We start from the raw sequence: 72089 nt of genomic DNA, 5'->3' as shown, positions 1-72089 counted from the left end.
TTTGTATACGTCAATGCATGTTTATTATGCTTTTCACTCTCCAACTTCAATCTGAGGGTATGGATTCAGAAATGAGAATGGTGCTGGCTCAATCTAAATTAAGTTTACTAACTGACTTGACTCTTCACATTAACAGTTATTTTGGTCAAGGTTAGTGTTAAGTCAGGCCCCAGGTCAGTCATACGGACAGTGAGAGGGCAAGAGAGGGGTCTATCAGTGTAGATCCTGAATCGATCCCGGTATGCGGTGATAATCTAGTGAGTGGCCCTCTGGCAGAAATACGTGACAGAAAGGTTGAGCTGGGCAGCAGACTAAAGAGCCATTATCAAATAGGACCAGCTCAGCATTTTTCTCCCAAATAAGCCACTTTCATGGAACGGTACAGCCGCGCTTCAGCAAACCTCGAGGTGACATTGGGCAGACCATTGTCAGGGAGTTTTCCGTTTATGCACCAGAGCATTTAAGAAGATTATATATATATACATTTTTCCTTTTAAAGTTAGGCTGAATTCAATGTGATACTTAAGTTCTACATTCAAACCTTTAATTCAAAAGGAAAATCAGTTTGACTTAAGATGAGCAATGCTGAGTGATACTGTAATCACACAAGTGCAGAGAAATTTGCTTTATTTTTAAGAAAGGAGCGGGTAATGTAAGATTTTTTTCTTCTTCCTGCTCCTTTTTGGTCATTAATGGTGTATAGGTTGGAGTACAGTGTTTTATCTGTTGTGTGGAATTGTTTTGGAATTATGCACAAAAATGTGTGAAATAAAAACAATGAATGAATGAATGGAACATGGCAATTTCTCCGCGTACAAAAGCATACAACTTTCACACAAATTTAGACTCGCTGTTCATCTCTGTACATACAGGATTGTACTTTATGCATGTTAAACAAGACTATCTTCAAATGATACAAATGAAATCTTTTATTAGCTGTACATGCATTGGCACAATGTCACATGTATTCCTCTTTGTCTCTCACACAATGTGGGAAAAGAACCATGATGCATAAAAATGTTTTTATGCGAGAAAAAAAAAAAAAAAAAAAGGTAAACAAAACAAAACTTGCAAGAAACTATTAAAAATTCTACTTTACAGTTGATATCAGTGCCGCATTAGTCTTCACAGATACTTGAATACCTTTGAAGTTCATGACATAATATCCCAAGCACCTGTAATTACAATACTGTTGGCAGGTAATACTTTGAAAAAAATATGCGCTGCTGAAATTTTAAGCACTGGAATCACAACATAAAAAAAACAAAAACAAAAACATCCATTTCATCAAACCAAGCATATTTACACATACAGACACTTCTCTCAACTTTCTTTATAAACAATAACATGATATGGTTCCAATGGACGGATTGTACAAAAGAGAAATACCCTCAACAGTTCCTTCTCAGTTTACTCTTACACGCCAGTGCTCAAGAAATTTTTAGAGACAGAAAAGAAGAAGACAAAGGGAAACATGCAGAAGCGGCTCTAACTGATCAGAGGCCCCGTGTACAAAAGTCTCAGGGAGCGCCACAGGGAGAGTCATCACAGGTGGGCGTGTTAAAGAAAATCAAGAAAACCTACTGACAGTAAATCAAGTAAAAAAAAAAAAAAAAAGTGAAATACAAAGTGCTGCAGTCATAAATAACAGCAGCACCAGTTCCTCCAGAACACACATCATGTGGCAGCTGCGGGATCCCTTCAGCCTGGTGATGATGTAAGACGGTAATGCTGCCATACTGCTGGCCTCCCAATCATAAGTTTTAAACTTAAGCCAGAACAACGCTTTGCCCTCACGACTGTCGAGTAACTGCAGCACAATTTCTGTTGTCGATACAACCAATCAGCTGTCCGTTGTGTCATTAAAACTGAGGTACTGATGAAGGTTTTTGTCTCTTCATAGTGGTGTCCATACTTTCCACACTTAAATGTCAACAGGCTATTGTCAGTCTAATAAACTTGAATATTTATGATATTTAAATTTATGATGAATTTGAGTTCATAATAACATAATTCTGTTTTCTACATCAGAAAGTAGGGCTGGGCAATACAGACAAAACTAAATATGACAATATCTTTGACTTTTGATAGTGTAGGAATGACTTTTGGTGCTTTGATAGGATATTTACACACAAGAACTGTGTGGCAGTTACTCGTAATGTGGATATTATGCTCAGACAACTGGAGGGCTCTAAGGTCATTATGATATCCACAATCCCAGAAGACACCTTGTCTCATACCACAATATCGGTATAACAGATATATATCGGCCAGCGCTATTGGAAAGCTAAAATTTCAGCATTTATGGCAGCTGAATGTTGCATGTCGGCCATCCATGGGCTAAGACACATGCTCCTAAAGCCTCGAGGAGCTGTAAGAGTGCAACAGAGCGCACGGGACAAGAACAGCAGAATCAGTATAATTATACATTTTCAAAATGTACCCGAAATGTATCGTAAAAGAAGCCTGGGGCAGTCTTAGAAAGCAGCAATGAAGACTGAGGCATGTTGGACTTACTAGGCTGTGATGACATGGGACACCCAGCACAAGGCGGACTTGTAAACAGTTCACTGAGCGCAAGGACCGTGACATTGTTTTAGAAAAACGGACGAGACATGATGTGTTCAACTTAACGTGTCCAGGGAAGTGCCGGAAAATATGCCAAGTGTGCTAGTCACAGCCACACTGTGAATGTCTTTCGGTTGTTAACTTCTACAAGTAGAGCCTGGGCTGCTGGGTTCAAACCATTTGGAAAAGGAAAGGCAGCAACAGGCATTTACAAAAATATGTAGCAGGTGATCCTATTGTTTCACTTTTCCTATTCAATGCACTGTAAACTGTATGTGTGTACATCATACAAAAGATGCTGACTGGCCTAAGGTGGCTTCCAATGATGCTTTGGTTGAAGCATGGCCAGATAGTTTTGTGAATCAAATTAATATGAAGATTTTTTTTCTCACGGATACCATCATGTACACAATAAAGTGATCAATAAACATGATTTAATGGTCATGAGATCAGCTGGCTGTGCGAGGTTACAAACAAAACCACGGAAGCCGAGTGAAGAAATGGTGCAGCCATGTTCAAGAGCACGTCCTATGTGATCACAGCCTTGCTCATCACCAGGCGGGAGGCGGCCCTACACATGCTGCCTGATGTGAGGAGTGGAAGAGCTGGCACCGGCAGTGGGGAAAGACAGAGTGGGTTATCAAGGTAAAGGAACAAAGACAAGGAAAGATGACAAGATAGAAGAGATACATTTGACTTTCCAGCATAGATATAAAGTTTCCACTGCAGGACTTGACAACCAATCTTTTCAGGTTATTGAATTATAGCAGGCATGGAAGGCAGGAAGATGATGACAAAAAGAGAAAAATGGCACTACGAGAGTTGGAAAGTTGAGCCTGGCTTCACTCGAATCCGCCCTTCATACCCTTCACACCAACAAAAGATTACCAACAAAACCTCTGGAATATGATTTTGTGAGCCTAAACCCAACTAAAGCCCGACACTGTAAATGATCCTCTTTTATACAACAAATATTACTATCAGATTAACTTTTTTTTTTTTTTTTTAGCATGAGCCCAACACAACTCAAGCAGTTAAATGAAAAAAAGTCAGCCTGACCTAAACCCATCAGGTCCTGCCATAAATGTCAGGTTGTAGGCACTATCAGACACATGGCAGCATGACAGGAGACAGAAGGAAGAGAGCTACAGGGCTGAGATCACAGTGACGTAAACACAAAACACATCATCATATTTATCAGCATTACTGTTTTCAGCTCAGCTCTGTTCCAAATAATGGACAACCTCTTTTATTATATGTTAATAATACAATAGGCTTCTTATTTTATCTTTCTTTTTTTTTTTGTTTTAAACATAGCACACTGGGCTGAACTGGGTTTGCACTTAAAATGCAGCTTTCAAAATTGCTCTCAAACATTACATCATTAGCCTAAATTTTTTTTTGTCCAGCAGCTTCCCAAGTGGGGCTCTTAAGGAATTATTATTTTTTTCCCCCCACAATAAATTAATTCACTCAACGATCAATGTTTTCATCCTCCATCTATGACATACACAGCCGTGCAATTCTGTACCAACTTATATCTAATATCTACGCAGACTGGGATCCCTGGGGATTTTTTACACAAACTTATTTGGGCATCTTGGAAGGTGGAACTCAAGTCTACCTGGTGCATCCGGAGACGCACATCAACACACTGCTGATGTCATCTTCACCTGGATCATACGTGCTTAAATTCAGAAGGTTTTCTCACTCACTCACTCACTGACCCGCTTTGACCTGCTTTCAATCCTCTTACTGCTATAAGCACAGTGCAGAGTAAGGCTTCACTGCATTGATAGTTCAGGACTTTTTCAGCCTAGGCATCGTCTTGTCTCAGAAAGGCACGCTACTCAGCTCGGCGGTTCACAGTTCACCACTGCTCCGTTATTTTCCCTCCTTTTTTTTTGTTTTTAGCAGCACTTTGCATTGATCTCCGTTGAAGAGAAAATGACACTTTGTGACCTCATCGAGAATATCAACATACATACATATTTACAGAGAAGATCGTCTCCTTAATCCATCAAGGGGTCAGTTGATATTTGTCAGCTGATAGATAGAAGTTCCTTTTCTGTTACTCATACGAAGAGGGGAGTGAGGTATATGTATGAGTGTGTTTACATGTTTGTCAATTTTATACTGAAAATCCTTTTGGGATGTGTGTGTGTGTGTGTGTGTTTGTATAAATGGTAAGCTTTTTGCAACCTTCCATGTGTGTGTGTGTGTGTGTGTGTGTGTGTGTGTGTGTGTGTGTGTATGTGTGTTTAAGAGTGCTTGATGGTGTATTTGCCTTTCTGCAGCTGGGAAATGTAGAGCTTCGACTTCGTGCCATCCAGTCGTTTGAACCACACCTCGTCATGGTTGATGGTGGTGATGATGGCACTGCAAGACAGACACACACACACACACACACACACACACACACACACACACACACACACAGGACAATGTTAACTCGGAACAACAATCATCACAAACAATATTCAATGTCCTTCCTCTCTTCACACACACAGAGTTAGTCACAGAAAGAGCAGAGGCTGGAATAACAAACATCAAAACTAACACTCATATCCTTTCATATCCTGTTTTAAATAAACACACACACACTCTTTTAGATACATCTATGACAAAGCCTTTCAGTTGCAAAAACACAAAACAAAACAAAACAAAACAAAAAATCAAATGCCCATTCACAGACTTGCATAATGAGTAATAAAACCAGTTCTTTAACACAACTTTGCAGACATAGATACATAAATCATTAAACATCAAAACTTGGCTGATGGCATGAACCTTTAGCTGAAATTCAAAAACATCGACCCCTCTCTCCCTCTCTCTCTCACAGACACACACACACACACACACCTAGTTGGGTACTCGTCCTTTCTGTTGATACAGATGGCCTGTCCTCTGCAGTACCACTGGTTGTCATAGAAGAGTCGGCCGTCCTCGGAGCGCGCCACATGGTGATGCCTGTCAGGCTTCACTGCAGGGACTGGAGGGAGCAAATAAAGGAGATAAATAAAAGGCAGTGCAGGAAAGTAAGGGAGATGGAGGAAGAGGCAAGAGTGAGACACAGCGGGGTAGAGTAAGAAAACAAGAAGTACAGAAAGACAAAGAAAAAATGAAGTAAGGAGGAAAAGAGAGACAAGTCAGATTAAGAGGCAACAGACAGGCAGAGAAAAACAAGCAAAGTAATCATGCATGCATGCAAAACCTAAACAGACTAATGTTGGGTGGGAAAAGGTTAAATTGCCAACATTAGCCTCTAAATAGCAGTATGCATCTGCCGATTAAACAGTTTTGTTCTTTTAGTTGTGTTAGTCTTTGATTCAACTATTCAAGGCTAACTGTGGGTCGATATCTGCTCTGAGCCAAATATTGACTGTAACAGAGGATGAGAAGAAACTCTTACCATCGACCTTCACCCTGTGTGGGCCTAGTGATGCCATTGCCTGTGGGGGGAGAGGGGACAGCCACAACTCAGAAAGGTCAAATCACAATTTTAAGACAAAATGATCAATACATACACAAACACCAATTCGCTAGTTTCTGTGTTTTCAGACAAATACCTTTCTTATTGCAGTCCAGTCTTCAAGAATATCCAGGTCTTGCAGCATGTAAACAATATAAGGCCGTGATAGAGAGGTTAAGGAAGATACACCCGGAGGTAAGAGAAAGTATCAGTGTAAAACAGTCCATCCTTGAACTGTTACACCACACGCGGTGGATATGACGGATGGGAGGAACACGACAAGGGCAGGAGGAAGGAAAGGATATCAGAGACAACAACAGGCTTCTTCTTCTTGACAGGGCAGAATGGATCTTTTTTCTTGTTTTTCCGTGAGTGCAATCCATCATTCCACAACTCTGTGAAGCAGAAAGAACAGGTTAGCGAGAGGAAAAACCTGTGCCTCCGTGTCACCTCCTTTTCTCACATATTTGGGGTTATACTTGTGCAAGGAGTTTTGCTATAAAGGGATCTTAGAGCAGCAATCTCCTGGTGTAAACACCAAATGAGACAAAACCAAAAAGATAAAGAGACCGCATTGGTACCGGAGGTGATGTCAATACTGTGTCGGTCTTCCTCCAGTCTTCTGATCTTCTCCTCCAGTTCACTCTGCACCGTGTCAAACAGCAGGAGCTTCTCACTCTGGGAGACAGAAAGAGATATCGGTCACCCAACAGACAGAGGAGTCGGGAATCTTCTCCAACAGTGAGGCTGGCCCTGAATTTGATCTACTGATATAGTGGACCCCAATCAGAATTTATTATAGTGGATTTTACTCTTGGTGAAGAGAAAGTAGCAAGCATATGAACAGGACAGTACAAAAGGTAGAAATAATACAGGGTGGGAAGAGGGGAGAATCTCCACATGCAATTAATGAGTTTCAAAACTACTAAAATCCTCAACATAGGAAAAGAAAAAATGTTTCCCTTAGATTATCCAAAATAATATCTGAGGGAAAAATGCATTGTTTTTGTCTAGCAAAACAACTTTTTCACTTAAACCCCATGTGACCCCTTTGTTGACCTCTCACCTCCCAGTGTTGGCAGGCGGCCTGGATCTCACACTCATACTTGTTCTTCACTGACTCCAAACACAGCTCCCTGTAGATCCCTGCAACAAACACATGGTAAAATCAATCCAACAGGAACCTGTTCGGGGCATGACACAGAAGAGGTGAGAACTTGTTTACTGAGCTACCGTAGCTTTCAAGCTGCAGAGAAGCACATTTCAATTGTTCTGTGTGTTTTCAAACACTGGGGTTTGTCACAATGCCAGATGCTGCTCCATCCTGCCTCTTCTTTATGTAAATGCAAACATGGAGAGTGAGGTAGGTGTTTAGACAAGGTGAATATCCATTTCTTTTCCTTTAGGAATGCAGAGAGAGAATGTAAGCCCCTAGAGGTATCGGTTTACATAAATTATCTGCATCCAAAAAAAAAAAAAAAAAAAAAAAAAAAAAAACATAGTCTTCAAAAATTCTGTTAAAGCAACTCTCATGAAGTTTATTTTCTAAAACAGTGGATCTTATAAAACCCTTTCCAGACCCACTGGATAAACTGAAATGCATGGTGGCAATCTGCAAATAAGGATGCTACTCTTTGATGAAAAGTGGCTATTTTTTGGAGAGGAGTGGTTTTATCTGAACAGTGGTGATATGTAGGTATGGCAGGGGAGACTGCAGGGCTACTTGGACCCACCTGCCACTTTGGTCCTGATTTGCATGTTCTCCTGCAGGTTGGCCAGAGGCTCCAGGTACTCTTGGGCACAGCCAGCCATGACCTCCTGCAGCTTGATGTCCACCTGGCTCAGTCGCTCCTTGTACAACCTGCACAGGAGGAAACAAGGACACAAAGCATGTCAGCAGGTCATGCCTCATGCCTGCTCTCTGGTAAACACACCGACTCAGACCAGAGGAGGAGTCTTACTGCTCTTTCAGGTCTGTAAACTGTTTTTCTAAGGTGGTCATCTCATCCAGGCACTCCATCCTCCTCCTCTCACAATCTTCATCGTCCATCTCTGTGTACAAGACATGAAAGATTTAGCATCACCTCTGTATCTAGTCTCCACACTCAGCTTCTGCAGTCAAACACCAACACCACCACCAGCACCATACCACCAACTCCCTGCTCAAAATGTCGGCTAATTTTCATAGCACTCTGTTGACCTAAAAAGCTACTAACAGCTTGTCATTTTGTTAAGGTTAATTTGGGGTATCTAAGGCCTGTACGGTTTCCTACCCGAGCTGTCTCCATCTTCAGACACGGACGAGCTAACGGTGTCCTCTTCGTCTGTGCTGCTGCCGTCTTGCTCGGGAAAATCCACCTCCATTTCTTCGTGGTTACTCTCTTTCTTCTCCCGGGAGTGAACCGGCATTTCGATGTACGTATAGCCCGGTGAAAACGGGGTGGTGGAGCGGTGTGTTAATTTCCCCCAAATAAAATAAAAAAGGCAAACAAATAACACCGACAGCTTGCCGGCTAGCTAGCGCCACATCTAGACAGCTGGAACTGCAAACATGGCCACCCTCGACCAATCACAAGAGGCTTTACTGTCTCTGACCAATCAGATGTCGGAGGTTCTGGCCAATCATTGGATGGAGCTTGTCGGGATTTGTAGTTCTTGTGGCTACTTTTGTGCATGTCATATCAGCTGCCCAGGCAGAGTAATGTGAGGTCGTTGCAGCAGGAAACGGAATGGGCTATAGCAGGGAAAACATGATATAAAAATGAAAGCATAATATAAACAACTTGAGCCACATAAACATACACAGCCATTAATTTCCACAGCTTGAGGAGACTGAATAGGCCTGGAAAAGCATAAGGATTACTGTCTGTTTTTAATTAGAGCTTGCTTCAATGTGGTCTATAAAAATATGTCACGTATGCATAAATATAAGCATGCCTTAACATAACATTGTGAATTTCTTTTTTTTTTTTCCTTGTTATTTTTTAAATCAACATGTATGCAGTATTTAATATACAGCAATTGTGAAAAAAATGGCATAACAATAAAGGGATATGCAAAATTTCCAACAGTGTACAATATGTGAAAACGTGACACGTTACAGAGATCTAAATTATCAGAACATGAAAGGAAGTATAATAGTTACAAATATGCTACTGTCGTGTTGACACATGTTCAGAGTTCATTAGTTCAGATCATAAGAATGCAGAGGGCAGTCCAGCCCAAGGTAGTTTGCAGTGTTGCAGTACAGGTGCCTGGCTTCAGCACTGTCCTACTCTGAGACTGGGTTGCACTGTGCAGTTTAATTATGACAGGGAAACCCCTTACATAGAAGGTAACCTGTGAGGTGCTGGGACCAGTTGCCAGTTAATGGGTAGCATTAGACATACCTTTGTCTAATTCCCCATTCTTAATCACAGGGAGAACACACCTATTTTGACAGTAGAGCGGGACAGGCTGGTTTGGTGGCTGTGTTTGATGCTTTTTGTCTCTCAATCTATGACTGAGCAGAAAGCAAAGTAATGGGGATATCTGTTTTGGTCCTTCAGATTTTTTGATTGGTCCTCCACTGTTGAGTATTAATTATCCTCATCCATTCATCCAATTATCCAAGTTGGTGTTTCATGTGCTACAAAATATGTTCCTTTTTTTTTTTTTTTAAATTACTGTAAGTCAGACTCAAGAGTATGCATTTTGTAGGTTGCTACCCCTGCTGTTTTGCCTTTGCTATAATATGGTTTAGTTTGCTCTCTTTGCTCTGAGTTTAGACTGCATTGTTCCAAAAAATGCTCCGAGTAATGAAGTAGTTAGGCACCATTACTTAAGCAATTCTCCTCTGTTGTGATTCTTGAGTAATGGTGAGTTTTGCTTTTGCTTTTCGCTTTTGCGCAGTATGTATATCGTGTCGTTGGCTTTGAGAAACCAGCTGCAGAAAGCGTTTGGCCCTCGTTTGTGGAACTTGAGGAGGTGTAGCCGTGCTGCTGCGCGGTGAATGGTAGTTTGGGGGTGCCCCTCTTTTGAATCACTTGCATGCTGTTGTGTTAAAATTTGCATGTGTGAGATCTGGGCATAAACGTATGCTGTGGTTATGCTGATCAGCCTCATCCAGTAAGTCCTTCCCCCTGCCATCTGCCTCCCCCACTCATTCTTCCACATAATAGTGTAAATTTTGCTATTTATTGGAAATTTCTTTCTGTAGCTCCATGCTTTTAAACATAATGTAAAATAAATAAATGTTTGTGTTTGTTAATCAATTAAAAACATTCTCTCTTCGCAGCAGCTTCCGATGTATCTTTAAGAGGTGGTGGCGGTGGCAGTTAGCCTATGTTACCGTGCCATGGTGCCATGTTGACCAAAAATGCAGCACAGTGTATTACAGTTAATAAAAGTATCATTTTAATAAAGTGAATATTTTTTGAACTTGTAGTCAAGTCTCTTTTTAATTTAAAAAGAGTGTCTGAAGCCTGACGTTTTCCATGTTCAAGGCATTCAAACTACAGCATGTCTGTTTCCACCATGGTGTTGCCCACCTGCTTCTCCCCAAGAAGAGGGGGCTGGATGGTACTGACAGCATTGGAGACATCAAAGGCCATGATTCTCAGCAGGCTTCCCATCCTGTCCGGGTTGGAATAAGCTCTGACAAGCAGGTATATGATGCTGTTATCCACTCCTGTGAACCTCACGTGCAAAGTGAAGGTTGTCCAAGGAGTTCATCATGTTCAGTATGTGCAGTGTAAGTGCCACCAGCCTGTAGTCATTCAGTACATTTTGACACCCTTATTAAGCACCAGGAGCAGACAGGAGTTTTTCCACAGTGAAGACTCCCTCTGCAGCTGCAGGGAGAGACTGACAAGGTGCTGGCACATGCTCAAAGCAACCTGAGGCTGATGCTGTCATGGCCTGCTGCCTCACCAACATGAAGCATCTCTTCTCACATGGGTGGCATTGACGGACAGGCTGAGGAGGGGAGCGAGGTCTGTGCTGTGATGGACAGTCTGTAGTGTGTGTGTGTGTGTGTGTGTGTGTGTGTGTGTGTGTGTGAGAGAGAGAGAGAGAGAGAGAGAGAGAGAGAGAGAGAGAGAGAGAAACAGAGGTGGTGGTGGTGGCGGTGGCAATTAGCCTATGTTACCATGCCATGGTGCCATGTTGACCAAAAATGCAGCACAGTGTATTACAGTTAATAAGGTGCTGTTAGACCTGGTAGTTTTTTAGCGCACAGCTTTAAACATCTGTTAACATGTTGTCTGGTAAAAAGACTTTGCTCTGTGATTCCTACTTGATCTCTGTTGCTCAAGTTGCCCAGACATTTTTTCTGCTGATCTCAGCCTGAGCAGCAGAACCAAACAGAATCTGTGTGTCATAAAGAGCCGAGTTCTACTGCCTGTGACTCAACAACAGGTCCATTCTGTCTCCTATGGAAACGCACAGCAAACTTCACTGCTTCACTTGTGCCTAATGGATCAACCGTGTTTGGCTGCTCTTTTGACTGCTCTGCAGTTATGATAATTTTGTTGGATATTGTTTTGTTTTTGTTGCTGCTGTACATTTGAATTGTCCTGCAGCAAAACCACAACCATAGACTGGATAGAAGGCAGGGCCATCTATAGGCCCATTGAGGTATGTGAGGATTTTGTGTTGCAGTTAAATTGTAGATATTTTGTACTATAGCTAAAACATTGAGTAAGAAATAATTATTAACAATATTACCTTGTTTCCTTTTAAGGAACTGTTTAATGCCCAGTCTGCAGACAGACCATAGAGATATGCTGGGAGAAAAAATATCATCTCTCACAGGTAAGAACCACATTTTGTTTTCAGTTTCACACCAAAAAAATAAAAAGCCTGGTGAATTCAGTCAGGTGTCTCTCATACTTATGTGCATAGCCTCTGATTTCTTGTATTTTCTTGTAGAGAAAACTGATGGCGGAGATGCTCAGGCTTCAGCAGGAAAACCAGCTCCTGTCTCAGCTGACGGCTGAAGACATGACCGAGTGGCTGGTGGAGTGGGGCAAGAAGACTCTCAGGGAGCGGTGAGACATACACACAGTCCACCACTCAACCTGTCATCAGCTCTGCTCATGTTGACTTATTGTGTTTCTAATGTGCAGGCAATAGATCAAAAGTAAAGAAACCCTTTCTGTTTGTTTTTTATTTGAAGCTTGTGGAGGTTCTCACTTGAGGACCATGATGCAGAGATCATCCAGCCTGTCCCCATGCTGGTAAGACCATTATCATGACAAGTTTGGAGTAAATGACCACATAATAACTAGATTTATCAAATAAATAATTAAAATTTGAATGATAAAAGTCATTTGTGTTTCAGACATAGCAGGTGAACCTCTACATGAAAATGAGGGATACTGAATTTGAAGCCCGAATGGAGCTCAATTAACCAGGAGCTGACGGTCACTGTTATCAGTAAGTCACATTTATCACTTCAACTACACAGTGACAGCATGAGGTGATGTCTGTGTGATAAACTGAAATGTATTTCAACTTATTTTGAATGTGTGTATCCTACAGAGAGACTCACATCCAGCGGCTGGCTGCAGAAGCCATGAGCAGCCCGGTGGAGAAGCAGCAGGAGCTCGGCTCCCGCCTCCTCAGCCCCCAGGAGGTGATGATGGAGGTTGTCCCCAAAGTGCTGCAGGGCTTCTGGCTGCATCCACCAAGCCTCTCCTTCAACATGCCGTCCCTGCAGCTCAGCCCCCTGGCTGTAGGCATGACAAAAGCTGTTTTGGACCAGCTCAGTTCCACTCTGCCCTCTATCGAGCTTCAGCTCCTCTGGAGCCTCTGACCCTGCTGAAGCTGCTGCCATCATTGCAGGGCAGGAGGACTTGAGCATGTTCCTGGCTGACAACGAGGAGCTTGAATTCTCCTCTATGGTTTAACATTTTTCCCGAAAATGAGTTATTTTAAATCCCGGGAAAAGAAGAAAAAATTCCCGGGATTCACAGGAAATAAGTGCTTTTTAAATTATTATTATTATTATCTATCCAGGTAGGTATTGTAACAACAAGTCCTATGGACAATTACTTATAACAACAGTGACCAGTAGTGTTCGGCTTCTGACCTGCTGAGCAGACCGTTTCAAGCCAGCAGTCAGCCGTTACCTTAAAATCATACCAACAATGCGATCGGTTATGCTATTGGCTATTTAAATACTTTATCAGATATAGCAATAGTGACTAGCTGTTCCAAGCCAGCAGTCAGTTGTTACACCAGGAAGTGATTGCTCCTTCCCCACTCAAGATACACCAGGTAGGCGCAGATTATTCTTAGGGATTGCAACAACAAGTCCTATGAGCTAAACGGATCATCTGGAAACAGTGACTGCTGTGAAAGTGCAGCTGACAAGGGAAAACCCATGTGACAGCTTGGAAAGACAGCTGACAGGAGGGAAAGACCCCATGGGGCTGTCATGGGCTAGCTATCCATGACAGCAGGCTCCGTCACCTGAAAGTGAACCGGAGTCACCCCTCATAACTACGAAAAGCCCAAGGAGGAAAATACACCCTGCGAGTCTACAGTCTGCGAGAGCGCGGGCGGAAGAAGACTCATCAGCTGACAACACGGTAAAAACCCAGGAAAGGAAACAGCAACAAGGAAGAAAATCAGCTCAGCAACTACAAAATCAGCTGCAGGAAAAGAACTCCAAGTATGCAGCTGCAGCTGGTCCAAAGTAACATCCAGTCTAGGCCTGAAAATATATCAAGGGAAGATGAAGTGCTTGAAGGAGGAAAGCCCGGGACCTCACACTGTCCAATATCTGGTAAGAGAAAGGTCAAGTAAGGCGAGTGAAGCTCAGCGGCAGGATTTAACCCACAGTCCACCAAGCATCAACACCCCAGAGGCTGAAAGGAATTCAAGCATAACATCTGAGAACCTGGAACCTAGCCAGCCACAGTCTGCTTTGAAGATAAACATCCAGGGCCACAGACTTCAAGTGAAGTGGCCAAAATCCAGCAGCAAGAAAGAGTGGGCAACAACTGACACAGACCTGACCAACATCCTGGGCAAACTCAGAAGCACAGTGGTGAAGACGTTGGAGAGGACGGATGATGTGATCTACTTTTATGGAGCAGAAGGCTCCACCCAAGACCTGAGTTTGTGCGGGAGGTTGAGAGGTACCGGCTAGAAATACTCAGGCTCACCTCCACACACAGCTTGGGCTCTGGAACCCAGCTCCTCGAGAGGGGCTGGACTGTCCACTACTCTGAAGTTGCCCTCGGTGAGAGGCGGCAGGCAGGTGTGGACTTGCTCATAGCCCCCCAGCTTAGCCGCCATGTGTTGGGGTTTACCCCGGTGAACAAGAGGGTCGCCTCTCTGTGCCTTCGGGTTGGGGAGAGGGCTCTCAATGTTGTTTGTGCCTACGGGCCAAATGGCAGTGTAGAGTACCCGGCCTTCTTGGAGTACGTGGCAGGGGTACTAGATAGTGCTCTGACTGGAGACTCCATTGTTCTACTGGGGGACTTCAGCGCTCATGTGGGCAGCGACAGTGATACCTCAGGTTCTCAGGATCGCCTCCGCGATCTGAACCTGAGTGGTGTTCTGTTATTGGACTTCTGTGCTAGTCACAGTTTGTCCATAACGAACACCATGTTCGAGCATAGGGGTGTCCATAAGTGCACGTGGCACCAGGACACCCTAGGCCAAAGGTCGATGATCGACTTTGTTGTTGTTTTGTCTGAACTCCGGCCGTATGTCTTGGACACTCGGGTGAAGAGAGGGGCTGAGCTGTCAACTGATCACCACCTGGTGGTGAGTTGGATCCACTGGCGGAGGGGGAAGCTTGGCAGGCCCAAACATATTGTGCGGGTCTGTTGGGAACGTCTGGCTGAACCCCCCGTTGGGGAGGTCTTCAACTCCCACCTCTGAGAGAGCTTCTCCCAGCTCCCGAGGGAGGCTGGGGACATTGAGTCCGAATGGACCATGTTCTCGGCCTCCATTGTCAATGCAGCTGTTTGGAGCTGTGGCCGCAAGGTCTCTGGTGCCTGTCGTGGCGGCAATCCCAGAACCCGGTGGTGGACACCGGAAGTAAGGGATGCCGTCAAGCTGAAGAAGGAGTCCTACAGGTCCATGTTGGCCTGTGGGACTCCTGAGAAACTCGGAGCTGGGCGGAGTTCGGTGAGGCCATGGAGGAGGACTATCGGTCAGCCTCGAAGAGATTCTGGCAAACAGTCCAGCGCCTCAGGAGGGGAAAACAGTACTCTGCCGACACTGTTTACAGTGCAGGTGGGGAGCTGTTGACCACGACTGGGGATACTGTTGGGCTTTGGAAGGAGTACTTCGAGGGTCTCCTCAATCCCACTGTCACGTCTTCCGTTGAGGAAGCAGAGGCTGAGGTCACTGAGGTAGTTTGCAAAGTCCTCAGTGGCAGGGCGGCCGGGGTGGAAGAGATCCGCCTAAGTATCTCAAGTCTCTGGATGTTGTGGGGCTGTCTTGGCTGACACGCCTCTGTAACATCACGTGGCGGTTGGGGACAGTGCCTCTGGAGTGGCAGACTGGGGTGGCGGTCCCTCTTTTTAAAAAGGGGGACCAGAGGGTGTGTTCCAACTATAGGGGGATCCCACTTCTCAGCCTACCTGGGAAGGTCTACGCCAGGGTACTGGAGAGGAGGATTCGGCCGATAGTCAAACCTTGGATTCAGGAGGAACAATGTGGTTTTCATCCTGGCCATGGAACACTGGACCAGCTCTATACTCTCCGGAGGGTGCTCGAGGGTTCATGGGAGTTTGCCCAACCAGTCCACATGTGTTTTGTGGATCTGGAGAAGACATTCGACCATGTCCCTCGTGGTGCCCTGTGGGGGGTGCTCTGGGAGTATGGGGTCCAAGGCCCTTTGCTAAGGGTTGTTCGGTACCTGTACGACCGGAGCAGGAGCTTGGTTCGCATTGCCGGCAATAAGTCGGACCTGTTCCCAGTGCATGTTGGACTCCGGCAGGGCTGCCCTTTATCACCAGTTCTGTTCATAATCTTTATGGACAGAATTTCTAAGTGCAGCCGGGGACCGGAGGGAGTCCTGTTTGGGAGTCAGAGGATTTCATCGCTGCTTTTTGCGGATGATGTTGTCCTGTTGGCTCCTTCGAGGCAGGACCTTCAGCAGGCATTGGGGCAGTTTGCAGCCGAGTGTGAAGCGGCTGGGATGAGAATCAGCATCTCCAAGTCCGAGGCCATGGTTCTCGACCAGAAAAAGGTGGCATGCCCTCTCTGGGTTGGTGGAGAAGTCCTGCCTCAAGTGGAGGAGTTCAAGTATCTCGGGGTCTTGTTCACGAGTGAGGGAAGGATGGAGCTTGAGATTGACAGGCAGATCGGTGCAGCCTCCGCAGTGATGCGGTCGGTGTACCGTTCCGTCGTGGTGAAGAAGGAGCTGAGCCAAAAGGCGAAGCTCTTGATTTACCAGTCGATCTACATTCCTACCCTCACCTATGGTCATGAGCTATGGGTAATGACCGAAAGGACAAGATTGTGGATACAAGCGGCCGAAATGACTTTCTTTCGCAGGGTGGCCGGGCGCTCCATTAGAGATAGGGTGAGGAGCTTGGTCACTCGTGAGGAGCTCGGAGTAGAGCCACTGCTCTGCCGCATCAAGAGGAACCAGTTGAGGTGGCTTGGGCATCTGTTTCGGATGCCCCCTGGACGCCTCCCTGGGGAGGTGTTCCAGGCATGCCCAACCGGGAGGAGGCCCCGGGGAAGACCCAGGACACGCTGGAGGGACTATATCTCTCGGCTGGCCTGGGAATGCCTTGATGTTCCTCCTGAGGAGCTGGTGGAAGTGTCTGGGGAGAAGGAGAGGGCAAGAATGTCCTTCTACAAGGACCCTTTCAGATTTGTGAAAGGGCTCTTCACAAAGGAAAAGAGCAGATGACTCAAGGTTCCAAAAAGGGAGCTGGAGGACTACTTGAAAACGACGCACACAGACATCCTTAGACACGAGCGGAGAGACCTACCTTCAGATATGCCACCAATAGCAGAGCCAAAGCTCCAGCTGGATGACAGCCCACCAAGGTGGAGTGAGATTGAGAAGTCGGTGAGGAAAGCAAGGGCAGCTTCGGCTCCGGGACCTGTTCTACCATTCCTGTGGAAGCAAATGAAGGTGGCATGGAACAAATAAATCATTCCAAAGACATGGTGAAGAACAGGGGGAAGTGATGATCCCCAAGGAAAAGGATGCTTCAAACACTGACCAATTCTGACAGATCAATCTCTTGAATGTTAAAGGCAAGCTCTTCTTTAGCATTCACAGCAAAAACTCAAAATCTTACCAAGATTATTTGTCTTATTTCAAGTCAAAAATGTCTTATTTCAAGTCAAAATATCTCATTACACTCAAAATAAGACATGATCACCTCAGAAGTAACTTGTTTTTAGACAATTGTCTCTTGTTTCAAGTGAAAATTTGCTTGAAACAAGTGGAAATTTGCTTGTTTCATTGGCAAAATTTGTTTCTTGTTTCTAGCTAATTTTCACTTATTTCAAGTGAATTTTCACTTTTTCCACTGGCAAATTTTGCCAATGAAACAAGCAAATTTTCACTTGTTTCAAGTGAATTTTCACCTGAAACAAGTGAAAATTGTCTAAAAACAAGTTACTTCAGAGGTGATCATGTCTTATTTTAAGTGTAATGAGGTATTTTGACTTGAAATAAGACGTTTTTGACTTGAAATAAGACAAATAATCTTGGTAAGATTTTGCGTTTTTGCAGTGTTGTAGCTCAAAGAATGACAACCTACCTGAAACAAAACAAGTTGATTGATACGTCTGTACAGAAGGCCGGGATACCAGGCTTCTCAGGATTCTTAGAACACACTAGCATGATATTGCATCAAATCCAATCTGCAAAAAGGGAAGGGGAAGACTTGCACGTGTTATTCCTGGACCTAGCCAACGCCTTTGGATCCGTCCTCCACTCCCTCATCTGGGCAGCATTTGACTTCTTTCATGTGCCGAAGAACATCACAAACCTGGTCAGAAGATACTTCCAAGATTTGCAAGTCTGTGTTACAACAGAGTACACAACATCTTGGCAATCACTGGAAGTGGGATTAGTGGCAGGATGCACCATCTCCCCGCTAGCCTTCACCATGGCAATGGAGGTGATCATCCAAGCTTCCAAATGAGTCATAGGAGGGCAACGACTGCAAGCTGGACAACAGTTACCTCCTATAGAGAATGTGAAGTTACGTCACGCCGCTTTGCATTGTGGGGCGTCGGCGCCATTTTTAAAGGTACGCAAATGTTTTTTCCGTTGTCCATTATCTTGTCTCCCTAAAATCAGTTGTCAAACCAATTAAAAGTAGTCATGGTCGGGCAGTACTGCTGCATAAAAAACTGTCACAGCAGATCACATAATCGAGCTGGCAAAAAACTGGACAATGGCGTCCGCTTTTTCTCATTTCCTAAGTGGAAAATACACGAAGGAAAACAAGTTGAGGAGCTGACCATAGGCAGAACCGCCACTGTGTATGTCCATGACACAGACACCAGTGTTTTTTTCTTTGTATTTTGACACCATTTTCTCCCTCTATTTTTCTCCTTCACAGTGGCGGTTCTGCCTATGTTGCCGCCCTAGGCGAAATTACTGGTTTGCGCCCTTTCATGTTACTACTCCAACCCGCCCCCGCGGCAGTAGTCGGCCGCGGCAACGGGGCACCATCAGTCGGCATCAGGCGGACCGGCCGCGGCACCGGCCGGCATCAGGCCGCTCACCTGTCAGATCCGGCAGACCTGAACGGGTGGGCGCGGTACCAGCTGGTGCCGCGGCTGGTCCGCCTGATACCGGCCGGTAGTCGAGATGGTACCGGCCGCGGTAGTCAAGAAAACTGGCGATTTTTTTTTTTCGTGCGCCCCCAAGTTGATTGCGCCCTGCCCACATTGCCCATAGCAAAAACCGTCCCTGCACATACACATTTTAATGTGTATGTGCTCAACCTTACCTTTCCCAGTATGATTGTGTTCTCGCAGTTCTCCGGCTTGTGAATGAGCAGATCTTGCATCCATCCACTGGTGAACTGCTCATGGGCTGCTCAAGATTTATAAGTTTTGAATCCGTTTAATGTATATGCACTCAGTCCAAAAACAAAATAGTTTACAATGTCCGGATACGTCAGTGGAGGGAGCACATCGGGGTCTTGAATCCAGTCGTTGGTCGTTAGAACATATGGATCAACACCGTTTATAAATTGGAGTTTTTCTGTGTATCGTTCCTTTGCGGTTAATTTAAGATTGCCAAAGTAGGATTCTCCTTCATTTTCTTTTTCCTTCTCCATCTCTTTTTCTTCTTGTCCTTCTCCCCTAGCTCTTATTCTTTTTCATTTTCTTCTAGGTCGTTTTCCCAATACTTTTATTTACATTCGCGTACCTTTAAAAATGGCGCCGACACCCAAAATGCAACGCGACGTGACGTCAGCTTCACATTCTCTATTGGTGCCTACATGGATGACATGACCACCCTGACCTCAACCATCCCATGTACCAAGCATCTTTTGGAGAAACTACATCACAACATAACATGGGCATGGATGAAGTTGAAACCCAGCAAATCCAGGGGCATATCCATCGCCAGAGGAAAACTCGTAGACCAGAGATTTTACATCAATGAAACACCCTTTCCAATGGTGTCAGAGCAGCCAATCAAAAGCATGGGTCGATGGTACGATGCGAGCCTCAAAGACTCAGACTAGAGTGATCAACTGAGGGAGGAAACCATCAAAGGCCTTGTCACCATAGACAAGACCTCGCTCCTAGGTAAGTTGAAATTGTGGTGTTTGCAGGTCGGATTGCTCCCCAGGCTGATGTGGCCTCTGACGGTCTACGAGGTCCCTGTCACTGTCCCTGACACTAAAGTCCAGAAGCTGGAGAGGACAGTCAGCTCCTACATCAAAAAGTGGCTTGGACTCCACGCTGCCTAAGCAGTATCGGCTGATGTGGAAAAACTTCTTGTCCAGATCAGGCCAGATTGGCTGCAAAAATTCTCTTTAGCTTCGTACCAAAAACACCATTAAAGAGTCTTGAAGTCTTCAAAAATAGAGTCTTGAATCAGGCAGAGTTTCGAGCGTACAAGTTTATTTGCGTTTGAGATCTCAAATCAAACAAACAGGGAGTCGTGCAGCATAGACAAAACGACTGACTTTCTTTGTTTCAACTTCTGTTTTTATAGTGTAAAACTTGGCAAGTCAGCATTCAAGATCATAAGGAGTGCGGCACCTTACGTCATGCTAGCTGGGAGATCATAAGGGTGCCGGTGCTTACATAATACCAACTGGGGGGTTAGGGACTTTCTGAGTGGCCGCAAGTTGTCTCTGATGTGCAGCTGTTTGGCTTCAACCCATGTAGTAGGGTGTTTCAAGTAGGCCGAGCTACGTGTCTGGCACTTGCTTCAAGTGTGATGCCGCCCAACGCGTGCCAGGCACGTGCATGTTTTAAGTTGGCCGAACTACGTGTCTGGCCCTTACTTCAAATGTGATGCCGCCCAACGCGTGCCAGGCACGTGCCTCGGCTTCGATTCAAACTGTGGGGTCATGTAAAGTTTACTAAGCGAGTGCAACTGAGGACATGAGCGCACGTAAGGCTGGGCTTGTACGATGAGTTCAACTGAGGATATCGGTGCACGTAATGCTGGGCTTGTACAGTAAGTTCAACTGAGGACATGGGTGCACAGAATACAGGGCTACTACAAGAGGCATAGTGAGTTTTTGTGTTAAAACGAAATGCATCTAATGGCTAAACCAATAATTCAAAGTTTTATAGGGATAGTGCTTTCTGGGTGATGTTGAGTATTGTTGTTCATTCCGAGCTTTCTTATCTTGTTACTCCCTACAATGTTGAGACTCATTCAAGGTCAGAATTTCCTCCACATGTCCCCCCTTTGTGACTAAAAGTCACACCATCACAAAAACCGTTCCAGTTAAATTATTACTTCCAGTGTACGCAAAAGAATTCCAGTGATTATATCAATGTTGTACCAATGGTTATTCAAAATCAGTAGCATCTCTTACAGTGTAGCTACCATCAAAAACATAAGGTATATTATATGAAGATAATATGGTTATACGTAGCTTAAACACACAGTAATATAGTAAACATAAACTAAAACACTATAAAGATAATACTGAATAGTAAAACAAGGCACTCAGTAGTACATATAATGCCATTATAATAAAACCAATAAAATGCATATAGTGCCATAATAATGAAACCAATCGTATACATATACTGCCATAGTAATAAAACACAGTATAGGTTCCCTTTTTTATCAATAATAAGATGTAAATAGCCCTTTATGCATGTTCCGACAGTACTCAGCATAATACAGTGGTACATCTACATTCTACATGTTCCAGCAGTGCAGAAACAGCATTCGGTCTGAACATTCTAGTCTGCGTAGACGGTATTAAACCTGCCTATCGACGATCCTCTCAGCCGTTGGTAAATGCTCAAACGCTCACTGAGCATTGCATGTCGTTGGTTGAGCTCTATGAGTTGTTGGTCGAACTCTGCATTTTGTTGGTTGAGCTCTGCAATTCGTTGATTGAGCTCTTCATTTTGTTTCCTTAAGTGGGCAATCTCCTCAATTACCTCCTGATCAATGCGACACTCGCGCTGGTAGTGACTTTGTGATGACACAAGTGTCTTGGACGTTGCCAGAGCTGCCTCCTGCTCTGGTGCATTTGGTACCCAAAAACGAAACTCACTGTATGACATGGTGGCATGATTCTGGGTTACATAAGCTGCATCATTCTTGTAGGAGGTTTGGGGCACATCCATTGGGTTAGGGGTGGTAGAGGAAATGTGGGGAGACCTACTATTTTTCGTGACAGGACTAGGGGAATTTGGTGGAGCAGATTGGCTTGGGGTTGAGCAAAATGAAATTGGAGAGGCAAGAGAGGCAAGACTTTCCGTGTCTAGGTTGTCCTTCGGCTCCCGGCGATCTCCCATGTCGAGCCTGGCAGGTCCAGGCTGTTCAGCTGTGATAGCATGGGGTTGTGGAGCTAAGGGGTTGAACCAGCTCTGGTGCTCGTATACCTCATTGGATCTGAAAGAAGAAAGTGGCGGGGGTACTGGGACCTCCATCCCTGGGCGTTCACTCAGTTGATTCTGCCAGGACAATGACTGGTAGGGTGCGTAGCTCCTTGGCATAAATCTCGCCGGGTTCCACTGGGCGTTGGTTCTGCTGGTGGCTGGTGTCGGTAATGGAGGGTAAAGGCCCAGACCAGGTCCTGGTGTGGCTGGTGGATGAGGTTCCGACGAAACAGGGAGCAGGGTGAGCAGCTGGTGTGGCAAACTTGGCTGCTGCGGATCTCCTGTAAGTGAAACTGGCACGCATGGTGGTTTTGGGCCCACCCTTGGTTCCCAAGAGCTCTGATGTCCATCAGCCATGTCCTCTGGCAAAACAAAGCACAGTCTTAGTTAAACAGTTTATTGCTCCTCCAGACTGGAGGAGTCATCTTCATACTGCTCTTCATGCAGCTCTTGGCAAAACCTTAGCACCTGATCTGTCTTCCTAATCCACCTAAGCCATTTGTCAAATGCTTCCTTAGTTCTAGGAAATCCCCCTACCCCATCTGAATCCGAATATTTATTATATTTACCATCTATCATAAACGATTTTCCTTTCTTATCCCAAGACCGGTAAGGATAAGGTGATTGCGGTTTGAGTAAAATTGGTATTTTAGTACAAGGGCATTTATTAATAATATGAGTGCAGCTACTTAAAATTGTTAGCCAGGTTCCTATAGAAAATGAATAACATTGGCCTATGTTTGCATCTGGTCCAAGCTACTTTGATCAGTGGGTGTAACAGCAATGAGCACGTCTGTCTCCAACATTCATTACGTCTGGGTTGCATTCTCTTTGCAGGTCTGAAAATTGGCCCCATTTTGTTATGCCAGTTAAAAATCTCGTGGACATTTTCCATGGTTCTAATTTTCCTGGCTCATAAGGCCTTTTGAGTTTCCTGCACATTTTTAGATAATGGCCTCTCCGACCACATTCTTAACAGTTTTTTTAGTAGTGCTGGTCAAAACAGATAATTAGCATCATGGTCTAATGAACCGCAACGTAAGCAATGCATGATAATTTTATGTGTTAGCCGGGTCTTTCACCCTGACGCTACTCTTCTCCTTCCTGCCCTTCCTTTTTTCTGCTGCTGTAACTGGATGGTCTTCTGTGGATAGTTTGGCAACCCCATTACTAGGAAAACCTTCATGACTACCACTAATGGAGGCTCTAGGTGGGGTTGGTGCGCTACAGACATGGCTGCTGCCTGCTGTTCCTTCCAACCGTGGTGATCTCCTAATTCCCTGCGGGGAGGAGTCTCCGTCCCCTTTGGTGTCTTGTTCTGTTTCCTGTGGGGCGACCTCGTCATCCCCAGATTGGGCCTGTTCTGGTTCTGGTGGCATCGTCATCCCCTTCCGGCTGGTTAGTTGGAGCTCGCCTACTATATGCTGTCAGAATTCTTTCTGGATCTTCTGCTCTACAGCAATGATTAAGATGGTACCAAAAGGGTTTACCTTCAATCTTGAGCGCAGTGGGGTAGCTAAGACAACCTTGTATGGCCCTTCTCCCCTGGGTTCCAAACTTTTTTCTCTTGAAGACCCGGATGTACACAAGGTCACCTGACTGGATTGTCTGCTTTTCTCCTGGGATTTCAGCGTCCCATTCCTCTGTGGCTCTTTTCACCTGTGAAAATATTTCTTTATGGATATAGGTCAGATGTTGGAGGTAGCTTTGCAGCTCGCCTTCCAGTTGCTCAAGCGCTGGTCCCTCGTAGGGACCTCTAAGATAAGGCACAAGCATGGGCCGACCCGTGAGCATTTCATGCGGTGTTAGATGCGTAAGCCTGTTAGTACTCATTCTCATAGACTTCAGAGCCAACGGCAAAGCTTGCTCCCAGTTCAACTTACTTCCTTCCACAATATCTGCTAGTATTTTGGCTAGCTTTTCTTTCAAGGTCTTGTTAGCTCTTTCAACCTGTCCTTGTGACTGTGGATGGTACACACAACCAAACTTTTGCTTGATTCCAAGCATTTTCAGCGTTGCTTGGAATGTTGCCGCAACAAAATGTGGTCCCTTATCAGAGCTGAGAGTGTCTGGGATGCCAAATGTCAGGAAGACTTCCCTACACAAAACTTAGCTACTGAGCTAGCATCTGGACTGCTTGTAGGTTATGCTTCTATCCACCTACTGAACCGGCAAACAACCACTAAGACATACCTCAGTTTTCCAATTCCTGTCTATGTAGTCAATCTTTAGATGTCTGAATGGCCCATCCGGCAGAGGAATGTGCACAATGGGAGTCGAGAAGGCCTTCCTGGTGTTGTATTTAGCACACACATCACATTCATGCAACACTCTATCTACCGTGGCTGCCAAAAAAAGCGACCACCAGACTGCTTGCAGACGCCTTATGACCTCCCCCCTTGCGCAATGGTCTCGACCATGCGCATTCTGAATTGCACAGCGCAACAATGCAACAGGTAGCACAAAATGTCCTTGGCTACTTCGCCAAAGGCCCTGTTGTGGGCCATCCAGAGTGTTTTTGACTGCTCCCCTTTTGAGCCAGACTGATCGTTCTTCTGGTGAAGCCCTGGCTTGGACTTGAATTAATGATGTCATAGACATCAAAGGAGCCAAATCAGCTTCTACTAAGATGGGACACATGACGGACTGTTGCAGTACCGTCGTTGTATCGGCTTCATCACCCTGATAGGGCTGTTGCATTGCCGCCTTTTTTGCTACTTCATCTGCCAAATTGTTACCTTGTGTGATGAGAGAGGTGTCTTTTTGATGAGCACGACACCTCAGAACAGCCACTGCTGAGGGCAACTGAAGAGCTTTTAGCAGATTAGAGATGATTTCACCATGCTTGATTTGGGTGCCATCCGACCTGCGAAACCCTCTCTGTTTCCATATGTTACCAAAGAAATGGCACACACCAAAAGCATAGTCGGAGTCAGTGTAAACATTGAGTTTCTTACCCGAAGCCAACTGACATGCTGCTGTTAACGCTGTCAGTTCTGCCATCTGGGCTGAACAAGGCTGAGTCACAGAGGATGTCTGAACAGCGGTGAATGAACTATCAGGATTCAACTGCACAATGCCATATCCTGCATGCATACCTGTGGCATCTCTGAAACAGGAACCATCTACAAACAAAGTCATATCTGCAGTTATTGGTTCACTGTACAAGTCATCACGTGCTTTTTAAAAACTCATCTGTAGTTTTAACACAATCATGAGGAGTACCATCATCAGGCAACACCATCTTTGTGGCTGGATTGATGGAATTGCACCTGTTGATAGTTAATTCAGGTGCTGCTAGGATAACTTCATAGCCTGTGCGTCGTGCTTGGGTCAAAACAAAACGCGGACTTGTGAGCAGCGCATGTAATTGGTGAGATGTGTAAAGAATCACTGGATGCCCCATGGTCAAAGATGAGGCTCGTTGAAAGGCAAATGCAGCCGCTGCCAATCCCTGATAGCAGGGTGGCAGTCCTGCTTCAATGTTATCCAATTTGGTGCTATAGTAAGCCAAAGCTTGCTTACCTGTGGGCGTGTCTTGCATCAGGACTGCTGTAGCATATCCTGATTTCTCTGCCACATAAAGATGAAAAGGCTTACCATAATTTGGATTCCCCAATGCTGGGGCTGACTGCATGTCACTTTTGAGAGCTTCAAAGGCAGCTTCCGCATCTTCTGTCCAACTCAATTTGGCTGCTCCATTCATTTGGCCTGCAACTTTAATCAAAGCTCGCAAAGGAGCAGTTTTTAGTGCATAGTCACAAATCCATGGTCTGCTGTATCCTGCCATCCCCAAAAAGGTCAACATTTGACCAACTGTGTCAGGTTTTGGAGCAGTTGTTACTGCTTTAATCTGTGATGGTGCAATCAGTCTCTTGTTTCCATGTAACAATCTTCCTAGGTATTCTACCTGTGGTTGACAAAATTGTGTTTGTCTTTGCTGACTTTGTGACCCCCCTTTGCCAAGACTGTTAGTACTTCCACAGAATCTTTCTCACATTGTTCTTTGGTAGAACTACAAATCAACAGATCATCCATGTACTGAATAACTGTACTGGGCACATTCAGATGCTGCATGTCTTCAGCCAGCACTTTGTTGAACATTGCTGGACTGTGGAGAAACCCTTGTGGAAGTCTGGTGTATGTATATTGCTGCTATCATGATGTACCATGTTGTGTCTAGTGGAATGTTAAACAATAATGTGTACGGGTCAGGAACAATTGGGGTTTCAGCAGCAACAATGGTATTTACAGCTCTCAAAACATGTACCAATCGATAACCATCAGCATGTGATTTTGGTATTGGCCAAAATTGGTGTGTTACAGGGACTACTTTTTGTTTTTTTTATTTATCAAGACCCCAGCCTACATTAGGCCTGGAATGATGGGTCTGATAGAGTCTATGGCCTTTTGTGTGAGTGGATATTGTTTTTTTTTTTTTTTTATGAGGTGACTGTATGCCTGATCTTAAGTGTATGCCAATTGTATGCCAGATTTGATAAAACCCATATGTTTTGTGTCTGAACCGCACTTATGAGGGCACCTGATTTAAGAGAGATGCCTGTTCCGGATTCAGCAGCATCATTGTGGCTTTTTTTTTTTTTTTTTTTACAGCCACATAAATTTGAGGGTCATTAGTCTTTTTACAGTCATGTATTGCAACTGCTGCCTTCATCATGGGACCAAGGTCATGAGATTCAGAATTTCCCTTGGATAATAATGATACATGAGGGATTGAATCCAGAATCGGAAACCATTCTTGCAGCTGAGAAGGAAGAATGAACACTGGGGCTGGCCCTATGTAAATGCTACAGCTGATGAAAAAATAGTCTCTTTTTGTTGATTAATTCTTTCTAACATGCTTTGTAAGTGTTAAGTGTGCAATGACGAGGCAAGCAAGGCTCAAAGCCTTCTCCCATCTTGGCTTTGATCCAAGCCTCCCGTCTCCTCCACCGCTGATAAAGAGCTGATGTTGGGCCTGTGAGGCGAAACCAGCAAAACACTGGCTGTGTTATTTTCTCAACTTTTTGCATCATCATGAGTTTAACAGCTGTAAGTTGATTGTCAGGAATGTGAACACGTAGATCCTGAGGAGTGCAAATGATGGTTGTTTTCAAGGAGACACAGTGCGTCCCGCCCCAACAGATTGACAGCTCTATTGGGTCAACTGCAGTTTTTATTATTTATATGCATGAGAAATGGCTCTGTTGTGTCCCAGCCTGCATTATTTCATCATGTCGCTCATTTTGCTGAAGGGTGCAGGTGTCCATCCCTCTTGGTGTGTGAGGTCACAGCTCCTCCTCGCAACAGCTCAGCTGACATGTTGTCAGCTCATTCATTTGCTATGTAGGCTTGTCTGTCTTTCTTGTAGGACGGCTCACAATCTGCGTAGTATCACCTGATTGGCTGTTTTCGGGACTGGTTATCGGATTCAGTCTCCGCCTCATAGGCTGGCGCCATCTTATCTTGGTCCACTCCCTTTTTCTTTGTTCCTGTTACTTCTGGTCTGGACGTCGTTTTAGTTTGCTCTTAGGTGACATAACAAGTCTCTTCCCACCAGATTGACAGGAGTGTCAATGGAGTAGAGGACGGATGCAACGATGGTTTTGTTGTCAATGCGTATGGGGAGTGGCTCTGTGAATGGAATTATTTGCACTTTCCCAGAGAAGTCTACGGCTTTTACTGACATGTTGGAGAGGGGGAGATGGGAGCCACTCTTCCCGATACAAGTGTATGTTGCCCCTGAACCCACCGTAAAGGAATGTGACTGGCCCTGTATTTCTACAGGAATGGTGGGTTCTTCATGTGGTTGTAATGATAACACAGGTAACATTGTCTCTCCCTCAGGCTTCTCTGGGCACCCCTAGTCCCAACTAGGGACATCTCCTTGGTGTGGATAAAGCATATGCTGCTGCTGGTAATGTGCATCTGCTGGCTGTTGCTGATATTGTGGTTGCTGGTGTGGTTGAGATTGCTGTCGCTGTTGGTGGGGGCACTCTCGTTGAAAATGGCCGTACCGTCCACATCCCCAACACTCTCTTCCAGAGGATGTAGTGTTCAGCATTGGTTGGGATTGGGCTTTCTGAAACCCTGGTCGGGGTTGGCCTCTGCTCTGGCGGTGGTGCTGTCTCCTCCGCTGCTGTTCATTTGTCATGGTCTGATAGGGCGGTGGAGCTGGATTCAGCCAATTGAATGGAATGACGGGCCCTGGATGTTGTGCTGCTTTGGGTGTGGGCAGAGTGGGAGCAGTGAGGGCCCTTTCCTTGGGTTTTTTCAAGGTTACAGATTCTCTCTTTTCCAAGTCTTTTTCCTCCTTCAGTTCTTCTCCTGTTGTTTTTTCATGCCAATTTTGCATACTCTGTACAATTTGGGTTTTTTCTTGAGGATGATTATTTATAATAAATTGCTCAGGGGTTTCCTCCTTGCCCTCAGCAGGCCCCATTTGTTCCTTTCCTAGACCCATCCCCATATTCCCCTGTAATGCACTATTAAATTGTTGTCTTAAAATTTCTGGCCCAGCGTCAAGTTTTTTTTTTTTTTTTTTTTCCAAAAGCAATCAATCAATCAATCAATCAATCAATCAACCAATTAATTAACCAATCAATCAACCAACCAACCAATCAATCAAGCAATCGATCACTTCATCCGTTATTCAATTTGGGGTGTATTGGCCCTAATATTGCCTTAGCAGTAATTCCTGATTTTTATATTTCTTACTTTGATTAGGGTTAAACTACCTTTCTTGCCTGTAATTTTGTCAACCAGCCAAATTCCTCTGTCTCTCACTTTAACTTTCTGGGGATAGCAATAGCACACAACCAGGACTTACTTAAAATAGTTATTTATGTGGTGATTTGGTAGCCTTCAGAGACAGTCAGGAAAGTTTTGAATGAAGGTGTAGCAGGTTTTGTAAAATATGCCCACAAACGTTCTATAATACAGGTTTGCACTGTCCACAACCCACGTATGATTTTTCCCAGCACTAAGGGAAAATTAACTTCTATTTTGATGAGATTAAGAGTCAATTTTTTCACAGTTTTAAATTATTTGACTGCAGAGTTCACCACTGCTCAGCCCCCCCCTGCGAGTCTTATTAAATCCCTTCCAGCCAGAAAGGAGTTCTTACACTTCTGTGTCTATCTCTTGTCTGTTACTTGTGTGTTCCAGACAGAATGCCTCCCCGTAGTTGACCTTGGCTGCCCCAGCCACTCACTCCCCACACCAGATGCGCCAGCCAGACACTCCGCTACTCTTACTATGGAATGTTTGTTCCAACAAAATATGCAAACAGTCTATTTCTGCTTAATTAAAACTGGTCTTTTATTCTTTTTACACAATAAGAGCTCAAACCTTCAAATATATGATCCGTCTATTCATTATATTTCCAGTTATTTTACTCCATTTACTTCTTAGTACATGCTACAAGAAAAAGAGGAGAAGAAAAAAATGATTTATGCTACTTTTGACTACTCTCGAAGCTTTATTTTACAAGCACTGTACAAATTTATACAAGGTTTATGACCAGCTGGTTGTTATGTATGTATATATTGTTATTATCTTAATAATGCGACACATTATATCCCTCATTTATTAATGCAAATAATGGGACACACTATATCCCCTATTTATTGATGCAAATAATGGGACACACTATATCCCTCACTTATTAATGGGACACACTATATCCCTCACTTATTAATGGGACACACTATATCCCTCATTTATTAATGGGACACACTATATCCCTCACTTATTAATGGGACACACTATATCCCTCACTTATTAATGGGACACACTATATCCCTCATTTATTAATGGGACACACTATATCCCTCACTTATTAATGGGACACACTATATCCCTCACTTATTAATGGGACACACTATATCCCTCATTTATTAATGGGACACACTATATCCCTCACTTATTAATGGGACACACTATATCCCTCACTTATTAATGTCCTTACCCTATAGCGCTTATCTGTCTTTTGATGTTAGTATACTTGTTTTCTCTTCGTCCAGACGGAATTACACTATCCTACAAATTTCACACACACACACACACACACACACATACACTGCCACATTTAAGGTCAGTGGGGATTTTCCGTTGCCAGCTCCTTTTCTCACACAGAGTCTGCAGCAAACAAAGTCCTGCCAGCCTCCTACTCCATATAGAGTCTGGCAAAACCTTGCAACTGCTAAACCTACTCTCCCTAAGTAGGAATAACAGAAAAGAGTCTTTTTCTCGTCGTCCCTCTTTCTCAAGACGGCACAGCTATCCTACAAATTTCACACACACAGACACACACACTGCCACATTTAAGGTCAGTGGGGATTTTCCGCTGCCAGCTCCTTCTCTCTCACAGAGTCTGCAGCAAACAAAGTCCCGCCAGCCCCCTACTCCATATAGAGTCTGGCAAAACCTTGCAACTGCTAAACCTACTCTCCCTAAGTAGGAATAACAGAAAAGAGTCTTTTTCTCGTCGTCCCTCTTTCTCAAGACGGCACAGCTGTGATACTCACTCACACACTCTTTCTATATTTTTACCTCTTCTCTCCAATCGTCACTCATGCACACTGCTTAGTAGGGCCCTTTAAATTCACACACACACTCACACACACACATACACACATACACCAACTTTTAGCTTCTCTAGTCTTCTCCAGGCAGCACACACTCACTCCTCACACAACTTCCATAACTTATTTTAACTTAATTCTCTTAATTCTTCTCAACACTTTCTTAACCCTTTTCTTTCCCACACTCCTCCTATGCTATCATTTACACACACCAGAACCCTCTTTGTAATTCTTTTCTACTCTCTCTCTTCTATAGTTATCTCCTCTTACACTGTTATTTTCCCTTACCAGAACCCCTCTTTCACTTACCAGAACCCTCTTTCACTTACCAGAACCCTCTTTCACTTACCAGAACCCTCTTTCCTGTCTGCTCGCCTCTATTGTCAACCACAACAGTCCACTTCCAAACGTTAGACAAACCAATAACCACCATATAATTAATAACTGCAACACAATACCTTTCATTCTTACATCACCATGGTTAAGCAGACAACATATACATACAACATACAACAAGTACATGCAACACACATGCGTGCTCTTAACTCTGCCTTTATTTTGTTACTTTTTGACACTATTAAATTTAGTACTAGGTTCTTTTGGAAGAGGGAGGATTACCTTTAACCTGGGCGGACTTCCTGCACTCAGACACACTCAGAATTAAGCAGAAAAAGGTCTGCCTTACCTTATTTTTGGTGCGCACCTGGTGTCTCTGAGATGCAGGTCGCCCCCCAAGGTCGCAGGTCCCGTCACCTCCTGGCTGGCTCGCCAAATGATGTGGAAAAACTTCTTGTCCAGATCAGGCCAGATTGGCTGCAAAAATTCTCTTTAGCTTCGTACCAAAAACACCATTAAAGAGTCTTGAAGTCTTCAAAAATAGAGTCTTGAATCAGGCAGAGTTTCGAGCGTACAAGTTTATTTGCGTTTGAGATCTCAAATCAAACAAACAGGGAGTCGTGCAGCATAGACAAAACGACTGACTTTCTTTGTTTCAACTTCTGTTTTTATAGTGTAAAACTTGGCAAGTCAGCATTCAAGATCATAAGGAGTGCGGCACCTTACGTCATGCTAGCTGGGAGATCATAAGGGTGCCGGTGCTTACATAATACCAACTGGGGGGTTAGGGACTTTCTGAGTGGCCGCAAGTTGTCTCTGATGTGCAGCTGTTTGGCTTCAACCCATGTAGTAGGGTGTTTCAAGTAGGCCGAGCTACGTGTCTGGCACTTGCTTCAAGTGTGATGCCGCCCAACGCGTGCCAGGCACGTGCATGTTTTAAGTTGGCCGAACTACGTGTCTGGCCCTTACTTCAAATGTGATGCCGCCCAACGCGTGCCAGGCACGTGCCTCGGCTTCGATTCAAACTGTGGGGTCATGTAAAGTTTACTAAGCGAGTGCAACTGAGGACATGAGCGCACGTAAGGCTGGGCTTGTACGATGAGTTCAACTGAGGATATCGGTGCACGTAATGCTGGGCTTGTACAGTAAGTTCAACTGAGGACATGGGTGCACAGAATACAGGGCTACTACAAGAGGCATAGTGAGTTTTTGTGTTAAAACGAAATGCATCTAATGGCTAAACCAATAATTCAAAGTTTTATAGGGATAGTGCTTTCTGGGTGATGTTGAGTATTGTTGTTCATTCCGAGCTTTCTTATCTTGTTACTCCCTACAATGTTGAGACTCATTCAAGGTCAGAATTTCCTCCACACGGCTTATGTGGGCATGGTGCTCTGGAGCTACCAGTGTCTAGCCTCACTGAAGAGTACAAGTGCACCAAAGTGAGGCTAGACATGACCCTGACAGAGTCCTAAGATGCAGTGGTACGAGTGGCTGCTCCCAAACTGGCAACTGGGAGGAAGTGGACCCCGTCTGAGGCTGTGCAGCAGGCTATATCTACTCCCAGGCATCGGGACATAGTGGGGCAGGTTCAGGAGGGAAGACGTGGGGTTGGACTTGGGACAAGTCGACTAAGATGGCACAAAGCAACACCCACCCAGAGAAGAAGGCTAGTGGTTGAGGAGATCCGGCAGCAAGAGGAGGCAGAGAAATGTGCAAAGATGGTTTCATAGTCCAAACAAGGCCAATGGACTACCTGGGAAAATCTGGAAAATCGTAAACTCACTTGCTGTTGGCTGGCTGTTCCAAGCCAGCAGTCAGCTGTTACATCAGGAAGTGACTGCCCCTTCCCCACTCAAGATACACCAGGTAGGTGCTGATTATTCTTAGGGATTGCAACAAGTCCTACGAGCTAAACATATTGCCATATCTTTTATTGATAAGGCCTATAGCTGACCATGAAGCTAAGCTCAGGTCATTGTCAGACATTAATCTAGGCAAATATCTGCTTACATATACCAGCCTAACCTTTTTGTAGGCTAAATGTAGTAGGCTATATCAGTGGTGGCTGGTAAATGCGGGGCGCTGGGGCGCTGACCCTCCAATTATCTAGAGAAAATCTAGGTTACTTAAACATATATTAAATTACATTAAATTAATTAGACAATGCAAACTAATTGTGAAATAAAAACGTATTTGCTTATAGAGCCTGGTAGTCTGGCAGCACCTGTCAACATTAATTATAAATCGCTTCCAAATTGTATTTTATTAATTTTTGTACGTACTTCCTATATGCAGGGCGCCGGCCAAATGAGAGTGAACGTAAACTCTTGAACTTTTGACAAGCACATGACCTGAGGCTGCTCTCTCATTGGCTTCCTTCAGTTTTCCCACGGGGCGCACTGATCTGCGCCCCGGACACGCCCAGTTTGATTGACAGCGAATTGGTTTTGTTTTATGTTCTCATGTGATTGGACAATTGTCGCTGTCACTCAAACCCACCCGTCAGCGCAGCTGTCACTCAAACTCCGGTTGAGTAGTGGTTTTGATGATGGCGACTACAAGCGGAATCGCGGAAATTAAAGAAAATTCACAGTGTTTGAGCACAGAGAAGACCTCATTCAGTGCTTTGAGAGCATACGAGACTCAAGTGACTTTGACCCCAATACCGTCAGAGAAGCAGTGGCCTTCGTCATGCTACTGGAACATCAGGATTTTAAGTTCTTTCTGCAGCTGTTTTCACAACATCATGCCACATGTGGACCTCCTCTATGCCCAGCTCCAGAACAGGAACATAGATTCGGTTCATATCAACGGGTGCATCCACAAGTTCCAACAAGACATACAAAAGATCAGGTAGTTCTGTATTCCTGTTATTAATAGTGTTAAAAAGCCTTTGTACAAGACATAAATGCATAAATACACAATAAGAAATGATAGAATATGTTAAAAAGTAATTTTGACTATTTCATTTGATTTTGGGTACAGTTCATGATTGTAAAAAGAAGGTAAATACTTGCTTTTAAAATGAAATGTGTTTTTAAATTATTGTGTCTTAAGTGCTGATTTAACTGTAATCAACCTGTGAGGAACCTAAGACCCCATGAAGAGCTGCAGGATTGACACACCCCACCCTGACACCCACCAGGCCAGTGTGGGTGTCAGGGTGGGCAAAATTGTTGTCTGAAAGCAGCACACTGGTCTGTACATGGGGTCTTAGGTTCCTCACAGGCACTATACGCCATCCATTATTGTGTTTATGTATGTATGTATGTGAAGTCAGCACTTAACACAATAACTAAAATAACTAACACAATAACTAAAAAAATGTATATGGTGGTGTCTAAATATATAAAGCTTTAGGTCCATAAAGTACATCATAAAGTATGAAGTATACATTATTATTATTTTTTTTATTAATATCTCTCTTTTTATTATTATAAACTGTCCTTGTCCTTCACAGAGATTCTCTCCATTCAATGGTGGAGCAAAGCAGTGGCTCTCTGCCATCAAAGAGGCGTCGTACACTCAGCCCAGAGGAGCATGAGAGGATTGCAGCAGAGGTGAGTTTATGTTGTCACAGTCCATGTTACACTGGATTGTAATAATTTTATTTTAATCTCTGTGGAAGAGTGTTTGCCAACTTTTTACATACTTTGTGTAAATTAAATACATTTTTGGGAACTAACATACTTGTATCACATCAGTGAGCCTGTATTACCATAACTACAGTACGGAGGTAGCTGCTGCTCGCAAAATGTGTGTTGTTACCGTAAATATTAGAATAGACGTGGAAAACATTTTTTCCTGTTTCCCATCATTACATTTCCCGGGAAACGGGAAATGGTTTTCATCAGATTTCCTGGGAATCCTGCATCCTGGGATTAAACTGTATTCTCCTCCAACAACACATCAGGTAGGAGTTCTTCTCTCTGACTTGTGTCTGAATCATAAGGTCCGTTCACTGCAGCTGATGGTTACTTCTGTCAAAAAGAGTTCAGGCACTGACTGTGCTCTTTGTTCTTTGACTTTCCAGAAGTCAAACAAACCAAGTCAAGGACCAGGACAACAATCCAACGCTTCCACCATTGGCTGCAAACAGTCTTCTACTGATGCTACTGTCTGCCCAAGGACACAGAGGAAGACTAAATTTCCCATGAAAAAAATAAATGCAGTGCTGCACTGCAGTCAGTCCATATCAGTCGAGTTCTCTTTCATTTAAAGTGAACTGATTCAATTTAAAGGGATGAAACTTGAACAGTATTTGAACTGTATAATCTTTCCTCTTCACTCTTTAAAACACATGCATGTGTGTTACTACATATTGTCTCTGAAATACATTTATATTATTGGTGATATTACTGATCCACTAGTTGTATGGGTCTGTATTTACATTAACTTGTGGTGTGTGAGTCCCTAAAAACATGTTAACCTAAGTTCTCACTAAAAAAATAATAATAATAATAATAAATGCAGTGCTGCACTGCAGTCAGTCCATATCAGTCAACTTCTGTTTCATTTAACACACATACAGTTATTATGATCATTATTTCTCATTGTTTAAATACTTGAGTTATTTTAACTGAATGGTGAGCAAGATAATGGCTCTTGATAGAAGTGTAACGTCCCATTAATTGCAGTTCTGTTTTTTGAACACAAGGGGGCAATAAAGATCTTTGCTCCATCATCAAAATGCAGCTCCTCAGCTGATTTTCACCAAATCCTGAAAAATATTTAAGTCAGGGTTCAGTGCAAATTGAGAGCTGGGGATGTTCATGACAAAAACACATGATAGGAAAATGATGAGTGCTCCCGGAAGTGTGTAGCAAGTGAAACTATAAATACATGGTACAATATCAAGTGCAAAAGTCGGAATTGTAAAATGAATGAATGAATGAAACAATTCACTCTTACTATGAAAGAGGATCGATTTGCAACATTATCAAGAGATACAACCAGGTCTGCTCAAATATTAACTTATTGATCCTCTTTGTTTTATTTTTCTAAATCTAGGATGAACTTTCCAAAATTATATGAATGATGTGTTGAATTATATTTTTACGTGGATTTCTGCCTTCAGGTGGATACCTGTGATAGTAAATGCACTGACAGACCACAGGGCCTACTGAAACCCTATAAAATGGAAAACTGGAAGTGAGAAAACGACACTAAACGGCTTTGCTCAGTTGACTGCGGTTTGTCTTAGCCTCACTGTTTCCACAGCGTGCAAGTCAGATCCATTTTCACACTGCTTTAACTGTGTCAGGAAACTTTGGTAGGTCTAATGTTAAGTGTGTGCACTGCAGGGTTGACTCAAGGAAAGTCAAAAAACTCCAACATGAGATGAAAACCAAACAGAAAATAACAACACATGGTCAAATGACATCCATTCCAGTTTCTTCAAAGTATGCCCCTTAATCATGTAAAGCAGTATTAAAACCATGTCCACAACATCTGAAGATGGAGCTACATAAGCCAACTCAAATTCCCTAACCACCTCAGTGAACAAAATTGAATTACAATAGTATTTGCATTGTTTTAACTTGACTTTGCATGCATGTACAGTCCCATGACAGATAATAAAACGACAATGCATAATAAATGTGCATCAATGACCTTTAACATACTTTGTTGTACGCCATGAGTGCGAGGCTAAAAAATTGATTACATATTTTAGAGTATTGCAAGCTGCATATTATCCATTCCTTTTGTAAAAGCCTTTCTACTGATAACAATTTTGTTTTCAAGGTTATGGAAATACTTCTATTCTTCTAGTATAATACTAATATTCTTCCAACAGCTTCAACAGAGTGTTGTGCCATCGTTGTGGAGAATCAAGTGGTAAAGGGGCTTGATAAACTGCCCACAAAACATGGCAATAGCCAGAAACCGTGAATATATTTTATTCTTTACTTTAACTTGAACAAGTAAAGAAAACTGCAGTTTTGCGCCCCACGGTTGAAAAACAGCAAACAAGAATCAAGTCATTTTTATTCTCCATAGATTGAAAGTAGGTCATTTGTGATTTAATTTTACTTTTCAACTGCTGTAACTCCCTCTGCTCCTGTCTCAGTGAAAAGGGTCTCTTATGTAACGCACTGGCTCAGAATACAGCAGGTAGGATTTAAACTGGTACATAATGAAAAGACCAGCTATTTTTTCATATTACCTCCATGCCAAGGAGTTCAAACCTCCAGCGGGGGATACACTTTTGCCCTTGTCTGTCTGCCAGCAGGATAATTCAAAAAGCACTGAACGGATTTGCACAAAATTTGGTGAAAAGGTTGGCCAGCAAAGCAGTGATTAGCTTCTTGAGCCAATCATAGTTTACAAATTCACATAGTACCAGAAAACCTGGTCAGGGGTCAAAGCAGCATTGACCGACTGTCCCTGTAAACTGGCCCAAAAAGAGTGTGTCCTTTGACAAAGAGGACTGCGCAAACAGAGTGGAGCTTTGTAAAAACCATAATTTCAAGCTTGGACCGTGGCAGAGGTCCACCCTCTATAAGTGCCTTAAGATTTAATCTTGTTTTCTAACCAATCTTCTTCGGTCTTGCTATATATTTATCTTATAGAGGCTACTTGTCATATGCCAGTATTAGTGTATTTGTCCATGCAAAAATAAATTTTACTGTAGCCTTAAATGTGTTTTTATGCTGTCATATAAATGGAAGCAGGATCACTGGGCAGTTGACTCTGCACTGAGAAAGCACAATCTGTTAAGACTTTTGAGCCTTAATAGAGCACATTTATTCCCCCCTGTGGTTAATGCCTCTGCACAGACATTTTGTTGTTTGGTTGAGAATGACGTTTCCTCTTTGCTTGTCCCTGCCGAGGCCACTGAATGTTATCCTCACTTGACCCAACAGGAAAAAACTTGCTTTATCTGACCTTTGAAACAATTATGACACATAATACAGACAAAGGAGCTGCAGAAGTACTACAGAGGGGAAGATCTTGACAATGCCTTGGCAGATCAATTGGTATAAGCTCAAATTTCTGATACAAGGGCATCCTGTGTGTCCTGTTTTTATATTTTGCCTAAAATTCACAAAAGCTGCCAGGAACCTCTTCCAAAGCACCACGTTGTGTCTGATTTCAGGTTTCTTGCAGAGCTAATTTCACATTTTCACATCAAACCGTTAGTGGTTAAATTGCTCTTTTTCACAAGAGGTACATCTGATTTTTTTTTTTTTTTTTTTTTTAACACATTGCATTGCAGCATTATCTAAACCTGAGGCTAGATCAGTTGCCACCCTCACTGGGATAATAATGGAACTGACAGTGTTGGCACTGATCAAGAACTATTTTCGCTTTGGGGAAGATTTCTATCTACAAAAGCAACAGGGAGCTCACTCAGTCTAAACACCTCAAATCTGTTTATGTGCAAATATGAGTAAGATCATATTTACAGTGTGACAATTTTATTTAGCAGAGGCTTTTATCGAAAGCAGCGTACATCTGAGAGTTAATACAACACAAGCAAGGAATTAGTCAGGAGAGAGAATAAAGTGACATCATGTGTCATGTTTATAATTATAACCCCCTCTCTCTGCATTTCTGCTGTCTTTTCATCTACATGTGAGAAATTTGATTATGTAATGGATTGCTTTGCATTAAATTTACACTGGAGGCAAACTATATGTCTTTTCAGAGGAATAAAACTGATATGTTAAAGATGGGAGAACACCAGTGACTGAGAAAAATCATTTATATGAGGTAGTAAATGGTTTTAACAAATTAATACCTTGTTACTACCTCAGTCCTATAGTGCCTCATAATACAGGAACATAGGACTGAAGGAATATTGGGCCTAGTTTAGATGGGAATCAATTTCTTAGGGACTGAGGGAACCCAGAGCTGACCCTTTCCATTCTGCTGCATGTTGTCAAAGATGGTCTGAAACACCGACCTAGTTTTTAGTTACCCTCCCTCCAGTGTGAGAGCAGTTTATATTATAGGCTTTAAAAAATGAGGAGGGTAACACTGATGACGAGTAACAAAGACAGGAAATCAATTCATCTGTCTGATTCAAGTCTAACCTTAAACTTGTTATGTGTTGATTACCATGCTTTGATAAAGACTGACTCGGTTTCATATCCGCACTCAGATAAAAAAAAAAAAAAAAAAAAAAAAAAAAGTGCAAAATGTTCCACAGCTAATTAATCTCTAATGAACTGACATTACAACAGTCCTGGTTAAGTTTTTCATGATTTACATTTAATCCAAACGGTTTAAATGAGCAGTTAATATTGCACATGAAATTTTTATTTCACTATTGGAAGTGTGTTCTTCTGAATTCTGAAAATCTGTTATATAATGGATTCATACTGAAACACTTACTGAATGTAAATAGCGTCCATGCATCATTTTGTTTTATTGTACCTTTCCAGGGGTTGCAGTTATCGATAACCCTGGTTGCATACAAATATGGATCACTCTGACAATGGAGCAAGAAATACCGGAGAGGGTCAGTGGCTGAGACATTTATTTTCTTGTTACCAAAACCATGTAATTTGAGGCTGTAGACATGCTTTTCTATATAGAAACTGCATTTGTGGGAAAATAAGATGCAAAGCTGATAATACGAATGACAATGAGACATGATTGGCGGCAGTCGGACTTTGGGACCACAGATCATATTACACATTTCTTCTTAGACCTGTGTGTGTGTGTGTGTGTGTGTGTGTGTGTGTGTGTGTGTGTGTGTGTGTGTGTGTGTGTGTGTGTGTGTCTCAGTGTCAGACACCGTGGGAATGCCTGTGAAGGGAGAGACAAAAACGTATTACCCCTACTCTGAAAAACACCCACGCTTCCCCGAAAAAATATGCATTTGCACATTCAGCACGAAACCCCAACAACAAAGGGGAGTCTCTCAGACTTTTCACCTCAGTTTGAAAGTTTCAGACAGTAGCCTCTGATGTGCACTCCTTCAATAACTTTGTTTTCCAAAAGCTAGCAAAAGCAAGAGACTGAAACAGCCCGAATGGTTGCCCCACCATTCATATTCACAGAAAAAAAAAAACCCACCACCAACATCGCCAAAGGAATCGCTTTGTTCTCCTCACAGGTATGGAAACCTGTTTGAAAGGCTTGTTTTATTTCGTTCTGAGGAACTTGCACAAAAGGTGTATGATCTAATGTTGTGTTTTTTCACAAATTGCATCATTTCAGCTATTATCATAGACTCATCGGAAACATAGCCATGCCTCCCATTTATTTGTGGCCTTGCTACTCAACAATGATTCACTCACACTGCATGATCTTTGTTCATTTCTTCTCTCTCTCTCCCCATGTGTCTGTACTATGTCATATGTAATACACAATAAGATAGGCATGCAATTCACAGTGCATCAGTTACCAGCCACCCAAGGAATGCTGTCTTTTGATGGCATGGCAGTGGTGAAGTCCCTTTGACATACATATCAACTAATACAATGAGTCATATCGTTTCAGGGCCAGTATGTTTCCCCATTATTTAATACAAGCCATGGAAAAAAGCCGCTACTGTTTTCAAGTCAAGCCACACATCACTAAAACAGAAAGAAGGAATAATCACTCTACACTTTGGGCGTAGAACTGCTGTGTCACTGTGTCCACATAAGACACCCCCCGCCTCCCCCATAAGAGAAAATGGAAAGTATTCTTCATCAAAGTAATAAAAAAATCTTCACAGTTGATTGTCAACTCCATGACCTCTGACCGGCTGCAATGACACCCTCTCTCTCAGAGGACAGAGACATCTGTGAGGCTAAATTGTGATATGACGTACCTATCTATTTGTAGAAAAAAATCACAAAGAGGAAATTGTCAAATGTTATTGGAAGACAGTGCGAAAGTTACAGAATTAGCTAATTTGGTGTCAGAGTGTTACAACACCGCCTGAAACGGCATGCTGACTTATAAATAACTGTTTGTTGTAAAGTCAGCTGACTCATATGATCATGTCTCACACAGCCTGGCCTCTCTTCATAAAGATGCAACATAAACACTGTGTTACTGTTTGGGCTGGCTTCATTTACCTCATGTGGCTGTACATGTGTTGAGACAGGTGCAGGACAGTTGCAAGATGTAACTGTAAATGATACATGCTTTCCAGGAAGAGTCCAAATTAATGTTTTCATTTCACAAATGCACCATGATCTCCATTCATCATTGAATGATTTGATCCCCCTTTTACACAAAGTCCGTATTAGGAAACATTTTGCCTCACAACAGGCCATCATTGCAAACAAGAATTAGCTTTTAACTAACATGCCTGGTTAAATAAAGGGAAAGTAATTAAATAAATAAAGAAAGAATTGTCTCAGTCCTGCGTGATGTATTTAAATACTCAGTAGAAAATTAACCGATCCTTGGCACTTATAGGTTTATAATGACTGCATGGATGAAAGTAAAACTCACTAGGGAAATCGCTTAACTTCTAAAGCTTAACACCTTTTCTCATAAAGCAGTAATCCTATATAATTATGTTATCTGCATTTTTGAAATACTGAATAAAGATCAAGTAAGAATTTTTTTTTTTTTTTAAATCCAGAATACATTTTACAGAATATATCAGATTTTTTTCATTGGTCAAAGATCTAGCCACATGGAGGAACAGTTCATTTGTATAAACTAGGCTTGGTGAGATGTTGTAGTGCTAGTTGTCCAATCAAGAACATTTTTCATACTTAGTTTCATACTTTGCCAACAGGGTGTGATGCTCCCTCAGGCAGCAGTGACTCAGTTCACTGCTGCTTTACCAACACACAGATAGAGGGCAATCTACTTTACACTGATGTCGCCTGCAGTGCTTTCTCAGTGCTTGGTGTCCATAGCAACCACTGGTAAACAGAAGTCAAGTGGAGGCAAGAGTAACACGACACAAATTTCTCAAAGACGTAAAGTGGAAGTCCCAGTATTTCCCGTGCAGGGTAAATATTTGACCATATACAAGCACGCGATTTTCACACATATGTTTGGGAGGGAGAACAAGAGAGTGGAAGTACACCGTGTCCCCAAATGCCTCACTGTGATACTTGGCAGAGATTAAAGAATGTCTGGAATTCAGAGTCTGCCTGAGACACTCGCAGGAGAGCACATGGGTGACGTTTGTCTGCTATGACGCACACGCACAGCCTCAGCTACATAAGGTGTTACATCACACCCCTGCTGGGTGTGTGTGTGTGTATGTGTGTGTGCGTGTATGAGTGTTTGTTTGGTATAATGTTATCTCTCACCCTGGGTATCGCCCCATAGAGGTGTGGATGCTTTACTGCTCTTACAAACGGTTGCTAGGTTACTAATGGGCCTATCTCTTGCAATGCAAATACAGGCGGCGCTGGGATTTTCATTTCAAATGTCAGGGCTGCACAGACAGGTAGGCAAACTCACGCACCTTGCCGCCTTGTTATGCAAGAAAAGGAGTTTCCTCCTGGCTGAAACACTCGCACAGGACAATTGTGGGTCAAATGTTAGGGAAATTAAAAGATCACCAAGAAAGTTGCAAAAAAGTTTGCTTTTCATAAATATGGAAAAAAATGCACTTGCTGTAAATGGTTTATCGTTATGCAATTTCAAAAACAATCCACAAAATTCCCAACAAAAAAGCATGAAAAAAACCTTTCTGCATTTCTTAATACAGTAGTTTCCACATTAAACACCAAATTTGTACAGTGTATTCCATTTCCAGAAGGATGTTAGGCATTTGCAGGACTAGAGGGGTAAGTCCACTCCAGAATATCCTGTTTTGGCACGTGCAACATTGCTTTCATAAGGGATTCTCCATTTGGAAACTTTAGAATATCCCCCCGTCCTCTGCATGCAATGTGAATTCACTCTCTACTGTAAGCACGTACAGCATACACTGTGAAAATCCTGTTGTTTCCATGTCCTCTAATAGCCACTGGTACTTATTAATATTTTTCTCTTGTTTCTCCGCACTTCCCCAAGATTTAGTTCATGTAAATGCCCAGGCCTGCTTACTGGTTATTCTTGATTCTTGATTAGCCTGATTATAATTCCAGGTTATTGTGATACACCAACAAGACAGCACATCTGGGAAAAATAACAAAAGAAATGGGAGGGGTATTATCTACATTCTGGGAGATGAGTAAGTATCTTGAAGTGTCAGAAAGTACACACCTTAAGCACTTCAAATTCATTTTCCCCTGGAATGTGGGGGAAACACCGAAAACTTTTCCAAACCCTTTACGGACAGACTAAGCGGAACACAGTTTCCTTTTACCCGCTGCATGTTACTGTGCAAAATTCAAACTTCCTTGGAAAAGAAAGAGCACAGATCTGGTTATGATGGCTATATATTTTTTCCAAGCACAATAATGATGAATGCCTCGTCTTTTGTGGTAATTACCTGGAGGATAAATAATAATTGTGCTCACTGCCGTGTATTATCATTATTATATGATAATGACAACCACATAACTTCTAGCTGTACAGAAAATGAACTGATAACAGAATGTGGTTAACTGTATATGTGAACTGCACTTTCAGTGCGAACATAAGCAGCCAAATTGATCTTCACAAGGAATACCTGAGTTTCTCACTGTAGCTGTGCGTTAAACTAGTTAATCAGGCCAATAGAAGGGAATGGAAAATATGTGGTGTCTGTAGGTTCCCCGGTTGAAATAGATAATTTCCCCGAGTGGAAGGGAATTCTCCAAGCGTCTGACAGGGGCCGTCTCCCTCATTCAGGCCCATCGTGTCTCATTCATTGACAGAACTCATGACAGGGCCCCTAAAACGCGTCGCAGGTGAGAATAGGTGCCTAATAGGAAACTACAGGTTTTCATTCTGAGTCTTTTTGGGGGGATTTTTGGCACAACAGCATAGCTAGTTGTGATTTCCCTTCTCAAAGATAAGTCAAAGTGGAATTCCCCCCGAGATGGCTCCGCCCCGCCCAGTTGAGCGCACTAAAAGCCCAGGCACCTCCCTCTACAGCCGCACTCTGCCTTGACCTCCCTACGCAGACGGAGCTAGTTCGTGTAACACGCACAAAACTCAACATGGACGTCTACAGAGCACCTAACCATAATCAAATGGAGTACAACTTCGACAACATGGAGCCCAAACCTGGGAAAGGGCTACCTTGCCAAGACGATCGTTTTGACAGCGGCCTGGATTCCCTTAAAGAGGACGAGTTGGCCAACGACATTGAATACCTGTCTGTGGACTGTGTCGACGACTCTCCAAAGGATAACGAGCCATGGAGATCTGCAGTGACAGAAGACGGTGATACGTAAGTGGATTGTCTTTATTAATATTTTCATTAAGACTCTGCAAACTTGGGCTTTACCCTCCGTGGATAAAGTTAAAGGGCGATTCATGCGTAAGAGTCGTGCAACGAAAGGCAGATATTTTGCATTCAGGAAATAGTTGAAAAGCTGCAAAAGTGCACATAAAAACAGTGAGAGTTTGCAGGAAAAACAAGTGGTCTTTAAAAGTGTGTGTGCAGCGCCTCAGACTTGTGTGCGCTTTGGCAGCGAGCGCAGTCTGGGCGGTGCTAAAGTCCGCTGTGCGCACTCAGGAAAGTCCCTGGCGCGCTGCCAGTAACTGATAAAGCATCAGATGTGTCAAGCCACAACTGGTGGAAATAACCCGACAAAACTCCATTCTTGCGAAACGCTCTACTGCTCAGGCTTTGTTCTTTGTACTGGGTTGTAACCACTTCCCCAGTGCGTATTTTTGAAGCACTATTTTAACAAACCCTTTTTTCTCTTTCTCTACCTCCTCATCGTCCCACAGGTTTCTCCACTTGGCCATCATTCATGAAGCCACTGAACATGCCAACCAGATGATCAAGCTCTCTCACAATCACCCCTTCCTCAATGTGCAGAACCACCAGAGACAGGTAATAATCAGCCCAAGCCCTCTGCTTCCCAAGCATTTACAGTTTCCTAATTGTTAATGATTATTAACACTACTCACACTGATATCACATAAGACTAATAAGCCATCTTAAATCTTCTGCCCCTCAGACTGTGCTGCACCTAGCAGTGATCACAGAGCAGCCCCAGTTGGTGGAGAAACTCCTGAAGGCCGGCTGTGACCCGCGGCTGGCTGACAACAGCGGCAACACAGCCCTACACATCGCCTGCAAGAAGGGCTCGCTCGCCTGCTTCAGTGTCATCACTCAGAACTGCCAGCGTCACCTCAGCTCCATCCTCTCCTTCCCCAACTACAGTGGTAAGCATCGGGGTTTAAGTGGTTAGAGGAATGACGCAGTTTTGTTTTCTGTTCTATTATGCACAAATGCAGTGAGAATACACATGCATGCGGGCACACACCACCTGTGTTTTCCCGTTTGGAGAGTCCCTGCTTTGAGAATTTAGTTGTTAACCACCATTTTTGGTTTTGTTTTTCTCTTCCAGGACATAATTGCCTTCATTTGGCGTCCATCAACGGCTATCTTTCATTGGTGGAGAGCCTCATCCAGCTTGGTGCAGACATCAATGCACAGGTACGTGTCATGACTGACAGGTCCAAGCACCTTGCAAGCCTCTTATGTGAGTCAGGGAATTTGAAAAAAAAAAAAAAAAAGATAGCAACCAAAGCAGTTGAAATCCAATCTTGCTACAGTGGATGGAGCTTCTAAATTGAAACCTCAGTTGGATGCTAAAGGGATCTAACGTTTTTCCTTTGTGTTGTTTGGTTTAGGAGCAGTGCAGTGGTCGGACAGCACTCCATCTGGCTGTAGATCTCCAGAACCCAGCACTGGTCTGCCGTCTCATTGAGCTCGGCGCTGACGTCAACAGCCTCACGTATGGCGGCTACGCACCTTACCACCTCACCTACGGACGCCATAACGAAGAGATCCGCTGCCAGCTGTACGAAAAGACGGCTCAGGAGTTGAGAGATCTGCCTGAGAGCGAATCAGATGACAGTGATATGGAGGAACTCGACCTTTCTGATGATGAGGTCAGTTGGTGCTTATATTACACCAGGCGCTCTTGTGTCCTGAGTAGATCCTCAAGACAGTGGCTTTAAAAAATGGCAGTTGTATGGATTTTTAATAATATTTAATTTATTGTTTTCCACAGATGTACGATGACATCAAGTTTGGCAAGTAAGAAGAAACATCCCTGTTCTGGTGGTGTACAAGACAGTGAAGCTGCTACTGGGTTGCCTAATCACAGTCCAGAGGGACAGATTAGTCCCTCTCCCCACCCAGGATGACCACAAGGCCTGCCAACAGGCCTGGAGCTGGCCCTGGGACCACACACAAGAATGAAGTCGGCGTCCAGTCCGGTCCGGGTCACAGCTTGATCAACAAAGATCCAAGGCACCAAGAATCCTAATACAGCAAGACCATGACCTCCATATAATCCTATAGATATATAAATATATATATATATATGTGTGTATATATATATTTTGTTGTGTATATACCAGATGAGACATGTAATATATTGTAAATATACAGAGATATTATTTTTGTACCTGTGAATATCCATTGTGAATTTTAACACTATTAACAAAAAAAGAAAAAAAAAGTCATTATGAATAAAAGAAAATTCTAAGAATATAAATTACTTTGTCTGGTGTGTTTTTCCTTTTCCAACTACACAATGATTTTAATTTCCTTCCCCCTGTGATGACTGGTTTATGGACTGTTTCACATTGTAAAACACAGTATTTGAGTCAGTACCCCGTCACTTCTTGTACTTAAGTGATGAGGAGGAAAGGAGTCATCGCACTTTTAGACCAGACGTGAGCATTTTTTTTTTTTTTTTTTATCACACTCAGTCCCTTGGAACAGTCTGGGATTTCCTTGTTGGGGCGAGGTCACTGGGTCTCTGAGTCAGTGTTGAAAGTCCCTGGGCGGCATAAGAGGAACAAAATGTACTGAATATTCCGTCCCTCTCTGGAACTATGGCTGAATAGCAGCTTGGAATCAGTAGCTAGAAATACCAAGGAATTTTTTTTTTTTTTTTTTAACAAGGAAGTGCTCTTTACTAAGATGGGAATTCTTAAAAGCACCATATACAGTAAGCTGAGTCTTACCGCTGTCATGATGACTAAAAAACTATAATGGAATCGGGGAAGTACAAGGTTTGCCCCTCAGTTGATTGATACATGTACAATAGACACTGTCGGTAATTGACCAAGGTGCAGTTGCCTGGAATAACCCTTTCCATGTAACTTCCCCATAACATCCATGTTTACTATTCGGCTGGAACTGTGTTTACTAGTCTAATGTGAGCCTGTAGTCAACGTTTTGGTGATGCAGAAAAAAGTCCCAGAGCGATCAGGTTTAATAGTGGTGTAAATCTACCCTGTAATTGTCAGAGCTGTAAACATCAGCTGGTCTATAGACCTGTACAGTACATCTAGGGGATTTTCCAAAGGAATCTCACTCATTTAGATCCAAGGACAAAGTCTCAGTGGCTCCTGTTCCTCAGGTGACCCAATCTTTCCAAAAGGGACAAAGATTACCTGTGACTCACCTGAGGACCAGTTCTCTTGCATGTAGGACATGAGGTTTTATTGAGAGACAGTTGGGCTTCTTACTTTGCACTGCATTTGACACTGAATATGAAAAAGGGAATTAGAGAAACAGTGAGAGGGAGGATGGGGAGGAGATGAATGATAAAACTTGCTAACTAGAGAGACAGAGAGAGGGAGGAGGGGGGCTTAGAGTGACTTGACATTTGAGAACTGGACTGAAAACCTCAGCATAATGTGCTGAGGACAGGTTAATAGCCAGACATCATCATCTATGATCACATGTTGCTGACAAAGGGGCCCACAGATGCTGAGCTACATGGGGCTATTGACAGAAATGCTTAGCCAGTCGTGAACACAGCCTCATGAATCATATATCAGCTATGTAAAACCAAAAGTATCGAGGGGAAAATGTTTTTCCTTTGCAAAGAGAAATCACGTGTTACGTTATCCGGTGAGTTGAGGTATTCTATTTCTGACATGCTACATGTGCGTAAAATATGCTGAAATGATGACAAATGAGGTCAAACCAGGACCATGTTACTCTCCAGAAAAAAAAAAAAAAAAAATACAACAAAACTCTTTAGCAACAGCCGGCATGTTGTGTGATTTGGTGCATTTAGAGCCACAACAGGAAGCTCAGAGGTAGGGCTTTGCACAGCTCACTTTCCAATGCACATTTTCCCCTGCCTCAAAGTTTGACAGTGAACAGGACTGATCAGATCTTAGATTACAAGACTAAGGTGATACATTTGCTAATATCTGAAAGTAAAGACGCCTACCTCTTACTGGAAGATACAGAATAATGCATCAGACGACATTATGCAAGAATGCAAGCCAAACACACGGGCTTGTAAAAATCACTATAAAGACACTGAGCACCAATGGCTATTTTACTCCAAAAACTTTTATTGTTCAATGAAACTGGGGTAAATGTACAGCAAACAAAGATAACACCAGTCTGCAACTGGGAACTGCATATCCCATCATGCTCTAACTTTATCCAACAGGTGACATGTGCCTCTGCCTGCTCAGTCCCGCTCTGCCAGGGACACCAGGTGGGCATCCACTTCAGCCTCTGTCAGCACCCTGCGGGACGAGGATATGAAGACGGATGTCATTCTGATATCAGTGATGTTTTAACCACACGTAGATAAAATGTGAAATATAGCCTCAATGTCATAGCCTGTGGATTTAGTATCATGCTGAATGTGCAACTGTAACTAATGCCCTGGAAATGTTACTCTGGAAAACATACTTTCAGTACAAAGCGAGCACGCACTGTCAACTAAACCAAATAGTGGTGAGATTCGTTTTGGTACGTCAGGTCTCATCTTACTAGATTTAATTCCAATGAAGCGGATGTTTGCCAACATGTTGTGCTGCACATCCTACATTGACTCTCATTACAGGTGAAAGTTTCCAGAGTGTTTATTTTATTATTTTTTTTACCTGAACTTGGAGTCCTGTGTTGTGACAACTCCCACCTCTAGCTCAGAGGGCTTGAAGTCAATAGAGAGGACCGTAGACAGACATGAGATTGCCGTCTGACAAGAGAGAAAGAGACAGGGACAGAGGGAAATGAAAGGAAGGAGAGAAGATGTTCAACAAGTAATCAAACATGCAATTTACTTTCTGTGGTTGATCGACAGATACTTGTTCTTTCCCGTTTATCGAATACAACTTATGACGTACAAATAACGATAAGCTCCATACAGCCTCTTGGTGATACAAATCACCAAGATTACTTCTGTTATCTGCTGACTGTCCATTCACAAAACAACTTTTGTACCTCAACAGTTTGTTCAAAGGTCCAGTCCAGTTTCTTTTTCACTTTCTTCTCCAGGAAGCTGGTGGCTTCTGTCTGCTTCACTCCGGCAGCCGTGGCCTTGAAGCCACAGTAATAGCCTGCTGGGTCACATTTGTACACCTGGGGACCGTATTCCTCATCTATGCCGATCACTATCATACCTGGACGAAAAAAGGCATCGGGGATGACAATTAGAGGTACAGAACTCGTGCTCATGCAAGTCAACAATAAATGCTGACTGTCCTGGGGGCCAATACTGACCATTTTCTGGAATACCTAGTCTACCGTAATGTTCCTTTAATGTGTTGCAAACTAGGGTCGGGCAATATGGATATAATAAAAATATCTCTAAAATGATCGAAATGCCACTGTTAGGATGAAAATTGGTGCTTTCACAAGATATTTACATACAAGAGTGTAATGTGCATATGCTGTGTCAGTAAAGAATGGCACTTGTATATCTAGTCTCATATACTACACACATACAGTAAAATAATTAATAAATATTAGGCTATTTTGTGTTCAGAGACCAACTTTTCAAAGCCTAATATAGCCCATTTCCAATTCTTCATATTGAGAATGAGGAAGAGAAACAGCATGAATGCCACTGCCGACAGAGTTAAACTAATGCTGGAAGCTGACTCCACCTGCTTAAAGTGCTACGCCCTCTTTATAGATGGAATACAGTGACTAGGCTTACCTACTGTGCACCAAATACTTAATTTTGACAGAAATCAGAAACATCTAAAAAACAGTAAACACAACACTATATCCTCAAGAAGGAATTGCAACTGTGACACAGCTGCTGCATTAAGTGGCACAGCTTTATGGTGGTGTGATTGTGGCGTGAATAATCCCTAACAGGTTTAGTGTTAGTAGACATTAAAAAAAAAAAAAAACTCACAGCAGCCCAGTGGTCTCATCTCAGCGTTCTGCGTGTAGACCTGTGAGATGTCAGCAATTCTCTTACACAGCATGTCCACTGGAATCTCATAACCGTACTTGTACTGCCAGTTGGCTGCCTCGTAGCGAGCTCGCTGGACTTGAGACCTGCTGTCAGCTGTACAAGAACAGACCACAAGGGACAAGGACAGGAATGTGACCAAGAGCACCACTTGTCACACGGTCAAACTGGTAGCACAAATGTTTGGATTTAAATGACAGCCACAGCCAAACAGCCGGACTCATGAAAAACCACTGCAGTGGTGTGACGACCATGAATCATCAGCCAAATGCTGAGTATAGAGAACAGATATGCCAAATGATCAACAACAACGCGCACTAAGAGCACGCATAGCAAAATTAAAGATATTTTTGTTCTACAACTCTACGAATATAAGACAGTCTATAGTTCTCCTGCAAATTTAGAAGTTTTGTTACCTGTCATCCCAGACATTACGCATCCAATATTGTCTGTTATTCTGAAGAGGTGGGTGACTGTGGAGGCATCCAGAAGCTTGTCCTATTTCAGAGGAAAAGAGGTTTAACAATGAAAGTCATCTCCTCATTTGATGCAGGAGTTCGTGCACAGAACGCTAACTGATCATCAGATCTCCCAAGCCTCCTCTTTAAGACATCATCAGTGCATTTACATAAATAACCAACAGTATAAATTAAACTTAATAAAAGAAAATACATTTTTACAACAACACACAAAGCAGGTACAAGGCAGCTCGGTGGGCAATGCAAAGCTTGAGTGTGCTGATAGTGTGAACTTATTAAAATAAATAGGACACTCAAGTGTTGATGACTTTGGTCAGATAAAAATACCAGGGGTGTCTTTATGGAGTCGTGTCAGTGGCCTTGTATCTGCACTGCTTGCCATTGTTGTAATTTGTGAGACTGCGGCTGTTGGGTTGGGTAGAAGATTTAAACTGATATAGTTTGCATGACACTGTACCACATTTTAGACAGCTATAACTTCTTGAAACAAGAAAAAAAAGCTGGAAATTGTGACACATTGTTTGTATTTCAACTGCAAAACAGTTCGTCCCTCTCAAATAAAAAATAAAACAAACAGATTGTTGCCATGTGTGAGAAAAATGGCATTGTCAGCAGTGCTTTTAACAATTTGGGAAGATGTCCACTCCACTGTTCACTAGAGGACAGGTCAAAAGGACCAGGGGACATTCACCCAGGAGGATGTTGTTTATTTATTCACCTGATATACAACGAGTTTACTCAAAGTGCAGCCATTGTCAACAAGGATCTGATCAACTTACCGGTACTTTTTTCTGTGTTACAACAACTGCACAGTCCTTCCCTCTGACCGCTACTGATGTGAGTCCACCTTGATTTATAGCCTTGAAAGCATATTCTGCAAACAAGAAACAAGTAGTAAATGTATATTCCTATGTACACAATGCAATTGTAATTAAAGCTAGGGACTCGTGACATCTATCTCAGCAGATGCAGAGTCATAAAAAAACACTACAACTGACATATTTACCATTAACAATAAAGAAATGCTATTTCTGTTCAATAAAAACAGTTAACTTTACTCCCCATTCAGAAATGACAGCAATGAATCAGCTTACTTGTTAGCAACGCTAACCATGCTAACTAGCCTAACACCTAGCTAGCAGGATAACTTGATTCGCTGTTTTATTTCATAGTAGCATTAATTAAAGTATGTACGTAATTACAACTAGCACATCACCGGCAACACCGTGGTTTCACATTATAGAGCAACTTTCGCTTTAGCTGGGTGTTGTTTATTAGCCGCTGTCCGAGCTAACCGAACCATGACAGAGCATTTAGCCCGCTAGCCGCAAAGTGAGCCTGCAAGCCGGCTCCTGTCCGAGCCAAGCGCCGTACTAACCAACTTGATAAAGTCTTCCTTCAGGAGAGAAGATAGTAATGTGTCGATCAAACCCTGCACTCGAGCCTCGGGACATTTTACAGAGTGAAACTGGCCGAGAACTTCGCCCAAATTATTTTGCAAGCAAATTTCACTTCATGCAGAATATTTCCACCCGGAAGTTGAACTGCGGGAGGCCCAACTTCATCCGGTGTGAGAGGCTAAACGCTTTTGTTTCCATGGTAATGTCTGTGTGACTTCCGCTTATTTTCTTACCTGTTGCATGTGAAGTGATATTGTATTATTTGTAGTGTCTGGTACTATCATGTGATTGTATTACATCATATATTTACATCACATCATGCCATATCATATATCAAATATTATTTTAAATGAGGTGTGATATGTGATTATAGTGATATGAGCTGTCCACGAGTGATGCTGTGTGCACTAAGGAGCTTACTTTTCCTTGCTATAAGCGCCAACATGAACATAATTTGTGCATGATGTGCATGGATTAGCCAAGCGATGAGAGGAGTGAAAACTGAGGAGTCATGTTGCCATGTTCACATGAAACTGTAGCCCCACAAACTTTTTTTTTTTTTTTTTTAAATTTTGGTCAAGACTAGTAGGTGGTTTCATGTGACCATCTGCAACTGCTTCTCATTACATACTGCCACCGTGCCAGCTGGAAATGAAGATAATTAATCCTTTGACACAGAATGCGAGAAAGGGGGAAAAAAAGAAGCTATTTTTGTTTTGTATTTGTTTTGTTTTTTGTTTTTTACTGGGGAACAAAATCACGGCTAAAATACTTCTCAGCTCTCAATTCCCATCATTTCGCAGTTCAACAGTCACACGGAGCAATCTTTTGTTCCTGAAACCTGCTGTAATCAGGCTCTGTTTGCTGGCTGGACCGATCACTGACTGTGCCTTTGGTCAAAAGGGATTTTCCTTTTGTTCCATTCACATAACTGTAATACATATTAATAGAAGCTGCCCTTTTATAGGCCTCCTTCTCTTCCTCATTATCAGTTAGTACCACATTTAGATATCACATACTGAAGATATCGGTGATGATATATGTATGTTTTTGAAAAAAATTACCTTTAACATTGTATATTGCAACATTGCAATATTGTGTCATTGCATTTTATATTGTATTTTTAATTAAAGTAAAGCACTTTGTGATTTTGTATCTGTGAAAGGAGCTAAATAAATAAACTTAACTTAATGTTATGCTGCATATACTGTAGTTATCCCACTTAAAGGACTGAGTGAGCATACAGTAGTCATTCATGTGACATACACAGGAAGCTAGCAGGCGTTTTCATACTTGAGGCATTTTCACAAATTTCTTAAATACTGAACGTCCATAGCCTCTGCGTGCAGTGAAGCATGTTAATATCACTTAATCACGACATATTCATGCAAAATCCAGCATTGCAAAACACTGGTCTGCTCCAGCTCAACCACGAGCACTCTTTCTTGGTAAACAGTTGGACAGGTTTAAAAGGAAAGTCGATTGAGAAAGACTAGAATGCCCAAGCTGCATTTCACAACTCCAGACTATAGAGCCATGTTGTTGTTACATGAGCAACTTAAAAAAAAAAAAAAAAAAAAGTGCACTGAGTAACTTCATTGTGCATGTGACATCTTTAAATCAGCCTCAAATCAGACATGTGTCACCTTTGAGTCACTTTTTTGCTGCTGAAAATGAGATGATAATTTCCTAAAAATAATTTCTGATATTTTTTTTTTCAGGCTTAACTGCATTACTTTTGGCCTGATTGAAAGGCTGAAAGGTTAAAAATACAAAACTGGAGACTATTCTGGGTTATGTTGCTGAAAAGCAGCTGTGCCTCCCTTGATATTTCACAACACAGACAGCGGTCCTGCCACCTACGCTTCATGCCCCACCATCCTGATACCTCTCAGTCCTCCCCCTTTCCTGTCTCCTTCCCCACCTCTGTTCTTCCTTCCTCCTGCTTCGGTTCTTACTGTATTAAAGCACCGCCCGTTCGTGCTGTATCAGAGCAGTATTTGCACCTTGTATTCACAAAGACCCCCACCCCCGTCTCTCCCAGAAAGGCGTGGGACCCACTTCTGGGGCGCAGGGGGATCTCCGCTGTCTCAGAGAATACATTTCCCCTGCTGCAGAGCCATACTCTGGCTAATGTTTTCCAAGCACACAAGTTTAGTTGTTAAGCAATACGAGAAACATTGTTGAGAGAGTGTTGCTATGATGAGGCCCTCCTCTGAAACCCCTCATATCATGCAATGATTCGCACTGCTGGCTCAACTTGTATAAAGCCCTAATTGAGTCATGTATAAATGTCTTACAGTAATTTACATTATATAGGACAGACAAAGAAATAGCAGTGAGCAGAATACTAGGAAACTGGTTGCATATGAATTGCAACATAGCCTATACTCTGTATGTAATGTGCAGTTTGAGAAATAGAAACTGTTTTTTGTATTTGGCTTATTGAGGACTGCTGCCTTATTTATTTATTTGTAATTATTTTTTAAAAAATATATATTTTTAAAATTGAAAATAAAACCCCATGATTCCTTACTATAAAAACAAGAAAAATATAATTCAGAAAATCAAATTATGTGCCTGTTGTGTATGTTTGCATCATACATGAACTAGTCAGCTTCTCAGAAGCCCAGTGCTGGCTGCAGCTTCCAGGAATGACTTATCTGAAGGGGATTGAAACAGTGTGTGATGCAAAAATGATATAAGTTTACAGAGTGTGCCTGTGATAAGAATATTAAGGTGTCAGCTGTTTTCCCTCAGCCATATGCACATCTTTCTTTGAACATGTCTTGTTCCTTGTAAATTGGCTAGTGGTTTGCCATTGTTGCAAATAAACACCAGCCTCGAGATGTGTTGCAACGGGCATGGTATTGCTTATCTGGAAATTGTGCCAGACCGAATTGAAAATGTAAAACTCAAGTAAAATAAATGAAGAATTTGTGAGGACTGGTTGTGTGAAAGCGAGACACACACAGACACACACACAGCAGAATGCATGCATCTGTGGGATGGGGGCTGTTTGAACTAAGCCATCCAGGGACTTTACACAGATGAAGATTAAAATGCATGCAATTAGTGTACTTTTAGGAGCGAGGAGAGATAAGCTTTATTTGTTTTTTACTCCCTGCAGCACGGAGCAGATGCTGGGTTGTAACGAATCAAATGATGCTTATATTACAGTAAGGATAAAACAAGCTCAGCATCGCTCTGTGATTTCATGAGTTTTGCACATAACTGGTATTTGACCCATGAGCAAATGTTTAATTGAGCACTCTCACCATGTCTTTTTTTTTTTTTTTTTTTTTTTTTTTTTGGAAAGAGAGTATTTACATGCAAGTGGACAGAATCAAATGAGTGTGCTGTGTGTGCAGAGGCAGGTAAATAGGGTTATATTGTTTACAAGTGGAAATCCACAGAATGTAGGGCTTCAGTGAGTTGGGCTGACGCCAGCTAGGTCAAGTGTACACTTTTTATTTACTGAGCTGCTTGCAAGGGGTTTTTACCCCCGGCTTCTATCTGGGGCATATGCTGGCACAAGTTATGCATGTACTGATCAGTTAATATCCTTACTTTTATTATCAAATTCCTCTCAGTGCCGTTATTATCTTCAAGCTAAGTATTGGATGGATGTGTTAAGCCCAAGCGAACCACCCAGTGGAGAAAACAGAACTGTAAGGACTTATAAAGTTAAAAAGGAAAAAAAAATGCTGAAAATGAAAACTGTGAGACGCCCTGCTCCAGGAAAGCAAAACACTTACACAACAGCTCCATGTTCACTCCCTACTGATAAAAGAAAACAACAAAGTCCAAGACTGGAACGAATCAATCTGAAAGTGAAATTGCTGGATTTTGCAATATCTAACCGTTTCAAGGCATTTACATACATTTAAATTCTGATCTTTTAAATGTAGATATAAAAACCTTGATACGTTTTCTGTTCAGAATTATCTGTTATACATTTACTGTGTTTACCGTCTGTCCTATCAGTGTGTGTGTGTGGGCACTGACACCTTCATCAGACAGTCAACTGAACTGTATTTAATTGAATTTAGCTGAACTGAACAGAACTGCACAGAATGTAAGACGGTGATAAATTAAGGGAAATCATTATCAGATTCCTCCCTCACAGTCTACAGCGGCTTACAAATTCCTGGAAGCACCTTGGAGGTTAAGATTGATATCAGTGACTTCCCTGACACCAAGAAAGATAAGACATTGAACAGCTTAAAAATGTTACACAGTCTGGGGTTAAAACACCTCAGCTTTGTTGTTTCATATTGTGCTTCATATGTTCCACATGGACCTTTACAGGCATAAAGTCACAGTCCACACAAATGCCAACTATCACTGAGTTTGCAAAATGAAAAGTGCAGTGATTCATAATGAATTTATGCACTGTTGATGCTCTGAAATCTGATATTCCCTTTATGTTTAAGGAAATATTCTAAAATTGGTTGCAATGGGAAACAGAAGTAAAACAGAAATACTATACCAGATATCGGCACTATTTTTTTTACCTTCTTTTATTTATTTGACAATGTGGCCCCACACACCCACAGTCCACTCAGAATGGACCTGCGGTCCACTCTTGGACCTCTCTTTGGAGAAGTTTCCTCTCCCTTTCTCCTCCCCTCAGCAGTGGCCTAACAGCCTCAGGTTATCATGGTGGTGACTGGAAGTGTCTGGTAAAGTTCAGAGGGAGTCATAACCTTAACTTTACTTGTGATCTTACTGATCTTCTGAAACTGTGTCATCTCTCTTACATAGCCACCTCTCCCATTTCCAGTAAAAAAAAAATTAGTTGAAGAAATTATTGAATGAACAGTGAGTAATAGCCGGCTGGGACCGAGCGTGGTGTTTGTGATTGAATCATGACAGCATGTGAAAGAGCAGGTGCATGTGGTAAAAAATAGGGCGAGCATGGAAGGGGGGGATATCCGTGGTTTTAACCCACATATCCTATTTTAAAATTTGCATGAAAAAAACAAGACTTAAATAACCTGCGCATGAAACCCCCGAGACAGACACAACACAAAATATACTCACGCAAGCTAAAAAAAAAATAGATGCGCTCCCTGTTTGCTCACAGCGTGTACAGGCCTGAAATGAAATAACAATATAAATATGCAAATACTACTTAGCTGCATGTCAAAATGGTGGGCGGGTTCAATGACTGTTCCAGCCAGCCAGACTACTCCCACATGCTTCCTCATACTGAATAACCACAGACGTGTAGCATGGATATGAAAAGTCAAGGCTATGTGGGAAAGGCCTGGCTACTGTACCTAAGCAGGCCATAAGAACTGGACCTAAATGCAGAAGAATAATGCTTCAATAAAAAGTATTCTGCTGGCACTTTTTCCCAAGAAATATCTGTAAATGAGGGCTTGAAAAAATTTAATGTGCACTATGACAACAAAAACAACATGCTGTAACCCTCACATGCAGTTAACCAACCACTTGAGGAAGTAAACACGTCTCGCTCCTCTGTGCCACAGGGCAGCAGGAAACCCAAACCCTCTTCTCCTTTTTCTCTGTCTTCTCTCTCTCTTTGGGGCTGACAACATGCAAAGCATCTCTAAGTACACAGCAGACATATTCAGACAGGCCTTAACTATCAGGTTATACTGGCGAGTTTGTCAGCCTTACCTCATACCCTGCTCACAGTATCATCCTCTACACTAAATTATGGCCATGGTGGACTGTCTCATCAGTTATGCCATTAACACCCATCATTTGATAGCTGTCTACAAACCAGACATGCAAGGTTTTACTCACTCACTGACAGCGAGTGCAACTCTACTCTTTCCCCTCAGGCTGCTGCTGTACCTTTTACTCTGCTGAGTTCAACCCAGAAAAAGAAGAGCTTTTTGACAAGGCTAGTGCACAGGGAAGGGTAAAAGAAATGTAAGAACTAATTACTTATGCTTCAGTTTTATGTAGTTAATTGCCAATTTACATAACAACAACTTTTGCAACTTAATGTTTGCAGTGAAGTAAAGACATTATTTATACATCATTGAAATATTCATTTTCAAATTAATGCATGACATTGAGCAACATAATGTTTCTCCATTAATCCGTTCTTGTTTACGGTGGGAATTCCGTGTCTTTCATAGCACTTAAAGTATTTGCTGAGCTGCATGAGCACATATCCCTTGGAATTTTTAAGATTGGTCAAAGTGTGAGGCCACAGGGTTTCTTAACACACTATATTCAGTGGTTAGTGAGACACAAGGCCTCTTGGGTTAGAACAGGGTTTTTATCAAAACAGATCAAAGGAGAGATGGCTTGTGACTAACTACGGAGAAATTTGCAACGTCTGATATAGAAATGAATGTATGTCAACATCCTGAAGAAGGTAATATGTGCTGAAATGTTGGTCGCTGAAAAAGAAATAGTTTTTCCATCAGAGTTGAGAGAGTGCTGCCTCCCTCTCCTCCTCTCTTTGTATGTCAAAATGGAGTCATTCCTACGTTCCCCAGGTTCTTATGGCACATAAGCCGGAACATGACTGAGGGTCCTATGCTCCCTTGTCTTATAGTCCCTAAGTCCTATGTGGGTTATATTTAAGCTTAGTGTTAGGGTTAGAGCTAATTAAGGTGTTAGGGTTAATGTGAAGGAACATAGATACATCAGCACCCACAAAGAGTTTTATTTTTAAATAAAGGTGAATTTCAAGAGTATATATGACATAAATCTGATATATTCTATCTTAAAATAAATGTTAAACATTAAAAATGTAATATTGTTGTGTTTAAATCATGTCTAAAAGTAAACCCATGAATAAAGTGTGAGATAAAAAAAAATGATTTTGGTATATGTGGCCATATCATTTTGAGACTTCCAGATGAAAGCTGTATGTCTCGACCTCCAACAGAAAAAAAAAAAAAGAAAAAAATCTGTGGATCATTCACTAAATGGAGTGATTTCAAAGATATGGCACTTCTTCTCAGATGCAACTTTCAAAGTAGTCTTCTCAGACAAGAAACTGGAGAGGTTTTCCAGCTTAGGGGGATGGGTGATACAGAACATGGAAAATCCATCTATGGAGTAATTTTAGAGACCAGTAGTTCCTGGTGGCTTCAGTAATAACAGAGGGGAGAAGTCACTAATCTCTCGAGGGCTTATGAAAAAGGGGAACACCCTGCTACATTGCACCGTTGCCAACTATACCATGCAGAGGCAGTCAGACCAACTGTGCTTTGGACCATTACACACATGGACCACAGTCGTTTATTGGGATGATGAAAGAAATCCATCAAACAAGCATATGTCAAAAACCAGGGAGGACAAAGATTCTCTTTTGTTGCCCAGCAGTGGGCGATGAGCAGCTTATAGGGGAGTAGGGCTCCAGTTTGACAAGCATACTTGTGGTGTGCTAGGAGGCATGTAGAAAGGGATCTTCAGTCACCAGAGAGCATGACTCATTTGCTGCGCACTACTGTACGCCTATAAAAATCCCCCCGTTCTCACATATACTTATGCATTCATTAATTCAGTGATTAAATTGTCCGCAAGAGGAAAAAATGCCCTCATAGGTCTTATTTGGGTATGTTAGATGGTCAGCTGAGATTAGATTGAGGTATAACTTGCATCAGTGGCTTGATCATAGCAGGGAATGCAAGGGGAATTTGGAGTGGAGAATAAAACCTCCTTTCATAATAAATTGTAGTAGCTGATATGGAAAAATATTAAATGGTGCTACTAATCATGTTGCTATTTTGTGCTTTGACTGAACGTGACAGTTACCTATCTATTTAAAAGTGCAGTTTAAGGTCTTCAACCCGGCCAGTCCCGTCGGTGGTTTTGTCATCACAAATGTATGCTGCTTTGTTCAAACCTGCAGAACTTTACTTTACATTCCAGAGGAAATCCCAAGACTTCCAAAGATGCCAAATATGTCCTGCTGAATTGCAAGGAAATGTCTATAAAATGTGTATAAATCACAGATATATAATAAAAATGTAGCATATTATACATCAGTGGTCTAAATGTGCACAAGACATCTAGACATTTTCTGTTTGATGTAATGGTGCAGCCACAAAGCAATGACATATTGCATCTGAATACTGCACCTAATGTAAAGTGTGAAGTCACTTCAAAGAAGCCTTACAACTAGCAGATATAGAATGTGGTTTTTCATATAGTGCATCGTTGTGCTACATGAAAAATAGGTTTTCTCAGCTTTGAAGCTAATTAAAGTGGAAATGTAACAGGAAACAGGAAGAGTTTAAGGGAGCTAAATATTAGTCAGTATATAGAATGTGATATTTTATCAGCGTTTAGTAAAAGACACACATTTTTGGAACAGAGCCCATAAAAACCTACAAAAGAATGCATTTTCTCTTAGTCCCTTGAGATGTACACCTCTTCCCCCTCCTCCTCCTTTCTACTCTGTCTCCTCTTTCATGCTTCTCGACATCTCAAAAGGGAAACTGCATCAGGGAAATCTGGCAGGGATATAAACTTACATGCAACATATTCAATCTAGGAAGATTTACTGCTTGCTTGAGGCTATGCTAGAGCTTCAAAACTGCTCCACAACCGTAAATTCAGCTTTCATTTCAGCAGTGAGATGTTATGAAAAACACAGGAATGTGCTCGCAGAGGACTGCTAGAGTGGAATTTTGCTGGGAATTTCCCACTCCTGTGTGTGCACATGCGCAAGGCTCGTCTCCAGCTGGGCTACTATGAATGCCATTTGTGTGGAAAACGTGTATCCGAGCACAAACAAGTCTCACTGGTTCGATGTCTCCTTTCATGATAGTAAACAGCAGCCACATGTCAGATGAGAAGTCATACTGTCAAAAGGCCTGTTTTCAGGGCGTGACACTGATAGTGGAAGTTACTTCAGGTCAGTTGTGGAATATTATGAGTGGTTAGAAATTCCCCATAAAGGCTTATAGGCTCAGCGCGGTGCATATACTGTTCTCCAAATTTAACTGTGCATTTCCCATAAATGCATGTCCGCTTCTTCATACTTCTCTTTTACAGTTATTTTAGAATTAAATTTCACTCAAACAGGGACTTGGTGCATTGCAAGAGCATAATTGTATGTATGTGGTGCAAAGTCTTGATTTGCAGAGTTCTTTCAAAAAATCAAAACCAAACCTCTTGCGAACCTTGCAGTATGCGACAAGCACGGTTTCACAGAAGGTGGCAGACTACTGATGACCTCCAGTAGCACTTTTACTTCCTGATTCAGTGGCTGTAGTTCTCCCTTCTGAAATCCCCCAAACTTTCCCTCCGCCAGTTCTATCCCAGCAGCCAGATAATGGCCTTTTCAGGCCTCCCATGATACACCCATAGCTCTGGATCTGCAGCTGCCTGGCTGGACGGTGACTAGCAGTTTACACCGGCCATGTGTTCTCCTAAATTGCTTTTCCAGGGTAGGGCAGAGGGCAGTGTTATAGTGTATAGACAGGAGGGATGCAGAGCAAAGAGGATGGACGGGAGGGAGAGGGGGAGCCTTCTGGCCCAGCTGTGTGTAGTAGTAGTCGGCCAGCTACACATCTGCAATCGTTTGAACTTACTGGGGGAATTCCTCTCTCCCTTTGCCTCCGTATATTTGGTCCACTGAATCCTAAAGTTGGGACAATGAACTGCTTGACTGCCTTTCCTAAGTCCTTCCTCCCATATTTCCCCCTATGTGTTGCACTGTCTCCCCACAGACGGACAAACAGGCTGGTCTGGTAGAGTGACTTCAGAGGAGTGGGATCCTTTGTGTTGGGGAAATGAAAAGAGAAGATAAAAGAGCTGACTCTTTATGTAAATATACAGTACTGTGCATACTGTAAAACAAGCACTCTGGTTATGAAGCTGGAATGAATGTCGTGGGCTCTGAATGCACCTCACCACATGCATCCTTCCCATTGCAAAGGAAAAAGTCAAAGATTTCAACCACAAGTGTTTTGCTTAAAGAGTTACAAAAAAGAAGACAAGCATCTACGTGCTCCAAAAAGCCAGCACAATCCCCAAAAATGTAAATAGCAATTTCACTTAAATGGCTATGGTAAGTGGGTTAAATTTACCACCTGGCCTAAAAATATCTATTGTTTTGCTGCTGCGTAGGTTGGCCTGAGCACAGCAAAGGCAGGGAGTTTCCTGTCCTGCAGGATGTTTGGAGTTCCTTGTCATTAGCATTTTCTAGATTGTGGACAGCATGTTCTGGTTGAGAATGGTACACGCCAAAATACACTTCAACAGTTCCTCATCCTAATGGTCGCTGCTAAGCTGTGTGTTCCTCACATTGCCTCATTTCTCCAGGGACCTATGTTCTGTCTGAGTGTAATCTTCATCTCCAGGGAGAGCTAAAATGCACCGAACATTCAGAATGATATGCTGTAATTAAGCATTCAAAGATAATTCCTTGTGCTGAAAGAAGAGATGAAGTGAATAGATGTGGGTGCAGGGAAAATGAAGATACTTGGGATGCGAATCTTTTCAAGTAACATGTCATGGCTGGCCTGTGCTATCTGGTGTTAATGTATGTAAGCCCTTGATAAACTTTGTTTCACTGAGACACATTGAATCACTTGCTTATCAGTGCATGCATGCCAGTGTGTGTGTATGTGTATGTGTCTGTGTATGGGTATCAAGGCAGGTCAAAGAGGGTGTGTAGTTAGCCACGGGTTAAATATCAGATCCAATGATGTCATGTTTCTGATGGAAGTGAGAACATGAAGTGTCCTTATTGTTTGAAACTGGCTATGTACCTGATGTGGCACGTTTAATTAAAAAGCAAAACTGCTCATTTTCCCAACTTTTTCAAAGAACTGTGTATGACCCTCATAACCTTTTTTGTTCTCCCAGTGAATCTTAGGGCTGAATTCTTATCAGTCAAATCAAATCAAATCAAATCAAATCACTGTCAAATAGTCAAATCACCATCCAGTGTACTCCAGGATGTAATTTTTAGGACCTTTGGACTTGATTGGATGAACTTTATTAATTCCCACAGGGGAAACTTGTTTGCCACAATTGACCATAAACAAAAGACAATGCGACAACAAAAGCATAGAAGCAATATACACAATACTTCATCCACACAGCAGATAACACCAGGCAGAGTCACTGAAGAGAACCACATAGTTCTCTCACCCACATAGTCCCTGCAACACCAATAAAAGGGGCAGTAAAAAACTAATTCTGCTGTCAATAAGTTTAAAAAATAGTTCGAGTGTGCAGCTGTGTTAACAGTATGCAGGCAGTAGCAACAACAATATACATAATTAGCACATACAATGAATCTTGGTTGGAGAAGACATTGCATCAATAGTGTTTGTTTATACAGGAACAAAAGCCGTTCTGAACCTTGAAATGGAGTATTTTGGCAATAGTACCAGGTTGCTCCTGCTACTTTTGATAAGGTAAAGTGCAAAGGGTGATCACGGAAAACTCCTGAGCTGCCTTATGGTTTTCTGGTCTGTGGTGGTTCTCAGAGAATCTGGAATAGGGCCAATAATAAATCCTGCCTTCTTGATCAACATATTTATCCTCAGCCGTAATGCTGCCACCCCAACAAACATCAGCGTAAAAACGAACACTTACTAAAATATCCTGATAAAGAACATATAAAAGAGACCTACTGACTTCAAATGACCCACGCTTCCTGAGGAAACACAGTCTAGACTGAGCCTCTTAGAGATGACTTTAGTGTTCTCCTTCCAGTCCTGCCTGTTATACTCATGAACGCCCAGGTATTCGTACAATGGGACCACTTCAGCCACTTGTCCTTTAATCAGGATAGGGGAAACAAGACGGGTAACACTTTCTATGAAGGTCTATTGTATAATGCATTATGAGCGCATTCATAAGGCATTATAATGCATTTATAATGCGTTATAAAACATGTTATAAATGTTCATAATTGTGTATGACAACTTATAACAAGGTTTATAAATGATTATAAGTGGTGGATATAATGTGTTATAAGCTCATCATTCATAATGTTTTATACCTTCATGGCAAAGTGACAACAGTGTTTTATGGAAGAATCTGAAGTCCTGGGTGGTATACCATGTTATAACTACCAGTTATAAAAATAATATGAACTGCTGTAACACATCATAAGAAATAATAAATGCTCAAATTATGAAATGGAATAATACCTTAGTATCATATAATTGCTAATAACCTTACACAATGCTGTCACTTTACTTAGAGCTCACAAAGTCATCCTATAGCACATTATTGATGTTTATTAGACATTATTCCAGAAGTGCTGACACTTTACTTTAAGCTCACAAAGTCATTATTGATGTTTATAAGGTATTATAAGGGTTAGTATTATAAGGTATTATTCCATTATTCCATTTCAGAATTTGAAATGGAATAATGATGATGAAATGAACTAACCCAAACACTGTTGTCACTTTGCCATGAAGGTATAAAACATTATGAATGATGAGCTTATAACACATTATATCCACCACTTGTAATCATTTATAAACCTTGTTATAAGTTGTCATACACGGTTGTGAACATTTATAACATGTTTTATAACGCATTATAAATGCATTATAATGCCTTATGAATGCGCTCATAATGCATTATACAATAGACCTTCATAGAAAGTGTTACCACAAGACGCCAAACACACGATAGGTGGTGTGAAGTCACCGACAGGGCAGGCACCTCATGTAGTCTGCACTTTGGTTATACTTTGCCATTGATTCACTTGTTTTGAAATAGTACGATGGCTGTTATATACATTCATCATATGCGTCTTGGTACATCATGAGCCACTGTCATCTCTGTGTCACCAGATAACACTGTGCCATGACCTGTGGTATAACATTTACTTCTCCCCTCTCCAGAGCGAAGGTGACAGGACATACCCAACCTGCTCTCATTCAGTTACAGAGTTAATAGAGGTGCAGAGGTGGAAATGCCAGTTGGAACATACTGTGACATGTCACCCGTCTTTTTAATGGAAAGCCACCGGAGACAGTCTATGTTTTATTTCAGCTCCCGGATAAGGAATAGAGAGACAGGCCCATTATTGCCAAGGTAAAGGTTTGCCTTTTGAGACAGCCCAGCCATCTAAATATTTAAATAAGTTGCCTTTTTGGCAGCTTTTTTTTCAGTGGGTTTCATGCCTTAACATGGGCTCAGTCCACAGGCTCATCTGCCAACAGCTACTGAAACAGACAAAGGGAAAGGTTTAACGGGGCCCAGGTGCTCCTCATTCTCGTGCTGTTCCTACCTCTTTAGTCTGTTTTGCACCTGGAATAAATATAGATCCTGTATACGTGTAGTGTCGAGATATTATTTAGCTGGATTATATTTTGACCGGGCATTAAATCCATCTCTGGTCTGCATTTCAAACAGGGATTTTGTTATGAAACACAGATTTTTATGCCCTTTACAAGCAACCTTGTTTTACTAATTCCCCACTCTGACAGTCTATTTTGTGTGTTACTCTCCAGCTGCCTGCCACCTGTTTGAATTGTGGGTGCTATTCATTTGGATCTACTGTAGTCGGCAGTTTATTTGCATGTACATACTTGCAGTATTTTTCAGTGACTGCATTGTGCATACAATTAAACAAAATGAGGCAGCTGAAGAAAGAATACCAGACAATCCAAACAGACTTAAAACATGTATTTGCATTTACACATAACAGGCTTGAAAACTGGACCCTTTTCATATTTGTATAACTTGTTGGCTTTAGGTTTTAGCAACAGTATTTTGCACAGTTTTTCCCCTTTTACCACCAAAACTGAACAACATAACAACAGTAATCACGCACTTCAAAATTAGTCCAGATGCAAAAAAATAACAAGCTGTGGCATGTCTCCACTTGACATTCAACATGACACCACATCCACATATTTTTCAGCTGTGTACTATTACAAACAGCATTGTTAGTATGTTTGTTTGCGTTTGGAAACCACAAGACAAGATTTCCCGGTTCTCCTTGACTCCACTGACAACTGTGACAGAATGCCTCTATTATATGTTTCTATGTGAGTGTGATTAAAGGAATAAAACCTCTTTGAATGGTCCGGTCCATTGACCTATGGCTCCTCTGCAGTTACTCCTGTCCCATGCTAAAACAACATGGTGATATATTTGTTAATGAATACCTAAAGTTGGAAAACATGCTTTCTGCTGCCTTCTCTTAAAGCTAATTCACACCCATGTCTGTACTATGTGTCAGACATGATCAACATATGTGATTGACAGGGGGCTAGTCTTTGGAGAGGAAAGTACCTAAAGTATACGGCCGGGGTTGCATGTCCTTTACAATCCCACACTCCGCCCAGGCATTATACTGAGAGGATGTTTCACTACCGTTACACTATGACCAACAATTACATAAGCCATTCTCAAAAAGGGAGCAGGCCTCCACCCTGCAAAACCAAATACTCACTGACCAGTCAAGGTTTCTCAAACAAAGTCACCCATTTGCTTTGTCAAAAATGACGTGAGGTGTATAGTTCAAGGAGTTATCTGAAGACATATGAGGTAGATGCATACATTTAATTATTATCATTTTGAGTTTGACTGATAGCTTTATGGCTTTAAAAGGCTATATGACTATACATAATTATGTACAGTCAATGTTCAGTGTTCGTTTAGTTAGGCTTGAGATTAGGTTGATTCCAGTTATGGTATAGGAAAACAAAAAATCCAGCCTGTTTCACAATGGGAGTTTTTACAAACTGTTAACACTGATCTCCATCAGTTCATGTGCAGGCCAATGATTGTGATCAAGGACACTGTAACCGTTGGTTAACAGGAGCTGAGTCATGATGTTAGATGCTGACAGATAAAATACTGATAAAGAAAATGTCTCCAGCATCCGAATTGTGCCCTGCATGGGTGACTCATACATGACTCATTCAATTTATGGACAATTTTTCCCTGCCAAGACATTCTGAAATATTTTACAGATGTCTTTTTTTTTCTACTTCAAACTGTCTTGGTTCGGAGACTTCTGTAAAACACATGCACCTTTAATGTCAATGTATTATTAACTCAAACTCTAAGAAAAAAAAAATCCACAAATCATGACTAACACAATGCAGTCACAAATATAAAACACTGATATGATTAACTAAAGAGGATACTCATACTCAAACTGGATTGTCTGAATGGCTATTTACTTAGTTCACATACCATCTATTTATCATATGAGCTGAGTCTGAAGTTTTTGTCCATCAGGCATAGTGGCTTCTATTGGAATCAGCATTTTAAGTGACAATTTAATTTGACCAAGGTAATGGTACAGTAGAGAGAAAATGATTGAATACACAGTGGCAACCTGCCCACGTGCAGAGTTGATCTGACTTACCAACTCCAGACAAAATTTTTACCAGCAACTGGCTAGTGTTGATTCCAAGCTCTGCTATGAAGCCATTATTATGATAATTCACAGGAGAGTGACAAAATAAATTTCCATTTGCATTTAATTAAACAGGCTTTATGCAAACAAGCAGCAGGTCAGTTAAGGTGTGAGCAGCTGTCACAGGATCACAGGTCATATTGTTTTAGTGTTGTTGTCATTCTGGCAGCCACCTGTAATAGCAACCTTGCAGCTGAGATAGGAGCCAACGCAGTGCCAGGGACTTTCCGAGGCCAATGCGCATGCACGCACACATGTGTGTGTGTGAGTCTGTGTGTGTGTGTGTGTATGTGTGTGTGAGTGTGTGTGTTAGAGAGAGAGAGAAAGAGAAAGAGAGAGACAGACATAGTGCAGAGATAGTGCATGTGTGTGTATCTGTGTCTAAATGAATTCGCTGCAACATGCGCTGACAGTCAAGTGTGCATGCATGTGTATAAATGTGTGTGTGCACGTGTATAAAGGGTACCACGTGCAAACAGCCTAAAAAGAATGCAACAGACCTTTTGTAGATTCATTCACATTGTACTAGTTAACACCTCTCTAATCACCAAACATAAATGAATAACACACACTGTAGCAGAGAGAACAAAGTAATTATGGGCATGGTGAGATGGTGGAATGTGTGGGAGAGCATGGGCGTTTTCTGTTAATATACATACTGTATGTCTATGCATGTATGAATGTATGTGTGCATGTGGGTGAAAGTCAGATGGGGAGTGAGGGCGTTTGGTGGGTTTTGTCCATATATAGAGATGTTCATGTTGTGGTGTTGTTGATTTAGTTTGAATGCTTAAAAAGACACTGGGGTGCCATGGAGGGGATAGATAACATGGTAGAGCATGCAAAGCTATTCACTGCAAAGTCAAAAACAACAACATATCATGGTATAGCGTGAAAAGCAAAAAACAGTAACAAGACACTCTGCAGCAAAAACATCCAACTTCACCATCCAAGGTATCCTACTCAATTTTACACCCAAAAGGGATGTGGTGTCTCATCTCTTAAAACAATAATGCCTGGCATTCCATGCATTGTCGTTGGCCATGAAGGCTTTGTCTCCAAGTTGACAGGCTCTCAATGTTTTTAAGTTGTAGCCCTGAGAGGAAGCAGGGGCTTGGGGGTGAGACGGGAGACCAAGCAGTGCTGGAAATCCCCTTCCCTCAGCAGGCCTGCCTCATCTAAAATGCTCACTGAGGCCCACAGCACAGGGGCTGCTGCTATTCTCATCATCCTCCTTCCTTGTGTCTCTCTGTATGTCTCACTGTCTTTCGCCCCGCTCTGTTTGCATGCCTGCCTGTCTGCTTTCATATGCTCGTCTCCCACTGTCTCACCACAGAGGAGCTGCATTGATCTGAGGTCTTTTAAAAATGCATTGTTCTGCAGCTTCATGAAAATAGATTGCAGAGATGCAACGTGCCGCTGGGCTGCCCAGCTCTTTTATAATACCTGTTTTATATCAAAGGACAGCAAAGTTTCAAAAGGTTGCTCTGCATGGTTTGTTGCATGTATAAATAGCATGTGAATTATTTGTTGTAGATTAAGGTGTTGTCCATGTTGGGTGTGAGTGACTAAACGGTGTGTTTGCCGTGATGAATCATAACACAGATGTGAACATGTGGCAGTCAGGTGTGGTGTGGTAAGACTTGTGTGCGACCCTTTGGTGAATCACAAGGGAATACTTGCTCGACTGGTCTCCCCAGAACAGCAAACACTTTGTGTCCCCACCCCCAGCTCCCCAAAGCCTCACTTGCCCCGCAAATATTTCAGGTATGTTTGAAGCAGCTGACAATCAGGAGTCGGCACGTGGGGACACAGGCTTAGGCATTTGCACATGAAAATGCTGGCACAGTTGAGACTCACTCTTACAAGTATTAGGCTGAGCAAATGTGCACACACACACACACACACACACACACACACACACACACACACCAAACACTAGTCAAACACACAGTCACAAGGAAGTGCATTGTGCATCCTTAAACTCTGGATTTTCCCTCTTAATCACCGATTACCCGATGACTGTTGTGTGTCTCACAGCCTCCCAAAAGGAAGCTCCTAAAATGAAAAAGTCCGTTTTCTGCCTACCACTGCCACAGACTCGGTGTCTCATGGTTATGCAGGCCCTCGGGGTCAATATGAAACAGTTTTCCACGGGTCAGGATGCTGGTCAAGCAACATGACCGTGACTCCGAAACTACACATACATACAACTAGGCTGGGTTGCTTAGTTTTCAAAACCAGGCCTACTAAGCCCTGCCTCTGTAGTCCATATGCCCTGGCCCTCCCTCAGTCCAAAGATATTTCAGTATGACATTGGGGAAGATCTTAAGAATTTCTTATGCCTGGAATTTTTATTAAATCCATTTCTTTTGTTACGGTAGGGTGATTTTTCCCCCCAAATGTTGGACTATGTTATTATAAGATAATAAACACAAAACATGTACTACTGAATGCATTTGCCGCACATGCAGTGTTTCTATTGCAATGTACTGGTTGGCCTTTAGTAACCCCAGTTGGAATCTTGTACAGTGAAAATGCAACACTGCCCTCTTGTGGATGCTGCAATGAATTTATTTGATTTTCCCTGATGGTTTTTCATTGATCCAAAATAACCTGACACTGGGTAGCGACTTACTTGCAAGAACCAATTATCACATGGAAAGAGTAAAACATCAACTGTCAGAGAGTAAAAATGTTACTTGGCTCTTGTCCAGGAAAATAGATGTAACACAAATAGAGTTACAAGAGATGTCTGCCCATACTCTCAGCCTTTCCACTAAAATATATTTATAATCCTATTGACTGTGAACAAATATATTAGGGCTGACAGGGCTAACACCACAACGGCTTTGCAAAAAGGCAACATATATGTTTAGATCTGGCTTACCAAGGATATGAAAACATATATTTTTGATGGAAATCTATGAGTGAGCGACAAGTCTGTGCCCCCGGTGTATTTTCCACCCAGACTCTGCGTCTCACTTGTCTCAGCCAGCAAGGATTTTGAAATTATAGGATGTATTTTGTGGGGCATGTTTTCAACAGTCTAAGACGTTAAGCAGTTACAGGACTAGATCAGGCCTATATAGCCCAGTCAGGGATATTAGGACAGCCTCGCTCTGCTGATGCCAGAGTCACTGTTAAACCACATTTACTGGTCTGGACTCTTGGAGGAATGGCTCACTAGGGCTTAAAGAGATCAACATAAAACAAGAGAAAAAAACAACAACTAAAAACTAGGGAACATACCTCAGAAATAGTTTTCTATGCTCCATTGTATGAAAATGTGCCTCTGCGATCTATTCCTTTACAATCAACTATTCATGATGTTCCTGAACTCCTCCTCTTCATACATGTATCTCAGAAATCAATTTAAAATGGACAGAGATTAAGCGCTGGAGGCAATGTTGATACATGTCACACAAATTTCCATATGTGTGTGTGTCAGTGACAAGCGACATTCATATTTTTGTCCCTCTGATATACAGCTCTCTCCATTAGCAGTGACATCTCTAATCAAGATGCTGTCATTGTTGCACTCAGCAGAGTTTTGAACCTGACTTTCAGGGGTGTGATTGGTGCTGTGCCTCAGCAGAGCTACATGTCTGGTAGCATCGCTGGCCTAAGAGTTGAATTCCAGCTGTGTAATTATGCAAAGACGTGCCTTCTGTTTTACTTAAGGACTGAATGTGGGACTATTTTTGGCAGCATGCTGGCGAAATAAGAAGGGAGGTTGCTGTTCCACCGGAGTCCAAGCATCTGTGTGGCTGAAGTGCCCTTGAACAAGATCTTGAATCACTACCAGCAAGACATTGTGGAGGAAGGGCAAGAACAAGTGCATTTGTCTATTGGGAAAAAATAAAATATCTCATGGTTACATTTTTATTACAATGCGTCTTCACGCCAGCCAAGCCCTTCCTTACATTATAACCTGGCTGTTTTTCTAAAGCAGCTCTATTCAAAGAAACATGCGTTCAGTCACAGAGTCAATCTGATTTGGGGCTTTTAATATGTGCATAACTTAATGAAAAAAAGCTATTTAATAAATAATCAAGGATTTTAAGTCTGTTTCGAATAGGTTTGAAAAAACACTGACTCTGCCTTGCCTTGAGGGCCACATCTCTATTCACACAAAACGCATATATCTTTGATATCTGAGATCCTGCAACTTAATTAAAGAATTTGTCCTGTCTCTGCATCCTGGGGTTCTTTCAGTGGCATGGTGAATCATAGCCAGTGTTTTATTACTCTGTGAGTGTGTGTGTGTGTGTGTGTGTCCTTGGCCGTGCTGGCTGGCAGTGGGTGGTATTGTCTGTCTGTCTGGATGCTGTATAAGGCTCTCGTTGTGTGCCCTGTTGTGGTATGGATTGACTTCACCAACACGCACAGCTGAGTATTAGAAATAAGCCGTCTCATCGTGGCACGAAATGCAATGAAGTACTGTCTATTAAATGGGCATCTAGACATTATAGCAATATAATTCATTTTTTTTTTTTTTGAGTATGCCAAATAGCACATCTTTTGTAGCTCAAACTTCTGAAACCCCTTCTGTTTTCAGATAACTGTGATGTTGTGAGTTTGAGCCGCATATGTCACTGTTACACTGAAAAAAATCTAAACAAGTCATTTCCTCACAGAATCTTAAACTCTT

At 42.3% G+C, this 72089-nt stretch overlaps 3 protein-coding genes across 3 annotated transcripts; 1 reads left to right on the top strand and 2 right to left on the bottom strand.

Annotated features, from left to right (window-relative positions):
* Positions 1–911: 911 nt before the first annotated feature.
* Positions 912–8568, bottom strand: LOC115356089 (breast cancer metastasis-suppressor 1-like protein-A). Its single transcript, XM_030047098.1, has 10 exons — positions 8314–8568; positions 8002–8092; positions 7774–7901; positions 7107–7186; positions 6622–6718; positions 6346–6435; positions 6138–6202; positions 5981–6020; positions 5431–5560; positions 912–4947 (listed from the first exon to the last, which is right to left on the bottom strand). The coding sequence occupies exons 1-10, from the start codon at positions 8447–8449 to the stop codon at positions 4830–4832; spliced, it is 975 nt and encodes a 324-aa protein (XP_029902958.1). The 5' UTR covers positions 8450–8568; the 3' UTR covers positions 912–4829.
* Positions 8569–43923: 35355 nt separating this feature from the next.
* On the top strand, positions 43924–46054 carry LOC115356597 (NF-kappa-B inhibitor alpha-like). Its single transcript, XM_030047813.1, has 6 exons — positions 43924–44221; positions 44728–44833; positions 44961–45168; positions 45354–45442; positions 45640–45900; positions 46023–46054. Exons 1-6 carry the CDS (start codon positions 43989–43991, stop codon positions 46050–46052), a joined length of 927 nt encoding a protein of 308 aa, XP_029903673.1. The 5' UTR covers positions 43924–43988; the 3' UTR covers positions 46053–46054.
* A 2258-nt stretch (positions 46055–48312) lies between these two features.
* Positions 48313–52247, bottom strand: LOC115356540 (proteasome subunit alpha type-6). The gene is made up of 7 exons (XM_030047749.1): positions 52059–52247; positions 51460–51554; positions 50618–50699; positions 50142–50297; positions 49220–49398; positions 48880–48974; positions 48313–48516 (listed from the first exon to the last, which is right to left on the bottom strand). The coding sequence occupies exons 1-7, from the start codon at positions 52132–52134 to the stop codon at positions 48459–48461; spliced, it is 741 nt and encodes a 246-aa protein (XP_029903609.1). The 5' UTR covers positions 52135–52247; the 3' UTR covers positions 48313–48458.
* Between the last annotated feature and the right edge of the window lie 19842 nt (positions 52248–72089).

Source organism: Myripristis murdjan, chromosome 24, assembly GCF_902150065.1.
Source record: "Myripristis murdjan chromosome 24, fMyrMur1.1, whole genome shotgun sequence".
NCBI classification, from domain to species: domain Eukaryota; kingdom Metazoa; phylum Chordata; class Actinopteri; order Holocentriformes; family Holocentridae; genus Myripristis; species Myripristis murdjan.
This window is presented reverse-complemented; position numbering and strand designations above follow the sequence as displayed.

What these genes read in the sequence shown, in the direction of transcription:
- LOC115356089 (XM_030047098.1), bottom strand. Translation starts at nt 8,449, where the DNA reads ATGCCGGTTCACTCCCGGGAGAAGAAAGAGAGTAACCACGAAGAAATG. An exon ending in TGAAGATGGAGACAGCTCGG is followed by an intron (nt 8,093 to 8,313) that starts GTAGGAAACCGT and finishes TCTTGTACACAG; the next exon opens with AGATGGACGATGAAGATTGT. An exon ending in CAGTATTGACATCACCTCCG is followed by an intron (nt 6,436 to 6,621) that starts GTACCAATGCGG and finishes TCTGCTTCACAG; the next exon opens with AGTTGTGGAATGATGGATTG.
- LOC115356597 (XM_030047813.1), top strand. Translation starts at nt 43,989, where the DNA reads ATGGACGTCTACAGAGCACCTAACCATAATCAAATGGAGTACAACTTC. An exon ending in CTCCTTCCCCAACTACAGTG is followed by an intron (nt 45,169 to 45,353) that starts GTAAGCATCGGG and finishes TTTCTCTTCCAG; the next exon opens with GACATAATTGCCTTCATTTG. An exon ending in TCGACCTTTCTGATGATGAG is followed by an intron (nt 45,901 to 46,022) that starts GTCAGTTGGTGC and finishes TGTTTTCCACAG; the next exon opens with ATGTACGATGACATCAAGTT.
- LOC115356540 (XM_030047749.1), bottom strand. Translation starts at nt 52,134, where the DNA reads ATGTCCCGAGGCTCGAGTGCAGGGTTTGATCGACACATTACTATCTTC. An exon ending in AGGAAGACTTTATCAAGTTG is followed by an intron (nt 51,555 to 52,058) that starts GTTAGTACGGCG and finishes TCTTGTTTGCAG; the next exon opens with AATATGCTTTCAAGGCTATA. An exon ending in GATGAGACCACTGGGCTGCT is followed by an intron (nt 49,399 to 50,141) that starts GTGAGTTTTTTT and finishes TTTTTCGTCCAG; the next exon opens with GTATGATAGTGATCGGCATA.